The 71,147-nt window shown below is 41.3% G+C and overlaps 1 protein-coding gene across 1 annotated transcript; it reads left to right on the forward strand.

Moving 5' to 3' along the window:
• Positions 1–21,675: 21,675 nt before the first annotated feature.
• On the forward strand, positions 21,676–54,599 carry LOC147614783 (pre-rRNA-processing ESF1-like protein). Its single transcript, XM_086780128.1, has 7 exons — positions 21,676–22,639; positions 22,992–23,075; positions 23,180–23,403; positions 39,689–39,851; positions 52,773–52,901; positions 53,037–53,896; positions 54,150–54,599. The coding sequence occupies exons 1-7, from the start codon at positions 21,833–21,835 to the stop codon at positions 54,340–54,342; spliced, it is 2,460 nt and encodes an 819-aa protein (XP_086636254.1). The 5' UTR covers positions 21,676–21,832; the 3' UTR covers positions 54,343–54,599.
• Positions 54,600–71,147: the final 16,548 nt, after the last annotated feature.

Genomic DNA, 71,147 nt, shown 5'->3' on the forward strand with positions numbered 1-71,147 from the left:
GCTCTTTTTCTTACGCTACACTATATTCCTTTATCTTGCAAATAGAACTAGGGGATAAAGTGTTCAGTTCTGCTAGGAGTATAGTCTTAGAGTTTCACATGATTTTGCAAATTATAATTGTAAAGCCAAAAGTTGAATCAATAATTTATTTTTTGACCTTCTTATATATTTTTTTCTAAGCCATCAATCACTTTTTACCTATCACTATGCTCTTTTTCTTACGCTACACTATACTCCTTTATCTTGCAAATAGAACTAGGGGATAAAGTGTTCAGTCCTGCTAGGAGTATAGTCTTAGAGTTTCACATGATTTTGCAAATTATAATTGTAAAGCCAAAAGTTGAATCAATAATTTATTTTTTGACCTTCTTATATATATTTTTCTAAGCCATCAATCACTTTTTACCTATCACTATGCTCTTTTTCTTACGCTACACTATACTCCTTTTCCTTAGGCCGTATGTTTGATTTCTTTATGCTAAGTATGCAATGGGCATTTAAATTTCTTTCTACTTTATTTTGGGCTTTCCTCATAATAAATATGGCCTATATATCATTTTGATCACCTAAAATTTCAAGTTGATACTACCATACACACTGAAAAGAATACAGGGAAGAGGATGAGCTTGAGCTCCTTACAAGCACACACACACACACACACACACACAAGAGTAGACAAGAGCACACATAAGAGAGATGGATGTATTTTCTTCTATTCTCTTCTCTTCTCTACAACCATAACATAAAGACATAAGAGTACATACTATAAGGGAGAGTACTCTCCTATTATAAGATACAAAGGTCATTCCATAGTGTAAACCTAACTACATGCGATAGCTCTATAACTATGACATAACTCTAGTACACTAAAGTGGATGCCACACAACCTATCAACCATTGGTGGCATATTACCTATAATCTCACTAACCATGAGAGCAGAAGCCATCACCCTAGGTGGGGTCATCAATGTACAAACATTAGTTGAGCTCGATATCTCAACTCTCTCCCTCGAGCTCAACTCCACACATTGCACTCCAAGTAAGCTCCTAAACTTGCAAAGCTTCTATGTACCTAATGCCTTCATGAAGATGTCATCCGCCTAATCTTTTGTTTTTTTTTTCTTGTTTTTTTAAAGTTAAGCTTCAACAACCAGAGATTTTTACTAAGCTTTTAAACTAAGGCTTTTTAAAAGTTTTTCAACTAGTGCAAGAAAAAGATTGATAAAGCTTTTAATATTTAAGCTTTTACCATAATCTTTTGAAGGAAGAAAAGGGAGGCAATAGCAGCACATCACTGAATTAAAAAGAATCGTGCACATTCGTAGACGTAAAATTTTATTTTTATTTTTAAAGAAAAAGAGAAATCAAAATTGGGCTAGCGGCCAACAGCCCAAAGACTTCTTCTTCTTTTTTTGAAGACAATCTCCCTCCACCGTCCAATATGGATTGATTGGATGATGAAGCTTTGCAAAATTTAAAGTTAGGAGATCGAAAAAGGTGACATAATTTATGAGCCCTTGATCTAGTCTTTGATCCAACGATCTAGAAATTTCGCATAAACCATTGAATCCCTCTACCCCCAAACCTATTGAATCCCTCTAGATTCACTATTCTTTTGTCCCCCCAAGGACTCAAGAAAGCACATTCTATTACCCCCAAACCTTAAGAATTATTTGTACACTCCACTATTCAAATTAACATAGACTTGTAGGCTTTTTAAAACTATTTTCATACTTGAAATAAATTAAATCAAATCTACAAGAGGTTTTAGGCATACCTTAAAATTTTAAATTGCTTCAAATTTTATTTTTTAGATTTAAACCTTCAAGATAATCCTTGTACTTGCCAAAGCTCTGATACCACTGAAATAGGAATCTTTCTCCAAGTACAAAATCAAATCATGTTCTCATAATAATAAATAAATTGAATAGAGGAAAATAATTCAAACATAGAGAAGGTGAACGTGAACACTTGAAAAAAAAAATCACCACACAAGACAAGCATTGGGGGGGTGTAATCTCCCCCCGAAGTGTGTGGCTCCTTCTCCCACACACGGTATTTATGTTATATTCATATTTTTAGCCCTTAGAGCCAATAATAGCACCTTTTCCACTTTCAGGCTTTTGCTTTACATATAAATAACCTTATCAAAAGTTTTCTAAGGTTTATATTAATGGGCCTTTACACATAAAATAATCTTGTGCACACTTGCACATAAAATAATCTTATGCATACGCACACATAAAATCTAACCACATGATAGGATATAAATGATTAATAAAATTCTAATACATGATTAGCACATGATCGTCATCTTCGCACCACTACTCTATCCACCATTCGTACGACACCTCAATCAGTAATCTCATATAGTGCGACACCTCAATTGGTACCCTTGCACATCTCATTCCATATACGAAATCTCAATCGATACCCTTTTATAGTGCAATGCCTCAATCGGTACCCTCGCACATCTTAGTACCTATACTCATAAACATAATCCACATTAGTTAAACAATTAATTGAATATATCAATTAATCCCAATGTTGTTATGAAAAATAGGCAACCATAATATTAAATTACATGTATCCAACAAGCACATGTACACACAAGTGTCCCTAATATAAAATAAGAAATATAATTTCCAATATTCAAGAGTAATTCTCATAACAAAAACTCTCATAGCTTGCATGTTTTTCCTTGAATGTTTTTCCTTGATTGTCTAGTAGTGGGTAAACACTATAGATCACATAGAGATTATCTATGCGGAACAATCTTCGTTTTGCAAGATGTATAAAGTGTTATTGGAAGAACCTAAGAACTTTTAAAGAGGGGAAAGTGTAACTTCTCAAGTATACAAAGCCATGATATTATTCGATGCCTTAGTAGTGGTTTGGGTTTTATTAACATCTTTCATAGTTGTTGCAAGTGGTAATTATGGTTTAGTGTTTCCGAATAAAACATTAGTGCTACATGTTTCCTTGGTCATAGTACTTAAGGAAAATACATGACGTGTGTCCTGTTTTCCTTGTCGTTGTACTTAGGAAAGCTACAGGCAAAAATGGCCATATGGTCTACAAATACAAACACTTGTCTATAGCTTTCTTGACCATTTTTGCAGATAAAAACTCTTCTTAAAGGGAAGAATGAATAGGTTGACTAAGATGACCAAGTTTATTCTGACTTAAAAGGATGTGAAAACATCCGAGCTTGATAAGATCTTTATCAAACATCTCTAAAAACTATATGGCTTGCCCCTGCAGATTTAGTGTCTGATCGAGATAGGAAGTTCGATAGCCCTTTGAGAAAACCATCTAGAATTTGATGGTCAAATTGAAAAGTCAACCAAGTTTCAAAGCATATGCTTATGCATATATGAGTAGAAAGATGTCCAATTGAGATAAACATTTACCAACTAGATTTACTCCATTCAAGTTGATGCATGGATTCTAGTCTAGATCTCATATAGTCTTAGAGCTACATAAGGAGAAGATTTAGCACATTGGTAGCATAGATTGGTGCTATAATCTACAAACTTGAGTTACTAGAAATCTCTTGAGAACATTTAGTTTTCATCTCAATGGCATGTGAAAACAGTGCATCACCAGGGCAACATAGTTTACCTTGAAATTCTAATTATGTCCTTACATTTTTTATCACTTCCATTTGAGCCAAAGAGGATTCATGGGTTTAGAGATTTGAACACGAGGAATACTGTGTACTGTAGGCACTTTTTAGGTGGAAGAATAGGCCAAAGGAAGCCTCAACATGGAACCAACTAAGAACATTTACTAAATCTTTTCCCCAGTTTTCTTTTGTGAAAAAAACTATTCTTAAGGCGGGGTAATGTCACGTAGCCTGTAATGGCATGTGAGAGCTCGACCGGATATGGAGCCCAAGCACCGGAGTGCAGACGGCGAGTGCATCTAGGGATTAGGGATGATGATACCTTGGTCGGAGCATTAGCTAGTCGTAGAGCTAGGCGATCAAGTGACTGGACGGTCAGATGGTCGGGCTAATGTGGACGGCAGGCCACAGATTAATGGGAGGTGTGTGTAACCACACCAATATTATCCTCTATAGCTAGGTGGCAACGTGACAATCAAAATCTTAGTTTTTTGGTAAGTGCGCAATCATTATATATGGGCAGTGTGCCCTGGTTGGTGGGGTGAGTTGGCTATGATTACAAGGGGTTTTGGATTGTTTTTGGGTGGAAGTATTTGGACATTTTGGGAGTGTTTGTTTGGATTGTTTAGGAGTGTACCTACAAATAAATCCAGTAATACTACTAACTCTACCCTCCATGGGAATCACTCTACCCACTCAGTGTTGGTGGGGAGCCAAAATAAGCAGTAAAGCAAGGTGAGAAGTGTTTTACCTTTGTTGGAAAAATGATGACATCCGCATTAAATTAACCGTCATTTTGCCAAAATGCTAGTAGTGGTTAAACGAGGTCTTCTTCTTGCCAAAGGCTTCTTATCAGAGTTTTGGCCAAATGAGTTCTTCTTCTCACCAATGGCTTCTTTCTAGTGATAGTTTTGCCTTATTATCGATGTTTGTTTTGGTGTACCAGGTGGTGTGTAATGATTGTAACCTGTCAGTTAGACCTTATTAATAAGGGGACTACTTGGGGAACCTACTCAAGGGGCTTGCTTTCACATTCTCAGCCATGGGTCCCCCATATCTCATTCTAGAAAAGGGCAAGATGCATCTCACCTCACCTCCTGCCATCCCCTTTCCATGTGGGACTACCATCCACCATTATGCTATTGAATATAGCTTATGTGGAGACTTCTCTTTCTATCATCATGGCTAACAAATACACTTGCTTCCCTACCCCTAGAAGTTTTCTTTTTGTCATAATAAACCTTCCCTCTTTCTGCTTATTGCCTCCCACTACTACCCCCTTTGCTCTCCGGTGCTTTTTTAGCTATTTTTGGAGCTAGAAGACCATAACCCACTCTCCCAAAGTCAAGCTATGTGTATTGTAAGTAAAATTTTGATTTTTCTTTTTTTTTAATCAATTAAGAGAAAAATTTTGATTTTCCTCTTAATTTGTAGTAATTAAACTTAATTAAGATTTCCCTAGGGTTTAATTATACTACTAATGTGCTATAGAGTGTTCTATAGAGACAATTTCTTGGAGATTTCTATTCTTCTCTTCCTCTCTTTTGCTCTCAACTTTCAAATCAATAGAGAGCTATTTCTCTTAAATTAGGTCAAGGAATTCAATTAATGAAGATTAGTAATTATGCATAATTATTAGAGTAATTAAAGAGATGAAATCATTTGATTAAGCTATGCTCTAGTCAATTCCCTGCTAAGGTTAGCTTCTTGTAAGAATTTCTCTTGTGGAAATTCTCCCCTTTCTTTATGTTTTCTTAATTTAAGCATCTTAAGTCTCTCTTTTAATTTTCTCTTTTATGGTTTACAAAAAGGTTAGAGATAATGTAGCTCTTCCTATTCCTTCAAAAAGAGTAGAGTAATCATTATTGAAACAATGCAAACTTATACTCCTTTGATGAGTTGGTGTCCTTATTGCTATAGGAGGAACAGTCCCAAGTTTGTTACATGGCGAGTATACACATTGATGAGATGCATGTATTATTATACACTTGTTACATGTGAATACACACATTGTGAGATGTCATGACCGAAAGCCTTGCAATGATGGCCATATAGAAAAACTAGCTTATGGCACATGCAATGTGAATTGGGATGGTAGTGTCCACAATGTGCACAATACAATAGGTCTACAAGAGAAAGGGGTCGTAAAGATTACTAACAATCTCGATCATCCCCTTTCTTGTAGTGACTTCTAAAGTTTCCAAGCAAGGAGTTACAGAATTCTACTATGGACATCTCAGAGATCAATGTCTCATTGCTACTCCGTCTCATTGTTTCAGACAAGGAGGAGTTCATATCAATGGTATCTTCCATCATGTTATTGTTATCTAACCGGATTGCTTCTCTGTAAAATTAATAAAAGAATGTGGATTTGAGACTATGATCAAATTATGAAACAGTGTTTTTCTTTAATCCCATGAGAAAACATCGATTCATTTGTATATCATTGAGTTTCTCCCAATCCTTAGCTTGTGAACTCATGGTTTTCATGCGTAAGATGTAATCCCATACAATTTCCTCAAGTCTATGCTCTATCTCATCGAGTTCTATCTGCAAGCAACACTCTACCTAGGGCCTTATCTCGAGAAACCATAGATAAAGGCAATCTTCAGAGTTTTAAAATTTTCCTTAATCACATGCATCAACGTGATGAACCATCTAATGGCCTTGCCCACTAAACATAGATTCAGTAGTGCACACACCTTAGGGGGGCGATCCAGATTTCCAAACAAATGCTTTACATCGCTACTTAAACATAGATTCAGTAGTGCACACACCTTAGGGGGGCGATCCAGATTTCCAAACAAATGCTTTACATCGCTACTTAAACATTTGCATGAATTAAACAAGATCGATAGACCCATCATATACTGCCCATAAGCTTGGAAATTTATATGGCCATGATTCTAAATGACTCCTTTGGGTCACGTGTAGATCCTTCTTTGGTTAATGTAGACCCATCATATACTGCCCATAAGCTTGGAAATTTATATGGCCATGATTCTAAATGACTCCTTTGGGTCATGTGTAGATCCTTCTTTGATTAATGTACCATCACGCAATCCTTATGCAACCCCCCTTGTTTATATTGCTAGAGTTTGTGTATCTAGGAGTTGCGAGGTTGGCGAGGTACCAACTCTGATCATTTACAAAGTAGGACCACTTGTCGTATTTGGCATAGAACCAGTCACCGTGGGAATTGGCATCACTATAAGAGTTTAAAACCTGGTGGCATGACTAGAGGGATAAGATTGGTCCAATGCATGGCAGATGTGATTGGGGGTTGTTCTTGAGGCATGAACCCCAAGGACTATTAAGTTTTAACTATTAGATTAAGGTTTGATATTGTCACATTTAACCCCCTAGGTTAGCCATTATCTCCACCATTTTTAATTCTTTTTTATTTATTTATTTACTTACTTTTCTTTTTTGTTTTTAGTTTCCTTGTAGCCCAAAATGACCTTTGTATGCTTAGTCTACCCCCTATATCTCAACCAAGGGTCTATTAGGGTCCGTTTGCATGAGTTGCCTCTTAGACACACTAGGGCATGTGAATACCCCTAAGAAATATTTTTTCGAGATGTGCGCATGCTAGTAGTTTCCCTGAGGGCAGACAAGATCTCTAAACTTAAGGATCATGAAACCCATTTTCCATTACTATCAAATCATACGTGTTTTTTCAAAAAATGTCAAAATAGCCAGCATTTGTAGCCCTTTTTAAATGTGTTATAGACAAAATTTGGGAACAAGTTCTATGAGAAAGTTTTTTTCATTTGATCTCTCAAAGTGTAGTCCAAAAGTGGTCCACAAGCTTGTTTTTATTTTTTTAGCATGTTCTTTTGCCTCCAATTTTAAAATTCGTTTGGTTTGCTCTTGGGGAGATTTAAAGAGTCCATAAAGATCTTTAAGATGAGCATTAGAATGCATTCACCGACCTCATAGTTTTGGAGATACGAGGCCATGAATAGGGCTACTTTTTAATTTCTTTATTTTTTCTTCCTTACCCCTTGGTTTTTCATGCATGAATACTTAAGAGTCATGGTAGCTATGAAAAACTTTGGTTTTTCATGCGTGAATACTTAAGAGTCACGGCGGTTATGAAAAACTTTGGTTAATACCTTTTTATTTTGATTTTATAAAGCTCATATTTACTTTTGATGAACTTTTATGATCACTTTGGATAATGTAGACACCTCAACAACCTCAAAAATTTATTTTTTAAAACCTGAAAAACTCGTGTGGTAATCATGTCCGTGAAAAACTTTGGTTTTTCAAACCAATTTTTTTATTTAAAAAAAGGTTCAAAATCACTGAAGTCTGATAATAAGTCCAAAACATGTTATTATCTTACTAACCTCAAATTGATTTATTTTTTTATGTGAAACTCGAGATACTCATGCGCATGAATATCTAGGAGATAGTCTATGAAAAATTTTGGTTTGTCATGCCAAAAAAGGTTCAAAATCACTTACAATGAAGTTTGATAATAAGTCCAAAACATGTTATTATCTTACTAAGCTCAAAATTGATTTATTTTTTTAATGTGAAAAACTTGAGATACTCATGCGCATGAATATCTAGGAGATAGTCTATGAAAAATTTTGGTTTGTCATGCCAAAAAGTTTTCAATTTTTGGGTTCAAAATAACTTTTAGAGGAGTTTAATAGTTAGTTCTTATCGTTTGATGACCTTTCTAATCCCAATTTTGAATTTTGTTAATGTAAAAAAATATGTGTGTGAATGTCTGGGAGATAGTCACGAGTCCGTGAATGAAAAACTCTAGTTTTTCATACCAAAAAAATATATATGTTTGGGTTCAAAAAAATATATATGTTTTTAACAATTAGTCCTTATTTAAACACCTTAACCCCAAAAAAAAAATTTTTGACATGAAAAACTCGAGATGCTCATGTATAGAATATCTAGGAGATAGTCACGTGCCATGAAAAAACTCTAGTTTTTCACACCCAAAAAAAAACTCAATTTTTAAGGATGAGACTTTTAGAAAAAGATTTTCTAGTCTTGGGAAAGCAATCCCTCCAATCACTGAATGATTTTCACCACTTTTTCAGTGTGAATTCCTCTCGTTTTTCATGCTAGTATCAGTGTGAATTTTAAAATTTTAAACTTTCAAAATGTTAAAGTTTTATTATTTTTTAAGTTTTTCATAATCATGAAAAACTAAAGTTTTTCTTCCGTAAATATCTATAGTTTTTCATACCATCATCGTCATAAATATCTTTTTAATACTTAAAATGACTACTACGAGTTTTTGTAGTATTTTTTGGAATTCAGTTTATGTGGAGGGGGTGATTTTGAATTTCAAATTAGGACATGTAAGAGGTTTTTCCCAAAAAGGCAAGTGGGAGGCAAAAGTAAACACTGTGTGACACCCTCTTACACACCTCTTACATGCCACCCAAAAGTTGATTTTAGGTATCTTCACATTGAATGCTCATTAGCCACTAATGAGCTGTGGAAAAAAGTAATTCATAATTAATCTCAAATTAAATCTTTCACTAATTAAGCCCATCTTTGGATTGAGCAATGAATTTCTAAGGCATTTGCATTACCTAATATGTGAATTAATTAATAATTAAATATTAGTTAAGCTCCTAATAATGGACTCTTCTCTTATGCAAAATAGAGCTACAATCCTTAATTTTGGTGTAATGTTGCATCAACATGCACTCTATGCACTCTTTTAAACTCACATGAGCCTAAATACCATTAAAATCTTCTAATTTCTTGGGTTTTTCCATTCTCTCTTCATGAACTCTTCACTAATTACTTTCCTTATGCAAAAAACCAATCTAATTAGTGAAATTAATGAAAATTAAGAGTTTTTAATGGGTTTTTGAGATTTTATTTCATGATTAAGCTAAATAATATAGATGCTAACACTCTAATCTACTCAAATACAACAAAAAAAACCCATTGAAAATGCAAAAATTAACATAAATTATAAAGAGAGCAAAACTTTCACTAAAATACTTCACAATGCTTAATGGAATGTAAATGTTGCATTCTAAGCCTAGATTAACCATTTATATCAATCTAAACACAACAAAAACAACAAGTCAAGCCATTTATATCAATCTAAACACAACAAAAACAACAAGTTAAGCCAAAGATTAAGCTAAAACGCGTTCTTTTCAAAACATCAAAACAAAAAGAGAGAAGAAAAGCAACTAAACTCAACACAAATCTCCACCAAACTAACTCATTTTTGTGGGAATCCACTATTAAAGGTATGAGTAATGGGTTATTTGTAGATTTAGAGAGCAAACAACAATTTAAAAAAAAAAGATCAAAAAAGCAACCAAAATCAACACAAATCTCCACCAAACCAACTCTTTTTTGTTGAAATCCACTACTAAAAGTATGAGAAATGGGTTATTTGTAGATTTAGAGAGTTATTTAAAAAAAATACCAAAGCATTGCTTCTCGACATTGGCACCAAAAATGTTATTGCTCGTTTTGGCCTCTCTTAGAATCACATCCACAAGAGATTGCCTTAGTAACCATCATGGGGATCTTTCCAATGGCTGAGCTCATAACCCTCAAGGTTTTCAAGCTCCACACCTCCTTGCATAGCAGTTTCTATCACCATATTTTATGAGTGTTGTCATAGTATCACTTTGGACTACAGGTCCCCATCACTCCTCTCACCTCAGAACACTCGTACAAGCTAACTAGCATGCATTAGAGAAGAAGAGTAGAGAGAGGATTAGAACAAGTGCAAGACTCAATTGCGCAATGGAAGAGTATGTTGTATAAGTTATATATAAGGCCATAAGTATTCACACACACTTAAACTATGGCCCATCGGACATAGTTTAAGTAGCCTATTTCTTATACAATGTTTAATCTTATCTTACATGTGTGAAGTTCATTCACATGAACTTCATTCTAACTTGTTGCTGCATGCTCTTGGAGTAAGAATCGCAAAAATATTCCTATCGAACCATTTTTAAGTGCTCGTCCAAATTGTAGATTCACACGCCATTGCTTTATAGATTGATTATACATGATTTTGGTGTCTTCGTCTTTTTTATTTGATGTTGAATTATAGTGGCAACTCCTGCTAACCCATAACAGATTATATATGATTTTGGTGTCTCCGTCTTTTTTATTTGATGTAGAATTATAGTGGCAACTCCTATTCACCCCAAAATAGATTATCGTGTCAACTCTTCTTAACCCCAAAATAGATTATAGTGGCACTCATGTTAAATTAAAAATGGATTAACAGTTGTTGATGTAGAATTATAGTGGTAACTCCTATTGACCCCAAAATGGATTAACGATTACTAACAATTTAGATAGGATCGACGATTGAAAAATGTCCATAATATGAAATGGGAGCTACCCAATCTGAAATAGGTGATGATCTAAAAGGCAACAATCCAAATACTTAACAATCTAATTTCTAGGATGATCTGAGAGTAGGAACATGATTAAATGTGTGTTGGGTTGTGATTCGAATTTGGGATCGACGATCTAACAATGCATTTATGATGGTAGTTGGCACCAATTTCTATGTACTTTTCAAGTACTATAGGGGTATTTACTCAACTTTACACCCTTACAAGAGAATATCTAATTGGTACCTTGACAAGCCCCATTCTTTATGCTTAAGTGTGTGGTAATGAAGTTCATTTACCATAGAGAGTCCCTTATCAACCACTTTCAAGCTTTGGTTCAACAATCTAGACATGAATTTGATGATTTGGATCTAGATGATCCGGATCTTGGTCGACGGTTCAAAATTTCCAATAGAGAATAGAAAACATAGTTACATATTTTTATTTTTTTTGTCAAGGTTTTTAGGGTTTTTTTATATAAAGAGTTAGCAACACTTCAATGTCACAATTTTCAACACAATTTAACTAAATATAATTACGACAAATATTAATACCTTGATTAAGCTAATATTATAAAAAAACATAAAAAATGCTAATGTACACTAATGGCTAATGTTCATAGAAATGAAGAAATCAACTACGTGGAGAGATAATCTACCTCAATCACACTCAGGAGAGGTTGTTCTTCATTCCACCACTCCTATGAGTTCTTTAACTTCTTGAAAACTCAAAGTAGTTGGTTCAAAGTTTCTCTATACCTTGAGAGTGTTGAAAAAAATGTAATAATGGTCTAAAAGTATGACCTAAAAAAACTGACTTCATAAAATAAGTGTTTCATGAATATGCTATTTTGGGGTATTTTAAAGGAAAACTTTGAGGAGAAACATTCATAATTACCCATTCAATCCACAATAGTGTTTCTTTCTCTGGTAGCATTAGCAAGTCTTTGTTTCTCTTCTTGTTTCTTGTGGACCTAATTGAGCATATCCTAGGTGGGACCCATAGTAGCATTTGAGTTTGCTACCATGGAGACAACGTTCCATCTCTACCCCATCCAAGGTCTCTATCATGATTGCTCCTTGAGAAGTAATTTTGGTTACATGAAAGGGACCTAGGCCTCTATACTTTAATTATTTTATCTTTTTTTTTACATTGCACATGAGCACTATGTCTTCTCATGGCCATGGTTAGTTGTTTAGGCTCAAGTGTTTCTAACCTTAAGAGATGGTTTTACTCACCCAACCTACCATAAGGTGCTTGGCCATTTTTTTCGCTAGAATGGGTACTTATCTTTTATAGGACAATGCTAGAATATATAAAGGAGCCTTACCCTATGCTTAATGTTAGATAAAGAAAGTCTATAGACTCCGTGTACATACTTGCTTATAAGACAATAAGCAATACACGATCATTCCCTTGCAATAGTCAACTTATGATATTTCTACTTCCCTCTTCTCACTTGCTTATATGCTATTGGATTCACGCACGCTAGATGGATGCTTGCTTGTAGGTTTCCATCTTCCATTAGCCTCTTCTACCCCTACCTTTTGTGAGAGAAAACGATCGTGAGAAGGACCATCTCTTGTTGCCTCCATTGAGGCATAAAAAGCTCTCCAATGTGATAATGGAGTGAGGACCACGACAATGGATGAGCTAGCGCCCACATAGGGACGTTATATTTAAAGTTTAAGGCAAGACCCAATGACACATGCTTCGGCAAGGCTAAGGTAAACTCTTGACTTGAACATATTTGGCACCATTATCAGTGAGTAGTCTAGGGCATAGCTCCATCTATCCATTCAAACTATATTGGGATCATCGAATGATGCCATTATTGATTAGGAGGTCGTAATCCAAAAAAAATATAGTTTTGCAGTCACTGGATGTGTTTAGTTTTTGTGTTTGTGTGCATCAGGGAATTCTAGTTCCATATATTAGAAGGGAAAAAACCCTGGTTCATTGGTGATTTACATCAATTCGGAGCCCAAGAGGCTAGGATTTCATTACTATGAGCTAAGAAATAGCTTAACAAGTGTGATTAAGAGTGGAATCCACTCCAAAAACATGATCATTGAGCTCCATTATGGTGGATTAGATTGGGATACTCAATTTGTTCATACATTTTATTTTTTAAATATTTTTTCATGCATTATTTGAATTGGTAGCATGCGCCATCAAAAAACACTTAATTACTTGTACAATAATTGTTAATTAGGACTAGGACCATTAATCACACCCCATCAAGTCCAAACAATCTCAAAAACTACAAAAAAACAAGGTCAATCAACCCCTGGGTTAGGGACATGAGTCCACAGTCCCAACAAAAAGACATGAGCTTGGACACGTGAGCTATGAGTCTAGACTCGTGAGCCAGTAGACATTGTGCTTAAAGACATGAGTCTAGAGGTAAGTATACCCTAAGTTTCATGATACGTTATTCGAGTATAAGTGAACAATGTTTATTTAATATGTTTAGCATATTTATATGGACGTATATACATTGAATAATGCCCATTTACTATGTTTAGCATATTTATACGGATGTATTATACATTGATACGTCACGTATAATGGATTATATGATTTATATGTTACATTTCAATCAAAATCTTTTCGATTAAAAAGTTTTTAATCAAAAAGCTTTCTCTATAAAAGAGCTTATTTGTTTTGTACTTTGTTCTTGGTTTGTACACTTGAAACCTTGAGAACAAAAAACAAATTATATACCTTTAGAGAGGTAATAAAATAAAAATATATTTTTAATTTAAATAAAGTAATATATATGTAATATTAAGAATATATATATAGTGAGTAGTCTTGTGTTTTTTTTAACAATATAATATTGATAAAAATCTTTAGTGTTGTTTTAAATCTAGTACATATAATTTTTATGTTGGTAAAAATAATAATGTTTATGTTAAATTGGTATGTGTTAAAAGTTAAGCTTGCATTAGTTTTATTAAGGATAAAGTACAAGTAACTTATCATGTGTTGGAAGCTTTCTTCACACTTACAAGTTACTTAGGATAGAACAGAAGTAACTTGACATGTGTTGGAGCTTTTGCTTCACACTTGCAAGTTGCTTAGGATAGAGTATTAGTAACATGGCATGTATTGGAAGCTTGCATCACAATTGCAAGTTGCTTATAATAAATTAGAAATATCATAGCATCATATGCTGGAAGGATATTTCATACTAGTCAAGGTGCTTAAGATTATTTAGTAGTGAGATGTGACTTAATATGTGTGGGAAGCTTGCTTCACACTTGTTGAGTTGCTTTGGATCATAGTAAATATAATTTTGCATGAGCTTGAAGTGTTGTCTTTTATTACTACCAAAAAAAAATGAATATCAATTATTATTTTTTCATTTCATTTCATAACTTGTAGGTAATTTGTTTCTATATTATATTTTGTACCCTTGTAAATTAAAAATATATTTAGATTTCTTCGTAATTTTAGTGAGTTAGAGCAGAATATTACTTCATAAGTTGCTTAGAATTTAGCACATATAAAATGGCAATGGGCATGTACATTTGAAACATATTGCACACTTATTTAGTTACTCATGATGTATTGAAAATTAACTTATTATAATTTACTAGATTTATTAATGTTATTTAATCGTTGTATGGATAAAATACTCATAAATTTTATTATGATATAGTATTATAGTATGGTTCGGGGTCCAGAGTGGTCATATATCAAGGAACTGAGCACGACAAAACGACTTCGCAAGTTTAATGTTAAAGTTATGGTCACACTTGACTATATATTCTCCTTAGTCCATTGTGAAGGTGATGACATATGGAAAGACTTCTCTTTTGTTTTCTCTTAAGTAATTCTAACTCCACTTAAGTAGGAGAACATACATTAAATGATGTGCCTCTTTCTTCAAAACCTATTTCATACATTAAAGATGGGTGAATGTAAATGGGCCTGCCAACCGTCCCTTACTATCATTTCATGATTGCAATTGAGAAACATAGGTTGGAATTTTCCCTGGAGTTCAATTTAAAGATCCAAAATTTTAGAATTTTAGTCATAAGACCGGTTACTCTATGCATTTTACATCTCAAGAGCAGTTTGACCTCCTAATAAGCTTTTTGCAAAGTGGTGGACGAGAATATGCAAAAGCTGATTGGTTTAGGATTCGAACTTTACTTGCCAAAGGTGTGCTAGCCATCAAGAAGGAAACAGGAGGGACCTATTTCATGGACTTATCATCACCCTTGCTATGCATAGCAATCTTGAGCTCTTTAAAATTGTATCATCAAAGGTTTGAAAAATACAAAATAAGTTTATTCATCATGGGGACGAAGCTCAAAACCTTTGAGATTTGGACATCAAAATATTAAGCACCAACTAGGTATGCCTAGAGTTGATAGGCCCGGGGTTATTCAGTGGGATTTTGGGCAAGGCTACTATTACAAGATTTCATAATATTACGGAGTAAGAAACCTATGTCACTTGTGTCCTCAACCTTTACATATTTTAATAAGTGCGTATTATGATAACATAAAGAATATATGTCTTATGATCATTTAAAAATAGGAGGACAAGTGTTAAAACATTCTGGAGCAACATGCTTATACTTTTTATGCTGCGCTCACTCTAAGTTTCTTGCTTGTCATTCGAAAGGGATAGAGATGCTCATTCCCTAATCAATTGAAGCTACATACACATTGTTTGAACGGGTTAAAAAATGAATGAGGATGTTTGAACAGAGATCATTGTGCAATAACTTGTGGTCATAAATAAACTCCATTGTCTCCATCAACCATTAGTAATGCTAAAAATATGTTGCTAGAAGTGCTCAATATTTCTAACCTCACTTGGAATGTCCATGCAGTCTCTCAGTGTAGCTCTCAGTGTAGGATATCTCCCATCTGATCGCATCAAGACATCCACCTATCTAAGTGGCCTCCATTCAAATACCTATAGATTATGATGGGCTCTTCCTCATGCCTCACTAAACCAAGCAGCCCAATGATCCCGCAATTAACATACATACAATTGAGTTGCCTCGTTCACTGCGTACGTTTTCTTTGAAATCATGCCATCGCTTTTAATAATGCATTTGGTAGCATTCCATTCATCCGTGAATGTCTTTTCATACACTTAAAACTTTTTAGACTTGAGCAAAGGTGCCTTCACCCAATCCTTTGTTGCAACAACTTTAGCATTGAAGCTAAGAGCATGTATATGTAGCACCTTGACTTGCTTTTCCACTAGCAAGGTTGTTGATGATGATTGTGGAGCCTGGAGGATTTTTTGTGGCATCCTGTATGCAAGATGTTGTAGCTTTCATTCCCTTGAAGGAAGCATGCAATTCTTTTATTAATGCAATCCTTCCTTTGAATCCAGGTTGGCTACTAGAAATACTCAAATTGCACTCCTTTGCAGCAGCAACATGAAGTTGTCCCAACAAACGTAGACACTCCATGTGCATCACTCTTAAGGAAAGAAGTGAATGTGGATCCGAGAACTGTGGCCATCTTTTGCAAAGAGCTCTGAAACCCTTTAACACCAAATCTACTTATTTGTATGTACATTTTTAAAAAATGAATATCTTATAGTGAAATGAATTTTAAATTTAAAGATATTTTTTCTAAACATTCACCATTTGTGACATAAATGGCTTAAGATATGAGCTAACAGGCTTTGACCCTCTAGGGGTTTGATATATATGATTTTTTTGCCCTACTCCCCCTTCAATTTTTACTAAAAAATTCCCTCCATTAGTGTTTGGGAACATATAAGTTTTCTTTCAACTTTACATAAGGCCAAAAAGAAGAAGGAAATAGCCTTACTTTTTGAAAATTTTATACTATTATTGTAAATTTTTTTCAATCGATTTATGCATCTTTTAACTAATTTTGAATTATCAACCAACTGGTTGAAGACTAAGCTGAGTCTACCGTTTCTCGAATGCTAGGCATAATGAAGGACCAAAATCAACAAATGACCTAAAAAGGTAGACCTTAGTGGTATATTACTTAGGGCCTCGATGTACTAAGGTCTATCTAAAAAGGTATTACTTAGGGACTATATTATTGAAAAAATGCTTTTTTACGCAGGCAAACATGAAGCAACAAAAGGAATGATACCACTTGTAAATAAAGAATTGTCCTTTTGCAATAGTTTTTGAATGTGAGAGTGGGCAACTTTATTGAAGGCCGAACAATTAGGCTCTCGGGGCTTCTACATGTGCCATTGGTGGCCTCTCCACATTCTTCCTTGTGGCTCTTGCATGAATTGAATTTTGTGTGCCCTCCTCGTTGCTTTTACACATCTTAACAATGAGCTTGCATGCCGTCCTTATAGCTTGCTTCAATGCTTGTTGATTTTGTAAGCATAAATCCAATGTAAACAATGCAACATACTACAACTCACGCAAAAGTTGTGTTCCATGGCAAGAGTGTGTTCCTTAACTTCATTGGTTTTACGATGAAAGAAGTCTTCATGCACATCGTGACGGTCTCTATAAAAGAGAGGTATGTGTGAAGCCTTAGGTTAGTTTGAATCATATCGTGGAAGATGCCCTACACATAACTTCATTGATTTTACAGTGAAAGAAGTTTGCACGTGCCTAGAGTGTCATCATGATGTTCTCGATTGAAGAGAGATATGTGTGGAGCCTTACGTTATTATGATCACTATAAGGGATGCCCTACACATAACCCACAACCCACAACCCATGTACCTGTATAAGTAAAGAATAGAGAAGAAACAACATGTAACACCACCAAGCACCATGTAGCATGCATGTAAATAATAAGTTTTAACAAACCACACTTAATTAAAGCCAAGGCCTATATATTTTACTTGAAAGCCTATGTGTGAGCCTTTCCTTTTGTTCTCAAAAGACAGTGCCCATAAAATAGCCACACTCATGTTAGCATAATACGTACATTAGTACATTAGTTTGTCAATGTAGTGACTGGGCTACTTAAATTTCTTGTGCATGATTATATTCATCAAGTGATGCACTAATATTGTAGAATTATTTCAAAGTCAAATGAGTTGGGTTGAATAAAGGCCTTTGGCTCTTATTTCCACAGTTTTAAATTCTCAAACTCCTAATGTTTAGATGGGTGCATGATGTACTTGCATGGTTTAAAAGATGAATGTTAAATGGTTTTTGCCTCCTAGAACCCTAGGCATACATGTTATAAAGCTTCATTTACAAGATTTCTCAAATAACAATGGAAAAAGGCTCTATTACAATCATAAGTTGATCACTGCAATACATGTATCAGCCCTAAGTACTTGGAAACTCACATAAAAACCCTCCCAAAAATTTCAATAAGAGTCTTAGCCTTTGTGTGGTGTTCTTTTACTAGTACATAGAGGCTTAGCTGATTTAATGTGCCATCTTTGGCTTGATTTTGTAAGGTGTATAACATTTAGGTGGCTAGAAAAACACTGCATGTACACAAGGTGGCATATGGTCTTATGAAGGCCCTACTCATTCAAGCAAGCACCAGCCCAGCATGAAGGCCCTACTCATTCAAGCAAGCACCAACCCAACATCCAGTATGCTTATTGCAATGCTACCAAATTAGATCAAAAACTCCTTGCCTTGTCTCTTAGCTCTTCATCTCCTTCCACAAATGGTATCTTTACTTCCATGAGCATATCCTTCGTTTTTGGTGGTGATGAAACCTTTGCCCTACCCTTCTAGAATTTCTTTTTTTTCTTGAAAATTTTAGTTTAGCATTGTTATTTTATTAATACCTCAATTTAACACCAAATCATTATAGCTAGAAAATCCCCTACAAATCCTACATCTTTAGCCGATAGATCGACTACATAAAGCCACATTTCTACAATCTCAAAGCCATCTTAATGATCACATTTCTAAAGAAGCTACCTCCAAAGAAAGTTGTGTGTACTAAACTACTTTGACCGGTAAGGGGGGAAAAATCAATTACTCAGTGTCTGTCTCTCTTTCTTTGTGTGTGTGTGTGTGTGTGTGTGTGTGTGGAAAACTTTATTGTAATGTCTCTCTCTCTCTCTTTATTGTAATGTGTTTTTAAAGATGAAAATAAGTGCATTATTCTGTGTATTCATGCTATATAAAGTGTACATACTCTCTCTCTCTCTCTCTCTCTCTCTCTCTCTCTCTCTCTCTCTCTCTTTGTGGAAAACTTTATTTCAATGTAGATGAAAATAAGTGCATTATTCTTTGTATTCACATAAACTGTACATACTCTCTCTCTCTCTCTCTCTCTCTCTCTCTCTCTCTCTCTCTCTCTCTCTCTCTATTTATTGTAATGTGTTTTTAAAGATGAAAATAAGTGCATTATTCTCTGTATTCACGCTATATAAAGTGTACATACTCTCTCTCTCTCTCTCTCTCTCTCTCTCTCTCTCTCTCTCTCTCTCTCTCTCTCTCTCTCTCTCTCTCTCTCTCTCTCTCAAACTTGTATTCAATGTGTTTTAGAAGTTGAATATAAGTGCCTGTGTTGACACTTTATAAACTGTACATACTTTGTATTCATGCTATATAAACTTTACATACTTTGTATTCATGCTATATAAACCATACATACTCTGTATTCACGCTATATAAATTGTACATACTCTCTGTATTCACACTATATAAACCATACATAGTTTGTATTCATGCTATATAAACCATACATACTCTGTATTCATGCTATATAAACCATACATACTCTGTGTGTGTGTGTGTGTGGAAAACTTTATTTCAATGTGTTTTTCAAGATGAAAATAAGTGCATTATTCTCCATATTCATGTTGTATAAACCGTACATATTGTTGATGTATCAAAATACTTCAACCTTTGACAATTGCAAACTCAACACAAACATGAATTTTGTAACATAACATGACCAAATAAAAAGGAAGCATCCTAATATCTTAGATGAGATAGTTTGAAATTCCTCAACTAGGTTCACCACGATCTTAGAATCACAAGATCTTATGGAAATAGTGGAGACATGGGATATTCTTGACTTTGATAGCTAATGAAGTATTCAGTTCGAGATGGATAGAGATTGACTACATAGAATCAATAGCATGAACACTAAACCTTACATTCACATACATTACCTAGTAGAGTGTGGAGCTATTTTTATCTAATTATATATTATATGACAATGAAATGCTAGGAAGACTTGGATCATGTATGAGATACAAAAGTGCGGATCCACACATGCACACATCATGCTTAAGATTAACAAATGTGGCATTGATATGATAACGAAATAGATTAATGCACACATACCATACGCACATTACACAAACTCTACACACAAAACATGCTACATAATTGAAAACAATTGCATAATGTAGAGAAGAATGCAACATCTAAGACTTAGGTGGTCCACACAAGTGTAAATATGGTTTTCCATTCATAGTTTATACATAAAGTCTATACACAAATCCAACCTTATATGAAACTACACATAGATGGCTATATTATAGGTCATCGGAAGAGAACTATTGTTTCTTACCATGCAAGAATACATCTTTTTTCGGATAGGGTCCTAAGTCTAGCCTTTGGGCACAAGGAATTTCACCCTACTTCTACACACACACACACACACACACACACACACACACACACACACACACGCACACACACTTGAGTACCACACTTTCAAATATTGGGCACTTTTGAAGGCAGCGGGCAAGTCGTGTGGGGAAGAGCTGAGCAAGTGAGTCGCTCAACTGATTGGAGTGAACACCCTGCATAGTTGTTAATAACTCAAGCAAGTGAGTCGCTCAAGTGATTGGAGTGAACACCCTGCATAGTTAATAACTCGGCCGATTAGAGTGAAAAGCCTATAGAGTTATTAGTAACTTGGCATCATAATTGAGTCGCAATCGTTGATGTCCATGGAAGCCACCATCCCTGATCTAGAGCGTCGAGCTTGAGGGGCAAGCATAACAACCACCGGCGATCTTGATGATGACGTGAGAACACGTGGGATGATAGAGCACACAAACACACTAGGTAGGTGTCCCCAAGAGAATTTAACCTCAAAATCGCTTGAATGAGAGAGCCAAGCTCTATCCACTAGGCTATCGCCTCGGGGACAACATACATGGATACTTCTATTGTGGCAAACACATATAAATATTCACAAATACAAGATTGTCATACTATTTATTGAAGTATACCATGAAAACAAAACCAATGGGACTTAGGTTTTGAAAACCTAGATACATTTAGACTCAAAATGGTTTATGCATACATCTTGTTCGAACCAACTTCTTTGCCGAATAAAATCTTAATATCTATGCTCTAATTCTTCCTCTATCTTTTTTGCTTTCAAAGGTGGTGTCTAAGACGGCTTCAGAGTGCTGTCCTGAGACTCGAGCAGAGGAACGCTTTAACCATTAACTTTGTTGTCTAAGATTCAGGGTGCTTTCCTTAGACTTGAGGAGAGAGTCTTGTTTCAGAGAATGGTTTCACTACCCACCTTACATTGCCAATGGAGTTCTCTCTCTTTATCTATTACTATTAACCATGGACAACCAAGGCACAAGGACACGAGAGAAAAAAAAAATCCTGGACTTCTAAAAAATAAGAGGAAAAAATCCCCTCGATATGACCCTTTGTATTTCGGCTTCCAATCTTACGTTCTAGTAAGAAGTTGTTCTCTCTCCCACCCCCACCTTCCTCAAAAAGGAAAGCCACTCTCTCCCTCTCCCTCTCTCTCTTCCACCCCCACCTTCCTCAAAAAGTCTCTCTCTCTCTCTCTCTCTCTCAAAAAGGGAAGCCAGATGCTCTCTCTCTCGCTCCTCTTGTGCAATTACGGAACTCTGAGGCAGGAAGTGGAGGAGCAGCCGCCTCCGCCGCCATGAAGTTGTCGAAGCAGCAGGTGCTCCAAGGCGCTGGAGTTGTGAAAGACCCTCGCTTCGCCCGCCTGCACTCCGACCCCCGCTTCCAGCGCGCCTTCAAGCGCAAACTCAAGATCCCCATCGACTCCCGCTTCCGCCACATCTTCTCCGACACGCGCTTCTCCGACCCCCTCGCCCTCGACAAGCGCGGCCGACAAGCCCCCAAACGCACCGCCAACAAGAAAAAGAAACGCCATGCCCTGCACCAGTATTATGATCTCGATGGAGACGGTGAACCTCAGCATGGAGACCAGGCGGCCATTGTAGAGACTTCTGTCGATGACAGCCGTGTTTCTGCTGATCCAAAAGCTAATCAGAGATTATCCGAAGTTGAAAATCCTCTTCAGAATGGCAAAAATCCTAACCAAAGTGGCTCTGCTCCCCTGCAGGCTTCGGTTTCTGAGCAGCACATAGGCTCTCTCTCTAAGAAGAAGACGAAAAAAGGCTCCATTGCCTCAGAATCATGTGAAGCTACATTGCCGCACAGGGAAGGGAAAATGCATGTTAAAGATGCTCTGACAAGGGTCAGAGATGCCAGAGACATGCCCATTGCTATGCTGCCGCATGCTAGATACGATCACAAGGAAGAGCAAACGTATGGTAATGAACCTCTGACAAGGCTTAAAGATGTGGAGGGCATGTTTGAAGAAGACTCTGAGTCTGAAGAAGAGTCAGATGTTGATGATGTTTCTGGGGAGAGCTCTGCAACATCGTCCTCCTCTGAGTATAGTAGTGAAGGAGAAGAAATGGCAGATTCTCCAAGTGATGTAAGCTATGTACTTCTATTTCTGCACATACACACATGCACTTAAACATAGAAAAACTATTGGCAAACATGACAGGGTTCTACATGTGCTTGACTTGCACAGACTGCACAGAAACTTATGTGAACTCCAGTCATGGATGGATGCCCACATGCACACAAAAGAAATCATATCAAACACAGATCCCTCACAGTGAAAAAAATACACGGTTTTGGCATTCTTGAGCTTGACAACATGGAGATAAAAAGGGCAAGATGGATTTGTAGTGTCTTTAATCTTCTCAATTTTGAGATTTTTCTCCCTATTCTTTTTTGTGGGGGTGGGGATGGGGGTGGGTGTGAGTGGGAGGTTTCAGGAGGCTGAAGATGAGAAGGTACCTGTGACTGAAACAGAGACGCGAAGGTTGGCCTTAGTCAATATGGATTGGGACCATATACGGGTTCATTCTTGGCTCTGCTTTTCTTTCGTACATCAAGTTTGGTTTAGTTTTGTTCTATCGTGGGGTTGTCTCGATCTGATGCTGATCTAACTTCTGCACTGCAGGCTGTTGATATATTGACTGTGATGAACTCATTTGTGCCTAAGGGCGGGCTAATAGTATCAGTGTCTGTTTTCCCGTCTGAATTCGGACTACAACAGATGAAAGAAGAGGAGCAACGAGGTCCACAAGGAGTATTCCAATCAGAGGGTGGTGATGAAGATGACGAAGAAGCAGATGACGGATTAAATATGGAAAGACTTAGGCAGTATGAGAAAGCCAAGCTCAGGTCAGTCCTCTTCACCATTTATATTTGATTTTTGGTTATAGGCAAGGTGGCTGGTTTTGCACTTTGTACTTTTACATCAAAGACGTGCACAAAGAAACAGAGTTGAAAAGTAATTTACTACTTGATTTTGAGGCCAACCTCTTTTTATGAAGAGTTGTTGTGCCCCTCTTGATGGGGAGAAACCTAAATTAGGGTTTAGAGATCATTCATGGGAGACATACACAGAGAAGCAAGAGAGAGAGAGAGAGAGAGTTGTGGGGATAAGTCAACTCATGAAAAGCATGAGTGTGTGACTCCCCTATCACACATGTATATTGCACTTAGTACACATAGTGCACTTAGTACATTAAAAGTACTAAGTGTACTATGTACTATAACTTATGGGCTTGTACACACTATAAGGGTGGGCATAACGCCTTTACCCCAACAACCTCCCACTTAAAGGCAAAGTGCCCTTAAGTAAAGGAAAAGAAAAAATCAGCATGTACATGATAATATACAAGGCCATATCAAGGCTGAAAATGGCCTCATCCAATGCCCATCAAGTGTCTGCAATGAGCAAACCGCTCCGGAGGCAAACTCTTCGTCAACAGATCAGCCGGGTTGTCATCCGTGTGAATCTTAACAAGCTGAATTTGCTTGTTCTCTATCACCTCTCTGATGAAGTGATACTTCACATCCACATGCTTCGTCTTTGCATGAAAGACAGGGTTCTTTGCCAACTGGATGGCACTCTGACTGTCACAATGCAACAATGGAATATCCCCTGTATAGCCCAAATCAACCACTAACCGAGATAGCCATAATGCCTCCTTGCAAGCCTCTGTGGCTGCAATATACTCGGCCTCTGTAGTAGATAAGGCTGTGCACTTCTGCATCCTGGATATCCATGACACAGCACCTCCTGTGAATGTAAATACATAACCGGTAGTAGACTTCCGGTTATCTGGATGACCGGCATAATCCGAATCCGTGTAACCATGCACTAATGCATCCTGTTTGCCAAAGCAAATGCACAAATCCTGTGTGCCCTTCAGGTATTTCATGACACCTTTCACTGCTTCCCAATGCTTCTTGCCAGGGTTGGCCATGTATCTAGAAACCACTCCCACTGCAAATGCAATGTCAGGCCTAGTAGCAACCATGGCATACATGAGACTGCCACAAGCTGAAGCATACGGAATTTTGGCCATATCAGCCCTGTCTCTATCTGACTGTGGGCTGTCCATAGCACTGAGTTTCACATATGGAGGCAAAGGAGTACTAACCTTCTTCCCCCCGTCCATATTGAACCTCTGCAAGACTTTGCCAATGTATTCCTTCTGAGACAAATACAACACATGCTGATTTCTGTCCCGAAGTATCCGCATACCCAAGATGTGATTTGCATCACCCAAATCCTTCATATCAAAGGTTTGATGCAGCCTCTGCTTCAAGGCATCTATCTCTTTACGAGATTTCCCGGCAATCAACATATCATCAACATACAAAATGAGAATCAAGAGACTGCCATCCAAAGCTTTCTTGGTGTACAAGCAGTGATCTATGTCACTTCTCCTGAATTTCTGAGTTTTCATGAATGTATCAAATTTATGATACCATTCTCTTGGTGCCTGTTTGAGCCCATAAAGACTCTTTTTCAGCTTGCATACAAGCTTCTCCTTTCCACTTACTGCATAACCCTCTGGCTGGTGCATATATATCTCCTCATGGAGATCACCGTGAAGAAAAGCAGTCTTCACATCCATCTGAATCAAGTCCAGATCATCATGTGCAACCAAAGCCAACACAGCTCTAAGTGTGGTCATTTTGACCACTGGAGAGAAGATCTCATCAAAGTCCACACCATATTCCTGCTTGAAGCCCTTAGCCACTAACCTGGCTTTGTATCTTGGCTTAGCATCTGATGCAACTTTGAGCCTGTATACCCACTTGCATGGCAAAACCTTCTTGCCTGCAGGCAAAGGCACCAACTTCCAAGTTCCATTTTTGTGCAGAGAATCCATCTCTGACTTCATGGCACGCTCCCAAAGAGCCTTGTCTACCCTCTGTAAAGCCTCCTTGTAACATGAGGGCTCCCCACAGTCAGTGAGCATCAAGTAGTCAACCCCTGGAACAAACCTGTCAGGGGCTCTGGAGGGTCTAGTGGACCTCCATACCCAATGACCATCATTTGCAGGTTGCTGTCCAGCCTGCATATCACCCATTGGTGGCTCCTGTTCCATGCCATAAGGCTGAAAAATCATGCCCGGTATCTCCTCTAACTGTGGTATATCCATAGGGATATCTTCTGCCATATCTGGCTGTCCATTTGGACCATTTTCAGCACCATTTAAGGGCTGGTTTTCCTGCTGTAATGGCTGATTTACAGCCCTTTGTTGTTGTCCATGATGTCCATCATCATCAAAGATGACTCTGCCAGGCTCCTGTTGCCTTGCAGGCTCCTTATACATGCATGTTTCATCAAAAATGACATCATTGCTGCGTATGATCTTTCTATTCATGGGATCCCAAAGTCTATACCCCATTTCACCTCTGTCACCATATCCTAGGAATATGCATTTGTGAGACTTAGGATCAAGTTTGGTGCGCATTTCCCTGCGTATGTGCACGTACGCAACGCAACCAAACACTCTCAAGTGCTTGTATGACGGAGGCTTCCCTGTCCATACTTCTTCTGGCACTTTCCCACCAAGCCTCGTGTTAGGTGACCTGTTTATAAGGTGAACGGCTGTCATAACAGCTTCAGCCCAAAAACCATGAGGTAATGCAGCATGTGACAACATAGAACGGACCTTCTCCTGTATGGTCCTGTTCATCCTCTCTGCTGTCCCGTTTTGTGGAGGATCATAAGGAGTAGAGAGCTCCCTCTTGATGCCTTTAGCATCACAAAAGTCCTGAAACTGTTTGGACGTATACTCTCCACCATTGTCGGAACGCAAAGCCTTCAGTGTTTTGCCAGTTTGATTCTCAACATGAGCAACAAACTTCTGAAACACTGCGAATGTATCACTCTTCAAACGAAGAGGATAGACCCACACCTTGCGTGTGGCATCATCAATAAAAGACACAAAGTACTTTGCCCCTCCCAAAGAAAGCTGAGGCATCTCACATACATCTGTATGCACAAGCTCTAACTGAGCATCTTTCTGTCCAAGAGCTTTCTTGTGGGGGCACTGTAGTTGCCTACCATATATACAATGCTCACAAAATTGAAAACTTGAAAACTTTAGAGAAGGCAAGTAACCCAAACGAGACAATTGCTCCATTCCTTTGACACTCATGTGTCCCAACCGGCTATGCCACATAGAAATTTCCGGCAGCTCGGTTGCATTTACATTAGCATGGTGACAAACACCTGCATGCATAAAGTAAAGAGTGTCCACCTTAGAGCCTCTGGCAACAACCAGTGAGCCCTTACTAATCTTCCACTTTCCACTACCAAATGTGGTAACATAATCAGCATCATCAAGCTGTCCAGTAGAAAGCAGATTCTTCTTGATCTCAGGCACATGCCTGACATCATGGAGCATAAGCTGTGAGCCATCTGAAAATACAAGCCTTACATCACCTCTGCCAAGTATCTTGCATGCATGGTTATCACCCAAATAAACCACTCCTTCATTGCCAGCAGTGTACCTGACAAACAAGTCTCTGCAACCTGTGACATGAAAGGAGGCACCTGAATCAATGATCCATGAGTGCATACCATGACCACCTGTAAGAAGTGAATGGGCATCAAGTGAAGAAGTAAATAGGACCTCATCCTCACTGCCACCTGCATGTGACACATTGATTTCTTCGATCTTGACTCCACTTTTGCCCTTTGGCTTTACATCTTTGGCTTCGTCTTTCTCTTTGTCTTTGCCTTTTCCCTTTTCTTTTTGATCATTTTTCCATTTGTAGCATTGCTTTTTAATGTGTCCCTTTTTGCCACAATAATGGCATTCCAAATCCTTTTTTGGAGCGAGACTTGCTCCTTCCCCTTTCTTGGCTTTTCCCCCTTTGCTGGGATCTCCCACGTGCATTCATTGCATTGGACTTTCCAACAGAGTTGTTTTTCCTGTTCATCTCTTCTTGAAGAAGAGCACCCTCAACATCTGCATATGACAGCATAGCATTCGAATTGCTAGTGGCTGTCCTAAATGTGTCCCAACTCTCTGGCAAAGTGCATAACAAAAAGGTGGCTTTGAACTCATCGTCCATCGCCAACTTTTGATTGATGACCTGGCTGACAATACCATTAAACTCATTGAGATGGGCTGTCATAGAAGCCCCTTCCTTCATCTGAAGACCTATGAGTTTCTTCAACCAATACACTTTGCTTGAGGCACTTTGTTGGGCATACAAGTCCTGCAATCTCTGCCACATTCCCCAAGCTGTCTTCTCTTCACGAATGCTGAAAAGTAATGAGTCTGACACAGACAACATGATAGTAGATCTTGCCAGCTCATCCATATCTTCCCACTCTTCAGCTGTAAGAGAAGCGGGCATCACACCCCTTTCTTTGATAGGCTTGTGCTGCTTTTTCTGAAGCAACACATTGTAGCACTGGGTTTGCCAAATATCATAATTCTGCGAGCCTTCAAGCTTCTTGATGTGAAGCAATGAAGTGCTCTCACCTGTGGTTGCCATAGCAATATGCAACCTTTAATGCCTGACTCCCTGCAAATGTGCAAACACTGCACCCAAGATGTGCAAACACTGCACCCAAAGCACACAAAGTGCTTACAAATGTTCTCCCAAGCTTTATCTCCCACTGCGGAAGCAAGAATGCAACTTTTCTCCCACTTTTTGTGATGAAAACACCAAAATCTGGTTGCTGCAGATTTTGGACAGCACCTTAAATGTGCTCTTTTGCCCTTCCAAAGTACTGTACAGCAGTACCAAGTGCTCACCAATGATGTACCAAACCTGTACCGGCAATTTCAGCAGCTGAATTTGAACCTTTTGATCACTCAAAACAGTGTACAGCCATGCCAAAACATGTACAAATCTGTACCAAATCTGTACCAGCAGGTACAGTAGCAATAAATGCTCTCCTGGCTGTCCAAATGAGTGAAAATCAGACTTTTACAGTCCTGTATACTGCATACAACAGTTCCGAACAGAAATTGGGCAAAAGCCCCTTGACTGCAAGCTGATTTCTGAGGATTCAAGGCATAAATGTCTTGCCTGCTGCTTTGCCAAGCTCAACAAGCATACAAACTTGAAAAGCCCCTTGATTTGAGATCAATTTCTGATCATGCATGGTACATTGACGCACATGAAGGCATCCAGAGTGTTCACGATGCTTCCCCCTGGCCACATATACATCAAATACATGAAAGCCCCTTGATTTACAGGCACATTGAGTGCTTGTAAGGCATCAGCACATTATCCACAGCATCAAATGCAATTGCCAGCATGCAAATCAACCAAATCGGCACAAAAGCCCCTTGATTTGCACTGCAATTTGCTGCAATTTTGCCCAAATGTGCGATTTTTCACATCATACAGCATGTATGAGTGCTTAATTGCACATTTACATCAAAAGCCCCAAATTTCAATGCCCAATTTACTGCCAATTGACTGCAAATGTGACCAATGTCACCGATTTCCTGCCAATTGACGTGGGATGTGACCAATGTCACCCAATTTTGCCAATTTTGCTCAAAAATTGAGCAATTAAGCACCTGTACCTGCTCAATTAATTGAATTGATGAGAAATTCCCAAAATTGAAGCAAAATACCTCTGATTTTCTGATTTTCGGGCTGAATTTGAGGTTTGCAGGAGTCGATTTTGGCTCTGTGCAGGTGAGGGGAGGGGGCACGGGGCACTTCTTGCTGATGTTGATGCTGATGCTGCTGCTGAAAAGGACACGAGGCTGTTGAGACACCTCTTTGCTGGCTATATGCTCTGAGCGTGGCCTTACAGGAGGCGCCTGGCTGCAGCAGCCATTACGATGTTGCTCGAAGGGCCCCGTTGGCGTCTGCTGCTCAGCGCTGAAGGGGCCATTACGATGTTGCTCGAAGGGCCCCGTTGGCGTCTGCTGCTCAGCGCTGAAGGGCCAGCGCTGCCTTCGCTTAGCACCAGCCGACGCTACACGCCTGAAGTTGACGGTTTATCCTTTTCGCAGCAGCCTTCGCTACTCGCTTGCCTTTTCGCTCGACGCCTTGTGTTAAAGCTCGTCCTTCGCTTCACTTAGCGCTGGCGCCTTCTACACGCCTGAAGTCGACTGAAGTCGACGCTTTTGCTCACGTTTCGCCTTCGCCTAGTAGCGCTTATCCGCCTTGTGCCACGTGCTCGCCCAGCCTGAAGTCGACAGTCCTGTATTCGACTTCTTCTCCTCTGTTCTCTTGCAAGCTTCTGGCTGCCTGCTGCGACTCTGATAGGCTCACACAGAAGAAAAACGACCAGCAGCTCACACAGAGGCAGGAAGAGGGAAGAGGGAGGGAAGACCTTGCTCTGATACCAGTTGATGGGGAGAAACCTAAATTAGGGTTTAGAGATCATTCATGGGAGACATACACAGAGAAGCAAGAGAGAGAGAGAGAGAGAGTTGTGGGGATAAGTCAACTCATGAAAAGCATGAGTGTGTGACTCCCCTATCACACATGTATATTGCACTTAGTACACATAGTGCACTTAGTACATTAAAAGTACTAAGTGTACTATGTACTATAACTTATGGGCTTGTACACACTATAAGGGTGGGCATAACGCCTTTACCCCAACACCTCTGGCCATGGGCACATTTTTTGCCCATGTCTTAGCATGTTGCGAGTAGCTTTTCACTTGCACTAGCATAGTACAATTTCACTTGATGTTTTGCTGCATGCCTTTGTGTCACCACCAAACAACAACGATCACAGGAAGGCAGCAATCCCCATTGCTAGCTGTCCCCCTCACATCCACACAAAAGATACCTATGAGCCATGCCCATTATGCTATTTATAGAGCTCCATCTAAGCCCCCCGATTCGCGTGTGGGATTACTCCACGAGTTCCTTGGCTCCTTATGCACTCCACCACAATGCATTAGTGGCAACCTAATTCTAACATCCACTCCCCAATAGTGCATGTGAGTCTATGACCCCCCTCAACTCTTTGCAAGATTGTCAACTCAACAATTGGCAAGGAGTAGTTTGTTGACGTCGCCATAACTGTGTTCTCGCACGAACGTCTCCCTAGAGGTCCATAGTCTTGCGTACCTCCGCTAGCCCTTTGCAATGGATCCGCTGCCTCTCTCACCATCGCCTGGATGAAGTTCTCACGCAGTGGAGGTTCTGCTAGGATTGAGCGCCTAGTGCTCTGATACCGTGATCGAATCCCATGTGTCACCACCAAACAACAACGATCATAGGAAGGCAGCAATCCCCATCGCTAGCTGCCCCCCTCATGTCCACACAAAACGCGGGTGGGGAAGATACCTATGAACCATGCCTACAATGCTATTTATAGAGCTCCATTCAAGGCCCCCGCCCACCCACGCCCCCCCCCCCCCCCCCCGATTCGCATGTGGGATTACTCCACGAGTTCCTTGGCTCCTTACGTACTCCACCACAATGCATTCGTGGCAACCTAATTCTAATAGCTCCACACTTGGAAGGTTTTCACTCTTTGTGATTGTTTATCACAGTTTGCAGCCCAATGCTCTGCAGAAGTTTCCCCTTGGCCAGCCTGTGCTGAAGAGAATTGCTTCATATGGAAAATGATGATATCCCATGCATGTATATGTTGGAGTATGCACAGGCGGAAGCATAGACAAGGAAAGAGAGAGAGAGAGAGCAATGGAGAGAGAGCTTGTTGACAAGATCACCTTTTATTATAGCATGAAGCTTTTACAATGGCAATAGACAGCATGGGGAGCTGGACAATGTGCAAGGATTGGATTGATGAAGTGATTATGAGGAGGCCCCTTTTATAGTGCTGCAAGGAGCTGGTCGACAACCCACGCCCTACTAAGGAGGAGAATAAATGGATAAAACCCATAAATAGGCATTTCCCAAAAAGATGCACAATATTCTAACACGCCCTCAGCAACCCATAATGTGCAAGATTCTGAAGAAGATAAGCTGATGAAGATGCAACCATGGACCCTCCAGTACTGCAGATACCGGAATCATCTTGGAGAGAGCACCCGCCAACGTATTTCCTTGAAACACAATGCCTTCACAAATAGCAAAGAGCTTTGCTTGGCTCCGAATTCCCACACCAGTGTGCAACGAACTCCAAGAGTAGTTGCTAGACACCACGCCCATTATCCCGCAACCAATAGGGGACTGTCAACACATCACGTCCCAAAACGCCGAACAATGAACTCGGAACAGAGCCTGTCCATAGTCTCTGCCACACTAAAGATGACCTTGTTTTGCCAGATTTTTAATGCTTGGAACTCCGATTCATGGTTTCCATGCACTAGAAAAGGGAGCTGCTACCAGCCCTCTTTGCCGCCCACAAGCCCCCTCTAGCTCGAAGCGCATGGGGGAAACTGCATGTATACTAGAGAAGTACACCATCTTGGTCCTCCCAAGCCGGAATCGCCCTGGGAGCCCTTGATGAGTTAATAGAAGTATCTGAATCACTGTCCTGTGTCGTGTCTTTGCCCTTCTTCTGAGATGAAGACTTGCCCTTGGTCTTGTCCTTCTTCTTGGACAAACAATCCTTAGACAGATGTCCTCTCTTCCCACATGAGAAGCAACGGCTCTGACCTTTATTCTATACTGAAGTAAGTGCCTGATCAGAATTGTTAAGAGACACCTTAATCTTACCCTGAGAAACTAGGATGGACTCTAGGGAGCGAAGGTCATTAAAATTGAGTTTAGTGGTTGTGACCTGGCTCCTCAAAGCCTGAGAAACCACATCATACTCTGGGTGAAGCTTGGTGAAGATAAGTGCAACCAACTGAGCAGATTACAAAGTAGCACCCATTGCCAATAACTGATCATGGATAACTTTGGCCTTCATGATGAACGATTGCATAGAACTGCCAGCAAGAAATAATAGACCATAGAGTTGCCCTTGCAAAGTAGCTGCCTGCATCGATGAATCTCGAGCAAAGAGATCTTCCAATTTGGACCATACTTGATGTGCACTGGTAAGAGTTTGCATGGCAGGTGAGACCTCCTTTGTAATGGTCCACACAAGCACTAAATGCACCTTCGAATCACGTTCCTGCTAGTCTTGTAATTCCGCTAGGAATTCATCCTCTTGAACTTGTGTCCACCTCCTTGGGTTCCGAGGACACTTGGGCTTCTTCTCACTGCCCTGAACAATCTCCCATCAAATTTGAGAGAGAAAGAGGCTAGACAGCAGCAAAACCATCCACCGAAACACACTGGAAACACCCAACCGGAGGGAGGGGAAGTCGGGGAAGAAGCAGAGATATCGGGGCGGCTTGTCGTGCTGCACTACATGCGAAGAAAACACCTTCCACTGCAGTCCACGCTGAAAGAAATAGCCTTCACATCGCAAACTACTACCGTAAATGCATGTAGAAGCAAAAAAACACAGCCAATAGAAGCTTGCAACTTGATGCTTGGCAACCAAGCACAGGAGCAGGGCAACATGAAGAAGAAAATGCTGATGTGAGAAGCCTTCAAGAGAAAGAAAACGCAGCTATGATGAGAAATGCAGCCACTGTTTTGATTGCCAAAAAACGCAGCAGAGGGAAGGATCAAAATCGCAAAGTAGAAGGCAGCCAGGTACCTAAGCGTCTGACACCATGTTGGAGAATGCACAGGTGGAAGCATTGTTGACGAGATCACCTTTTGTTATAGCATGAAGCTTTTACAATGGCAATAGCCAGCAAGGGGACCTAGAAGCTGGCCGACAGACCATGACCTACTAAACAGGAGAATAAATGGATAAAACCCATAAATAGGCATTCCCCAAAATACATAGAGATGCACAATATTCTAATAGTATATATATGCATTACGAGTGTCGGTCGGCTAGCTAAAATGTTGTTACTTTGTTTTTAATACCCATGGCGTGCATGATAAAAACCCACGATTGCTTATAATCCTGCGTTTTCACACGTGTGCCTAGCAAGCGTTGCTCGACTCTTGTGTGCTTCCCACGACCTATACAAGCAGCCTGATTACTATCTTTGCTGGTCGTTTGCCACATGGCACCAGCGTTGCTTGCGCCTCCTCATGAGCTACCCACTGTCTCCTATGCCTGCTGCATGACTCCTATAGGGGTTAGCCATGTGTACCTACAAGTGGTGTGCTATGGAGTGGAGATATGGGGACCCTCAGTGGATCACCACAGCCGAGCTGGTAGCACTGATGGATGGAGACGTATGGAGAGGCCCTTGGTTTCTATGATTTCCCGGATGATTAGGGCCAAGGCCTCCGTACCACATGATATTATCCGTGCAGAGATGGCTGCCCCCCCATTGGTAGTAGAGGCACTCACTCGATCAGTCTCCTTTATACATAGCACTTGGGCTCTCCCTAGAGACAGATATGCTCGCTTAGCCCTGGAGTCTTCACGACAGTTGGCATCACAGGGAGACGGATCATGTTGGTATGCACAGATGACAGCTTGGTTCCAGCTGCATGGCTTTAGTATGGACAGGCTACCTCCATTTCAGTACTCCCTAGATGCACCCTCCCTATCTCTCACACGGGCAGAGATTACCAGACTTATCAGGCAGGACTTGATTCAGTTGGACACTAGGAGAGGGAGAGACACCTACAGAGGCAGATTACAGACTTCTTTCGACCAGAGATTGAGCAGTCAGGCCAACAGGCATTGCAGATAGCCCCAGAGTATAGCCGCACCAGAGGTACACTGATTGATCGGGCTATAGAGCTGGGGTGGTCCAGGCGCCCCAAGATGAGAGGCCCATCTCGACATCGGCGGCGGAGACTACAACAGAGGATCAGGACCATACTAGCACGGCATGGGAGACGTCCAATCAGAGTACTCACCATGGAGGACATTGAGGATATCCGCCATCGACCGATGAGAGACATCTTTGGATAGTGATGTGTATGATGCTTACCTTTGTTGCTGGAGTTTTCCTCCCAGATGTTATCCATTAGGAGCTCCTAGTACCGTACTTTTCCTCATAGTTGTTTCAGTTTCGGTTAGTTGTTTAGTTGTTTTTAGCTTTTCTTACACAGACATTGTATCAGATCCACCAATTGTTGTAACCTTTTTGGTCTCATAGGTCATTTTGGCCTTCTGAAGATGTTAATATATCATTTCATTTCATTTCATTTCTTCTTCTCTCTCCTCCGTGTCTTAATCATAAGTAATTAGCATCAATGTTCTTAAGTATGCTAGGGTTGTGGATCAGTACAGCAAGGCTTTCACACATCATACATGCAACATTGGTATTAGAGCATTCAGGCTGAGCCCACTAAGCTATGTCCCAAGGAAGGTGCATAGTTCTAGTAGGAAGGATGCAACAGCATAGCAGATGGAGTGGTCTGCAAACAGACTAGAGGATGCAGTCCCTGAGGGTAGGTACACAGACCCAGTCCCTGAGGGTAGGTACACAGACCCAGTACCTCGGTAAGCTCTCAGATCAGTTCCAAAGGCCTAGCAACAGGCATGATCAATTTCGGCAGGTGACCCACCGCTGTGTCAAGGTTAAGGGAAAGCAGGCATGGGGACAACAGTGAACAGATGCTCAGTTCTTCATCAAAGACTTGGAAGTGGAGATCAGGAGTGAAGGTGTTCGGGCCAAAAATATCAGTCTCAGTAGCAGTCAGTAGAAGTCCAAGACATAAAGCAATAGCAGTTAAAGGTCAAGTCTAGGGAGGAAGGATGATAGAGTTCCACCCAGTCATCAAGTTTAGCAGAAGGGAATGTCATGTGCACGCTCATGCCATGGCTAATCTTCAGCATGAACTGGCTTAATCCCTCATTAGTGCAGCATATAAGATAAGCATTTAGATTAACATAAGTAGCTGAAGCATTAGCATCGGCAGTTATGTCATCAGACATAGCACTATATCATCATCATCATCATCATCATCAGTAGCATCTGAGCATTGTCGGCAACATTGGACACCTATCATCAGTCGGCCAGTATCATAAGGCAACCAGGACCAATCGGCCAACATTTTATGGAGATCCAGCATTGATTGCCAACCGCCTAGCATTATATGTTAGCCGACTAGCATTATATGTTAGTTTAGCATTTTTGGGATTGATTCAGCAGGCCGACAGCTGGCCGACTGCTGGCCTACTCCCATATATAAGCATAGCTCATAAAATCAGTTAAGGACATTCAATAGTTCATTCATAAGTCATCTAACTTCAGCAAGCATCATGTAGAAACGACATAGGTTGTAGCCCAGTGGGCGTTTTTTTTAATAACTAATGAAAGGATCTTTTCTCGGAAAAAAAAGAAAAAAGAAACGACATAGGTCAACCCTACGGGGCTGACCACAAGCCTTAGCCATGTACAAGCATAAGCCACCTTTTGTACCATATGAATAAAGAAAACCTGACACCAAATCTCTCTTCTTGTCTCTCCTCCATGTCTTAATCATACGTAATTAGCATCTGTGTTCTTAAGTATGCTTAGGGCTATGGATCAGTACAGCAAGGCTTCCGCACATGCAACATTGTTGGACCCCTTCCCGCGTCTACTGGATCTCGGAATACTCAATGTATGACAATAGTTGATAGATTCAATAAATTTTGTATACTTATACCATGCAAGCATACGGCCATAGTAGAAAATATAGCCCGGCTCTTTCCCCGACATAAATCGAGTTTGTGGTTTGCCACGGACCATTACTTCAGTTTGGGACCCAAAGTTTACATCTCACTCATGGCGAGCTCTGTTCGACAACTTTGGTACCAAATTGCAATTGTCCAATGCATTCCATTCCTAGACCGATGGCCAAACCGAGATTTACAATCAGTTGGCTTTTGATGTGCTTAAAGCATACTGCCATGATTAGCTGTCGAAGTGGGAGCTTCATCTCTTGTTGGTAGAGGTGATTCTCAATGACAACTCACTCATCCAGTGTTGGCAAAACTCCGTACGAGGAAGCTTTTGGTCAAAGATTTTCATCCCTTCTCACGAGGATGATCTCTTCTTTGTTGGAAGCCAACAAGATGACAAACTTTTTCAGTCATCATTGAGTCCGTCAAAGAGTGTCTTACCAAAGCTTAGGAGGCTTACACCCGATAGGCAAACAAGTCATGGAGAGATGTCAATTTCAAAAAGGTGAATGGGTATATTTAAGGATCATGAAGCAAAGATTCAAGCAAGTGGGCAAGCATTGTCCAAAGTTGTCACTCAAAAGTTTTGGTCCTTTTTCCATCATAAATAAGATATGTGATGTTGCCATGCAACTCAGATGCTAGACAGTTAGACGATGCACAACGTCTTCCACGTCTCTTGGTTAAAGCCTTATATTGGACCTTCATTGTAGAATGTTCTAGAAGAGCAGTAGCTAGAAATGATTGATGAAGCAGAGGTGATAGAGCCTGAACAGATCCTTCTACGTCGCTGGAAGCATGGTTTTGGACGACGTCTTCGCCAATTTTATGCAAAGTTCAAAGATCGAGGGACCCATGAAGCTGTTTGGCTAGATGAAGAATTCTTCCTCGAGTATCCACAGTTATTGGCGGATTATCTCGAAGCTATGAACGTGTCGCCAAGCTAAGCACGAGGGAATGTCACGTGCACCCATGCACTATGGTACACGGTGACAATCTGGCCCATCAATAGTGCAAGAATCATGTACAGAAGTAGTACCTTTTAGGATTTATTTGTCATATGCTGTGACCCCTTTGTGAGCCCAGTCTGGGACATATCAGGCATGAGCTACGTAGGTCAGTCTCCGTGCCTTAAGAGTGTCAGGTCAGTCCTCTCAACCCACTGTAGCAAGTGTTCATCATTCAGAAGCATGTAAATGTCAGCCATAGCAATAGATGCATTAGGAGCATATAATTGCACTTCATATAGATGGGGCCAGGCCTACGGCCAGCCCCAAGGCAGCCCCCAAAGTGTGGCCTAGCCTTGCAAGGGGTAGACAATCCCCTACCCATGCATATAGGCTCAGCCAACCAGCCCTTGGGAGGGTGTGGAGGAGTCAGCCAGACCCTTGGAGGTCTTGGGGCCCTGTCGGCCAGAACTGGCAGCCAACCGACTTGATGTAGGCAGTCGATCGGCATTAAATGCTAGTCGGGTAATAGTGCTACAATTGATTGACATTAAATGTCAGTCGTGAGCAATTGTTGCAGCCGACCAAGCCTTTGTTGCTGGTCGTGGACATATTCAGCCAGCCGACAGGCTTATGGGTAGCCGACTAGGCACCCTGAAGCATATAAAAAGGCAAGTGCTGATCAATCCCAAAATCATCAGTCGTAAAGTAGAGATTATCATAAAAAATCAAGCATGTATGCCTAGGCTCTTGCCTGTGCATACCTACAGCCATACTTGTGCTCTCAGCCCAAGGCAAAGAAGCTCAGTCTCTTCAGGAGTATTCAGCACACCTTCCCTCAGTCTCGGGCCGGTGTATTTCTCTCGAAGATACCTTCGAAGTCGCCTAAAGCTTATGCACAGTTTTGCCCGACATTTGGTCGCTTTGTCCTTGCGTTTGGCGGTCAATTAGTTAGTTTGTCCGCTCAGTCTTGTGGACACAGTTCAGCTTGTATATAGTTCTCCAAAAGAAGAAATAAAGCAAATACTCCTGCTTGCAGGGGGGGCCCTTCAGTGGGTAATTTCAGGGCCCCATCTGGTGTCGTCTCTGATACATCTATTTTCAGATTCATGTATGTTGTTTTAAAGGATTGCTAAAGACTCACTAAACTCAGGTTTAAAGAAAGGTGTCGTTGCTTCACACGGTCCTAGCTCGGCTCATGCTACACTACATATGGCTTCAACCAAGAAACTTGAAAGACATTGTGCATAGTCCAACTTTCCGGCAACTTTAACTTTAACGAGACACCACTGAACTTTTGAATGATTGGAAATGGGACGAAACTTCGAAATGAAAGTTTAGGACAACGCTTGCTTGCTTGCTTTAGCCGCTGTTTCATGATGCGGAGATATAGCCAATCCCCTTTCTTAAAGTTGACATCTCACTTGGATTTGTTGGCTTGCCGGGTATATGTTTCCTGAGCTTTGGCAAGGCGCTCCTTAACTGACTCCATGATTTCTGAGAATGTCCCGGTGGTTTTATTGGCCTTGAGAGATGGTGACACTTGTCTCATCAAAAGAGATGAGAACCGATGACCAAATGCTCCCTCATACAGCATTCGGCCAATACTCGATGAGTGAGTATCGTTTAGGATTGCCCGAACCAAAGAAAGATATTGTTCCCATTTCGATTGTTGGTCATGGCAGTATGAATTGAGAACGTCAAAGGCCAATTGATTGTATATTTTTGTTTGGCCATTTGTTTGAGGATGCAATGCGTTGGACAACTGCAACGTAGTCCCAAAATTGTCAAACAATGCTCTCAAAAAACGGGACGTGAATTTTGAATCTCTATCTAATGTGATAGTCTATGGCAAACCACCAATGGGGTACCAACCAAATGAACAAGAGAGCTATGTCCTTGGCTGTGGCTATCTGCTTGCATGGGATGAGCATGCAAAACTTATTGAATCTATCAACAATTGTCATGCACTGTGTTTCTAGGTGGGATCTAGAAACACAGTGTATATTGTCATACACTATGTTTCTAGATCCCGCTGAGGGTCTATGAAGTCCATACTGATGTCGTGAAAGGGTCCCTCAGGAATAGGCAAAGGCTGAGGTAACCGTGCCTATTTTGTATGAGGAACTTTCACCTTTTGACATATTTGACATGATTGGACGTGTTGGTAGACATCTGTCTGATAGGTAGCAGTTTTCTACCAGTCTAGATCTTAGTTTATCATGATGTGAAATCATATTTTGGCAAGGTACAGTAGAATCTTACCTTCTCTTTGTGTATCTGCAGTTTAAGTGGTTAAGTCTTCTATTAGCATTAATCAGCTTGCTAATCAGCATTAATTAGGGCTTAATCTAGCATGCTTCTTCACGCATGAAACATTTTGCAGTTTCAGCCTTGAGCCAATTTGGCAGCCTTTGTAGATGAGTTTTTTCTTGGCAATACAATAGAATATGATAGTTTAGGTATATCTTGCTTTTGCTTCTTGTCCATTCTTCTGCTGTAGATGTCTATTGAACACTTGCATTTGAGACAGATAGGACTTACAGCATATGCATACAATACCAAAGTCCTTGCACTTGGGTCATTGTAGGTGTTTGAAGACATTGGCCTTTAGGTATGTTGGTAACTTAAATTTGATTTAAAGAAATGGTTCAATGCAGGTATTTTTATGCTGTGGTGGAGTGTGATTCTAGTGCTACTGCCGATTTCCTTTACAAGTCTTGTGATGGGATGGAGTTTGAGCGCACATCAAACACATTGGACCTACGCTTCATTCCCGATGACATGAAATTTGAAAATGAGCCTCGAGATATGGCAAAAGAGGTAAACGTTTGAAGGCTGTATGTAATACATACTTACATACATATACATGCATGCATTTGTGTGTGTGTGTATATGCATACATACATACATGTACGTATGCATGAGTGCATGCATATACATTTGTATATATATGTACATATGTGTGCATGTGTGATATAACTACATACATACATGCATGTGTGCAGAAGGGTGTTAAGATTAATCCTAATAACAGAAGTGGCAAGTTAAACCTAACCTTACTGTATATATTTTTGAAGCATGAATACGTATAATCGTGATCTAGACTCAAATCCCATCTCCTATCATGCTAGCGCTAATGCTACATACACGAACATATGGTTGAATGTGTTCTGCACATCGGGGCTGCGTTACTGCTGGTCCAACATTTATTTCTGCTCCACACTCGGGCAGCTTTGTGGGTGCCCGATTAGTTTCAAGTCTGCCCATAAACTGGCTCCTTAGCTTGCTAACACTGAGTGAGTTCCATGCCCATGTGGCACTCACCCACGTGATGCACCTCCCTGTAGTTGGCACTTTCAAGTGTCCAACTAGTTCCACACTCGAGCACTTGATCGTGGCTCTTCTGGGCGGCTTCCTGGGATCCTGATGAGTTTCAATTTTGCCCCTAAACTTGCCCCTGAGACTACTAACGTTGAGATCCATGTCCATGTGGCAGTCACCCATGTGATGCACGTGACATAACATGCATAAATGTAGAGAGAGAGAGAGAGAGAGAGAGAGAGAGAGAGAGAGAGAGAGAGAGAGAGAGAGAGAGATTTGTCTACAAAAGACCTGAAGGGCCTATGAGACCATGAATAGTACAATGATACCATGTGTATACAGTGCCATGGAAAAACTAAAAAGAACGTGACAACTGAAAACTAAAACATGACTCTATAAGCATACTGATTGCAGATGTGGTTATGGTGAGGGCGTGCCATGTTGCCAAAGAATCTCATGGATCTGTCTCTTGGTGCTCTGGGTTGAAGGCACTTGGCATGTAGGATGGAGTAGGCCTGCCCACTTAGGACTCCTCTGGGACGCGAATGGGGCCAGTATACGGCTGGTATGAGCTGATGTTTATGTGGCGGTGTAGGCGTGGGTAGCTGATGTGGATGCTCGTGCCGTGAAGAAATCAGCGATGGATCTTTGTGCAACGTCTTGTATGGGCTAAACTTGTCTCTGAGCATGCCTCCTCAATACTCCGTCCCCATGTCGTCGTCTGAGCTCTATCAGGTACGTCCCGAGACATCTCTGATCCCATATTGCATCACCCATGCCAGTGGCCCGAACCCCTCCCGGAAGGGGCAGCGAAATCCCTCCATCTCTCATAATACGCTGGGCATGGGCCTCGTCCTCTACCTCCCCGAGAGAGAGAGAGAGAGAGAGAGAGAGAGAGAGAGAGAGATTTTATTAACGTCTTCCAAAAGACCGAACTCGGCCTATGAGACAAATCGGAGTACCTGTATGGGGTATCCTCTGTCATCCCAACAAAATGAAAAAGTACTGAATAAAAAAGCTGAATCTGGGTGTGTAGGGGATGGAGCTCTATTACTAGGAGAATGCAAAGCTATATGCATGGAGTATACAATCATGATATGCAACCTAGCTAGCTCCATCCTGTACCATACTGGGGGTATAAAATGGTATACATCAGTGAAGGGGGTGTCCACAGCTCCCTGAAGAACATGCCTGGGTGTGCTCTGAAGCGAGCCAGTCGCTCCGCACCCTCTCTGTGAAACTGAGCTCTGATCTTTGTCATCTCTCTCTGGTATAGGCGTGGTGTCCGAAAGCCAGGTGTCCTCTGTCTCCTGCAGGCTCTAAGTGTCTCTGCTCTCTGGAGAGTAATTCCCTGCCGTGTAGGGGCTGGGAGGGGTATGGATCTCTGAAAAAATGTAGTAATCTATGTCTGTCGCCCCCCCTCTGGAGCTGTTTGAGCCTGTAACAATGTCTCTCTGTGGCGCTGTAAATGGGATATCTCTCTCTGATGGCTGTATATGATGGGGAGAAACCTGAATTAGGGTTTAGAGTTCATTCATGGGAGACATACACAGAGAAGCAAGGGAGAGAGAGAGAGAGAGAGAGTTGTGGGGATAAGTCAACTCACCAAGTGAGTGTGTGACTCCCCTATCACACATGTATATTGCACTAGTACACATAGTGCACTTAGTACATTAAAAGTACTAAGTGTACTATGTACTATAACTTATGGGCTTGTACACACTATAACGGTGGGCATAACGCCTTTACCCCAACAACCTCCCACTTAAAGGCAAAGTGCCCTTAAGTAAAGGAAAAGAAAAAATCAGCATGTACATGATAATATACAAGGCCATATCAAGGCTGAAAATGGCCTCATCCAATGCCCATCAAGTGTCTGCAATGAGCAAACCGCTCCGGAGGCAAACTTTTCGTCAACAGATCAGCCGGGTTGTCATCCGTATGAATCTTAACAAGCTGAATTTGCTTGTTCTCTATCACCTCTCTGATGAAGTGATACTTCACATCCACATGCTTCGTCTTTGCATGAAAAACAGGGTTCTTTGCCAATTGAATGGCACTCTGACTGTCACAATGCAACAATGGAATATCCCCTGTATAACCCAAATCAACCACTAACCGAGATAGCCATAATGCCTCCTTGCAAGCCTCTGTGGCTGCAATATACTCGGCCTCTGTAGTAGATAAGGCAATGCACTTCTGCATCCTGGATATCCATGACACAGCACCTCCTGTGAATGTAAATACATAACCGGTAGTAGACTTCCGGTTATCTGGATGACCGGCATAATCCGAATCCGTGTAACCATGCACTAATGCATCCTGTTTGCCAAAACAAATGCACAAATCCTGTGTGCCCTTCAGGTATCTCATGACACCTTTCACTGCTTCCCAATGCTTCTTGCCAGGGTTGGCCATGTATCTAGAAACCACTCCCACTGCAAATGCAATGTCCGGCCTAGTAGCAACCATGGCATACATGAGACTGCCACAAGCTGAAGCATACGGAATCTTGGCCATATCAGCCCTGTCTCTATCTGACTGTGGGCTGTCCATAGCACTGAGTTTCACATATGGAGGCAAAGGAGTACTAGCTTTCTTCCCCCCCGTCCATATTGAACCTCTGCAAGACTTTGCCAATGTATTCCTTCTGAGACAAATACAACACATGCTGATTTCTGTCCCGAAGTATCCGCATACCCAAGATGTGATTAGCATCACCCAAATCCTTCATATCAAAGGTTTGATGCAGCCTCTGCTTCAAGGCATCCATCTCTTTACGAGATTTCCCGGCAATCAACATATCATCAACATACAAAATGAGAATCAAGAGACTGCCATCCAAAGCTTTCTTGGTGTACAAGCAGTGATCTATGTCACTTCTCCTGAATTTCTGAGATTTCATGAATGTATCAAATTTATGATACCATTCCCTTGGTGCCTGTTTGAGCCCATAAAGACTCTTTTTCAGCTTGCATACAAGCTTTTCCTTTCCACTCACTGCATAAGCCTCTGGCTGCTGCATATATATCTCCTCATGGAGATCACCGTGAAGAAAAGCAGTCTTCACATCCATCTGAATCAAGTCCAGATCATCATGCGCAACCAAAGCCAACACAGCTCTAAGTGTGGTCATTTTGACCACTGGAGAGAAGATCTCCTCAAAGTCCACACCATATTCCTGCTTAAAGCCCTTAGCCACTAACCTGGCTTTGTATCTTGGCTTTGCATCTGGTGCAACTTTGAGCCTGTATACCCACTTGCATGGCAAAACTTTCTTGCCTGCAGGCAAAGGCACTAACTTCCAAGTTCCATTTTTATGCAGAGAATCCATCTCTGACTTCATGGCACGCTCCCATAGAGCTTTGTCTGCCCTCTGTAAAGCCTCTTTATAACATGAGGGCTCCCCACAGTCAGTGAGCATCAAATAGTCAACCCCTGGAACAAACCTGTCAGGGGCTCTGGAGGGTCTAGTGGACCTCCGTACCCAATGACCATCATTTGCAGGTTGCTGTCCAGCCTGCATATCACCCATTGGTGGCTCCTGTTCCATGCCATAAGGCTGAAATATCATGCCCGGTATATCCTCTAACTGTGGTATATCCATAGGGATATCTTCTGCCATCTCTGGCTGTCCATTTGGACCATTTTCAGCACCATTTAAGGGCTGGTTTTCCTGCTGTAATGGCTGATTTACAGCCCTTTGTTGTTGTCCATGATGTCCATCATCATCAAAGATGACTCTGCCAGGCTCCTGTTGCCTTGCAGGCTCCTTATACATGCATGTTTCATCAAAAATGACATCATTGCTGCGTATGATCTTTCTATTCATGGGATCCCAAAGTCTATACCCCATTTCACCTCTGTCACCATATCCTAGGAATATGCATTTGTGAGACTTTGGATCAAGTTTGGTGCGCATTTCCCTGCGTATGTGCACGTACGCAACGCAACCAAACACTCTCAAGTGCTTGTATGACGGAGGCTTCCCTGTCCATACTTCTTCTGGCACTTTCCCACCAAGCCTCGTGTTAGGTGACCTGTTTATAAGGTGAACGGCTGTCATAACAGCTTCAGCCCAAAAACCATGAGGTAATGCAGCATGTGACAACATAGAACGGACCTTCTCCTGTATGGTCCTGTTCATCCTCTCTGCTGTCCCGTTTTGTGGAGGATCATGAGGAGTAGAGAGCTCCCTCTTGATGCCTTTAGCATCACAAAAGTCCTGAAACTGTTTGGACATATACTCTCCACCATTGTCGGAACGCAAAGCTTTCAGTGTTTTGCCAGTTTGATTCTCAACAAGAGCAACAAACTTCTGAAACACTGAGAAAGTATCACTCTTCAAACGAAGAGGATAAACCCACACCTTGCGTGTGGCATCATCAATGAAAGACACAAAATATTTTGCCCCTCCCAAAGAAAGCTGAGGCATCTCACATACATCTGTATGCACAAGCTCTAACTGAGCATCTTTCTGTCCAAGAGCTTTCTTGTGGGGGCACTATAGTTGCCTACCATATATACAATGCTCACAAAACTGAAAACTTGAAAACTTTAGAGAAGGCAAGTAACCCAAACGAGACAATTGCTCCATTCCTTTGACACTCATGTGTCCCAACCGGCTATGCCACATAGAAATTTCCGGCAGCTCGGTTGCATTTACATTAGCATGGTGACAAACACCTGCATGCATAAAGTAAAGAGTGTCCACTTTAGAGCCTCTGGCAACAACCAGTGAGCCCTTACTAATCTTCCACTTTCCACTACCAAATGTGGTAACATAATCAGCATCATCAAGCTGTCCAGTAGAAAGCAAATTCTTCTTGATCTCAGGCACATGCCTGACATCATGGAGCATAAGCTGTGAGCCATCTGAAAACACAAGCCTCACATCACCTCTGCCAAGTATCTTGCATGCATGGTTATCACCCAAATAAACCACTCCTTCATTGCCAGCAGTGTACCTGACAAACAAGTCTCTGCAACCTGTGACATGAAAGGAGGCACCTGAATCAATGATCCATGAGTGCATATCATGACCACCTGTAAGAAGTGAATGGGCATCAAGTGAAGACGTAAAGAGGACCTCATCCTCACTGCCACCTGCATGTGACACATTGATTTCTTCAATCTTGACTCCACTTTTGCCCTTTGGCTTTACATCTTTGGCTTCATCCTTCTCTTTGTCTTTGCCTTTTCCCTTTTCTTTTTGATCATTTTTCCATTTGTAGCATTGCTTTTTGATGTGTCCCTTCTTGCCACAATAATGGCATTCCAAATCCTTTTTGGAGCGAGACTTGCTCCTTCCCCTTTCTTGGCTTTTTCCCCTTTGCTGGGATCTCCCACGTGCATTCATTGCATTGGACTTTCCAACAGAGTTGTTTTTCCTGTTCATCTCTTCTTGAAGAAGAGCACCCTCAACATCTGCATATGACAGCATAGCATTCGAATTGCTAGTGGCTGTCCTGAATGTGTCCCAACTCTCTGGCAAAGTGCATAACAAAAAAGTGGCTTTGAACTCATCGTCCATTGCCAACTTTTGATTAATGACTTGGCTGACAATACCATTAAACTCATTGAGATGGGCTGTCATAGAAGCCCCTTCCTTCATCTGAAGACCTATGAGTTTCTTCAACCAATACACTTTGCTTGAGGCACTTTGTTGGGCATACAAGTCCTGCAATCTCTGCCACATTCCCCAAGCTGTCTTCTCTTCACGAATGCTGAAAAGTAATGAGTCTGACACAGACAACATGATAGTAGATCTTGCCAGCTCATCCATATCTTCCCACTCTTCAGCTGTAAGAGAAGCGGGCATCACACCCCTTTCTTTGATAGGCTTGTGCTGCTTTTTCTGGAGCAACACATTGTAGCACTGGGTTTGCCAAATATCATAATTATGCGAGCCTTCAAGCTTCTTGATGTGAAGCAATGAAGAGCTCTCACCTGTGGTTGCCATAGCAATATGCAACCTTTAATGCCTGACTCCCTGCAAATGTGCAAACATTGCACCAAAAGATGTGCAAACACTGCACCCAAAGCACACAAAGTGCTCACAAATGTTCTCCCAAGCTTTATCTCCCACTGCGGAAGCAAGAATGCAACTTTTCTCCCACTTTATGTGATGAAAACACCAAAATCTGGTTGCTGCAGATTTTGGACAGCACCTTAAATGTGCTCTTTTGCCCTTCCAAAGTACTGTACAGCAGTACTAAGTGCTCACCAATGATGTACCAAACCTGTACCGGCAAGTTCAGCAGTTGAAATTGAACCTTTTGGTCACTCAAAACAGTGTACAGCCATGCCAAAACTTGCACAAAGCTGTGCCAAATCTGTACCAGCAGGTACAGTAGCAATAAATGCTCTCCTGGCTGTCCAAATGAGTGAAAATCAGACTTTTACAGTCCCGAACACTGCATACAACAGTCCCGAACAGAAATTGGGCAAAAGCCCCTTGACTGCAAGCTGATTATGAGGATTCAAGGCATAAATGTCTTGCCTGCTGCTTTGCCAAGCTTAACAAGTATACAAACTTGAAAAGCCCCTTGATTTGAGATCAATTTCTGATCATGCATGGTACATTGGCGCACATGAAGGCATCCAGAGTGTTCACGATGCTTCCCCCTGGCCACATATACATCAAATACATAAAAGCCCCTTGATTTACAGGCACATTGAGTGCTTGTAAGGCATCAACACATTATCCACGGCATCAAATGCGATCGCCTACATGCAAATCAACCAAATCGGCACAAAAGCCCCTTGATTTGCACTGCAATTTGCTGCGATTTTGCCCAAATGTGCGATTTTTCACATCATACAGCATGTATGAGTGCTTAATTGCACAATTACATCAAAAGCCCCAAATTTCGACATCCAATTTCTTGCAAAATTGATCCTGATTTGACCAATTTCCTGCAAATTGATCCTGATTTGACCAATTTCCTGCAAATTTATCCTGATTGTGACCAATGTCACCCAATTTTGCCAATTTTGCTCAAAAATTGAGCAATTGGGCACCTGTACCTGCTCAATTGATTACTGTACTTGCTCAATTGCAAATCCCAAAAAAAATTGAAGCAGAATACCTTGAAATTTTCTGATTTACTCTGATTTGCAGGAAAGGAGGGCGTCGATTTTGCTGTTGATGCTGCTGATGCTGATGCTGATGCTGATGCTGATGCTGATGCTGATGCTGATGCTGATGCTGATGCTGATGCTGATGCTGATGCTGATGCTGATGCTGATGCTGATGCTGATGCTGATGCTGATGCTGATGCTGATGCTGATGCTGATGCTGATGCTGATGCTGATGCTGATGCTGATGCTGATGCTGATGCTGATGCTGATGCTGATGCTGATGCTGATGCTGATGCTGATGCTGATGCTGATGCTGATGCTGATGCTGATGCTGATGCTGATGCTGATGCTGATGCTGATGCTGATGCTGATGCTGATGCTGATGCTGATGCTGATGCTGATGCTGATGCTGATGCTGATGCTGATGCTGATGCTGATGCTGATGCTGATGCTGATGCTCCTGCAGCTGTCGATGCCTAAGACTTCCTTGTTGCCAGTGGCCATGAAGACTTTTAGGACAGAATCGGTCAGCTTCCCAGACCAGTTGATGGGGAGAAACCTGAATTAGGGTTTAGAGTTCATTCATGGGAGACATACACAGAGAAGCAAGGGAGAGAGAGAGAGAGAGAGAGTTGTGGGGATAAGTCAACTCACGAAGTGAGTGTGTGACTCCTCTATCACACATGTATATTGCACTAGTACACATAGTGCACTGAGTACATTAAAAGTACTAAGTGTACTATGTACTATAACTTATGGGCTTGTACACACTATAAGGGTGGGCATAACGCCTTTACCCCAACAGTATATGCTCTGCATCTGCATACATAATGCTCCTCACTCTCCACCTCCTCTCTGCACAATCTGCATACCCTCTCCTCTCGGGGGATCCGTGCTGCTCTGCCAGTCTCAATCTCCAATCGGTGTGATGAAACTCTGAGCTGACCAATAGCCACTCGGGAGCCGTGTGTAAAAAGCCCTCCATGTATCTAGGCCTCTCTATAAATCCATCGGTGGAAGAGGCTGTGTAGGCGATATCCATGTCTCTCGTGTATAGAGCTGCCATAGATCCTGTCTCAATACTCTGTTCCTCTCACTATGAGAGAGACGGATATGTGGTGCATCCTTGTCATACTGGAATGGTGGTAGATGATCCATGTCTAGGCCATGCTGTGAGAACCAATGTGTGACCTGTGCATACCATGATTCTCTGTCTCCTGCCGCCTCAGCCAACTGTCTAGATGCCTGAAAAGCTCTGTATGATAATCTGTCCTGTGGCATCTCTCTGAATCTGTCTAGCAGGCATATAGTCTGAAATATGGCCTCTACCATCATAGGAGGCGCATCAAACTCTGCTCGGATAATGTCATGAGGTACTGACCGTTTGTTGCGTATCATGCGTGCCATCATGAGGGCCTGTGGTCTCTCTATCTGTGTCCACCAATGGGTAGCAAGTCCTGGCGCCCATACTGCTGCTCCATACATCAATGCCGGTGTGACTAATGTGTCAAATAGCCACCCCTTCGTCCGGGGCTCCTGAAAATGCGCCTGGTGGCACTGTCTCTCTAGCATAGCCAATGCTGCATATCCCCGTGTCAATCTAGCTCTGGTTGCTGAACCCATGGTAAAGCGTGTGGCTGCTGCAGAGAAGGTAACCCCTAGGTACACGTATGATGTCACCACCTCCACCTGGCATCCTGCGAGAGTGGATGTCAGCTGACTCTTGCCCTGTCTCGATGTATGAAAGACCATAACCTTGGTTTTTCCAAGGTTCACAGTAAGACCCCTCTGTGTGCAGAAATCATCGAGTGCATGTAGATGTTGTTGTAGACCACCTGGGGACTCAGACACTAATACAATATCATCAGCATAGAGCATAATATGTACTGAGGTACTTGCTAAATCAACTCCATCTCCGCCTCCCCGTGTAATGAAGTCAGCCACCTCATCAATGTATAACCCAAATAGCGTGGGGAAAAGTGGGCATCCTTGCTTCACACCAATGGTGCTAGCAATAGTCTCGGACATACCTCTTGGACATCTGACTCGCCCAAAAACCTGCTCATATAATGCATAGATGCCCCATGTCATATCTGCTGGTATGCCAAGAGACTGCAGGCGCTGAAAGAGCCTCTCTCGTGGTACTGTGTCAAATGCCTTGCGGAAATCCACAAAGCAGCAATAGAGCTTTCTCTTCCTCACTCTGGCCTGATCAATCATACATCTCAAAGTGAATACATGGTCAGTGGTAGAGAAAGCTCTCCTGAAGCCTGCCTGCCCTGATGAGCATAAACCTGCTCGCTCAGCATATAAGCTAAGCTCTTGCTCCAGCACTGCACCATAGAGTTTGGCCAGCACGTGGCCAACCATAACCGTCCTGTAGTTGCTCGGATCGAGCATACCATATTTTGGTCTTTTGAGGACACTATTCTTGGCTGATGCGAGAGCGTGAGGCTCTTTGTTTTTTTTCACGGATATTTTCTTTCAGTTTTACTTTCAGTGCCATGATGATGTATTCCATGGACATGATGTAACATTTTGGTCTCATAGGTCATTTTGGCCTTTTGAAGATGTTAATACAACTCTCTCTCTCTCTCTCTCTCTCTCTCTCTCTCTCTCATAGGTCATTTTGGCCTTTTGAAGATGTTAATACAACTCTCGAGATGGCAATGAAGGCACTAATCAAGGAGAACAAGAAGACATCCGATTCCAACCTCAATGAGGTGGAAAACAAACTACACAGGCACATCATAGCTCTCGAAGCACGGGTCACGAACCTCGAACAAGAGAACACGGCACTCAAGGAGGAGGTGAGTGCATTGAAAGTGGAAATGGTAGCCATCAAGAATGCTGAGAAGGAAGAAGGGGAGATCAATGACAACACTCTCACGGCCATCAAAGAAGAGATCTCCAAGGAGATCACAAAGGACATGGAGGGAAAGCTCGAAGCCAAGCAGTCAGGATGGGTCGAGGTGGTGAAGAAGAACATCCGTAAAGAAGTGAGGGAGGAGACTCAAAGGGAAGAAAACCAAATCATTCACACCATTCGAGTCACCTCAACATTCGAGTCACAGGTATAGCCGAGACACCGGACTCCACTCCCGAGAAAGATGGACAGCTTCTATGCATGAAGCTCGGCTACAAGGAAGAGCACCCTCTCCCCTTCACCAAAGCATGGAGAGCCGGGAAAGACTCAACACGCAAGCGAGCCCTCATCCTACAGTTTGCAGGAGAGACGGAGAGGGTCACCTTCACGAGGAAGAGGGTCATACTACGGGGTTTAGAGGGAGCTCCTATTTTCTTGGATGATGATCTCACGAGGATGTAGCTTGAGCATAGGAGAACTTGCATGCCACGAGTCTTACACGCGAGGAGAGAAGGCAAGAAGGCCTTCTATCGAGATGGTCGGGTCATCATCGATGGCCGGCCCATGGATTAGCGGTTTGGGGCCTATGGGACACAGACCAGGCCACTGACAGAGATACACATAGCAGTATGGAACTGTAATGGTTCACTATGGGTGCAGCCTGGACGACTGGAGCATGTTATGGTGGGGAGAGACATCATACTTCTGACAGAGACACATCAGAGCCCAGAGAGAGGGCTACCTCGAGTAGAGGGATTCCAGTGGGAGTCAGCATACAGGAGGACCACACGCCAGGATACCTCGAGAGGGTCGGGGGGAGTAGCAGTCCTATTTAGATGGGAGCTACAGGGGAGACTGAGAGTGGTAGCACAGGATCCAGAGGCCAGATACATGTGGATCAGCTTACAGCTCTCACAGGACAGGGTTATATACATAGCTCTATGTTACTTTTCTCCATCAGGATCCTCCTATGTCATTACAGAGGACATGCCACAGGAGGAGGAGACAGGAGCCTCGCCATACACTTGTCTGTCAGAGGAGATTATGCATTATTCTACACTAGGGGAAGTATTTCTTACGGGTGACTTCAATGCCCACACACAGAGCAGACAGTGTGAGTTGTATGACTATGATGACATGGAGATCCTCCACCCTGTGGATCCAGAGGAGATAGGGGCTAGTCGTTCATCAGAGGACACTGGACCAGACAGAGGACATTATGGGGACCACTTACTAGAGTTGGGAGCTAGGCATCGTCTCGTTATTTATAACGGGATGCTACAGTGGCCGGGATCAGGAGGGCTGACATGCTTCCCACATGGGGGTCATACACAGACCGGAGGCACGGTGGTAGACTACATTATGGGGTCTTTGGAGGCATCACAGCTTGTCACCTCATTCTCCATTCCACCTCGTCCTATTGGGGCAGATCATACATACTTGGCATTTTCACTAGCCGGATCACCAGTATCACCAGCCCCCCACATACCGACGCCACACACTACCATCTACTTCACACATGACATGGCAGACATATACACTGGCAGAGTAGAGGATGGGCTCCTACTCATGGATCCCTTGGCATCTATGGATACCATTACAGCCCAGCTCGCATCACTCCTACACACGGCTGCATTACAGAGCTTCCCACATCGTGTACACTTAGGAGAGCCTGCGAGACCTGGGACTATGCCCCAGAACAGATGGTATGATGACGAGTGCAGAGCCCTATACTCACGACTCCGCATACAGAGAGCCTTGGGAGCCATCACAGAGCAGGAGTCGAGGAGAGCGATGAGGAGACTTACTCGCCGCAAAAGGCGGGCCTTCGCAGAGATACAGGAGCTAGAGATCTTTCATTTCTTCATGAGTAGAGATAGCCCTGTCTCATGGCGGCACTTCAGAGAGCCCCGGACCTCGACACCTATTGCAGACCCACAAACATGGCACACATATGCAGAGGGTCTATACCATGCCCCACAGCAGCCACCTATACCTCAGCCACAGGAGCCTCGACCTACCACAGCTAGCTTCTTTACCCACTCGATGGTACAGGAAGCTATCCGCCGCCTACAGCATGGACGGGCCGCCGACCATATGGGCCTGCAGGGTGAGCATCTCATATATGCAGTAGATTCTTTAGCTCCTTTTCTTGCACACCTGTTTAATAGGGCACTAGCAGAGGGTTTGCCTGCGGAGTGGACGATGCACACCATTGTGCCGATTCACAAAACAGGGGATCTGTGGACCTGTTCAGAAAATAAGAAGGCATATGACAAGTGTAACATAATGGTGTGCACCGTGCACATAAAATGTTTTCCTTTTCCCCATTTACATTTTTGATGTTTTCACCTTTTGGAAGGTCTCTTTCCTTTTAAGATTTTTACCATCTGCTGCCTTGAATGTCTGTTCTTCCCGCTTTTTAGGACTAGATGGATAAATGGTACTAAGAAGATTGTAAAATGTGCTAGGTGCCTTCGGACTACCAAGCTCCTACATTTGAGACCCGAGCCTTGCAGCACAGTAAGGTAAAGCTCACGTGGGATGATGATGAACCTGATCGAGCGAAAACCCTGCACCAAAAGTTCAATGCCGAGCAGGTACCTAGGCCTCAGGAAAGAAAACAAGATAAACATACATGCAAATTATCTCTGCCACTCGTTATTGTAGGCTAGATGGTGTGATTACTACTTGTCTGCTAATTGGCTTTGTGTTGTTTATGACTTGTTTTGCAGCTCAATGAGATGGATTTCAAAGCATACCTTGCCTCAGATGTCTCTGATGGCGAGGAAGATGAGGATGTAGAAGAGGATTTCGAGATTAATCAGTCTTCTTTACATGAAGATAAGGCATGTGTTGATGAACTGAATGCAGAAGGAACGGGCAATGACAAAAGGGGGTCAAGAGACAAGTATCGGGCTCTTCTACTTGGATCTAATGATGTTTCTGAAGGCAAGGATTCGGATAATGATGACAAGGATATGGAGATAACATTCCATAGTGGGCTGGAAGAGCTAAGCAAGCGGCTTATGGATAAAAACAAGCAGAAGGGTGGTGATGAGACAGTGTGGGAGGCGTACCTAAGAAAGAAAAAGGAGAAAAAGAAGGGACAAAAGCAAAGTGGGCGTGGTGAAGATGATGAAGAGGAGAGTGCTGATGAGCTCCAAGCTGGGGGTGACCCATATTTCGCTCAGCACGACACAGATTTTGATGACCCCTTCTTTAAGTCGGGAGAGGGAGTTGCTTTGGATGCCAATTTGTTATCAGAAGAGATGGATTCTGAAAGGGATCTCGCAGCAGCCCCAATGGTAAGGCCAAAGAAGGGCGCTCGTGCTCAAAAGAAGGTCGAATTAGAGGAAAAGAAGCGTGAAGAAGAGAGGAGCAGAGCAGAGCTTGAGTTGCTCCTTGCAGATGAGCATGCTGCAACAAGTGGTGTGAAGGGCTACAACTTAAAGAAGAGACTAAAAGGTAAAAGGAAGGAGATGGACAAGATCCCAGAAAAGCTCCCCACTGTTAACTATGATGATCCACGATTTGCAAGTCTCTTCACGTCTCATCGCTTTGCAATAGATCCTACCGAGCCCGAGTTCAGAAGGTCGGTATATAACTTATATAGGTTATTAAGGCAAGCAATTCACTTAGATCACTGGATCTTCATTTGTTTTGATTGCAAGTATGCAGGGGCTTGACAGATATAGTCCCTCACCCATTAAAAAGGGAGATTTCACCCAGCCACCCAGCCACCCACCCACCAACTCTAAAGAGCGGGGGATTATGTCCTAAAAGACCCTTAGGCAAGTTAACATTGATCATGTCTGTACATAACATGTGTGCACTATGATTAACAGGTCGGCTGCACAGCTACGATCTCTTTTGGAAAAGCAGCAGAAACATCTGCCGCAAGTACACGAGATAGCAGATCTTGGAAAATTAGGACCTGAGAAGGCTGAGGATGCCAAGGGTTCGATGCCAAATAAAGCAAAACATGAGCTCTCTTTGATGGTTCGATCACTTAAGCGGAAAGTTGGAGCAAGTGGTTGAAGCTTGGAATACGACCAATCTGAGTTTTTTTTAAATTTTTTCCGGCCAAGAACATTCCAAAAAGGAAGAGCTTTTTATCGTCACGATCAGGAGTTTTGCTACTCTAGCTGGAAGATTTAGTTGGGTGCACATTCTTGCTTGCTTCTATCTGGAGGTGAATGAGACCTAGAGAGTTCCATTGGGACTATAAAATGTTGCAATTGCCTCTTGTAATTTGTGCGATTAGTGGAATGATTTAGCGATTAAGTTTTTCTTGATCTGTTGTCTTCATTAATCCTTATTAGTACTATCTATCTTGTTTTGAGTAATGGATTTAATCAAATGTTTTGAACCAAGCCTAAAAATTCAAGTAATTTGTAAGGAAAACCTTTTTGCTTTTGATGTGATGAATGCTTCTCTCGATGTCATGTTCATGTGCCTTAAATTCTCACAAGTAGCAAAAGTCGCAATTTCCAAAATTGGCAACTATGCACATGCCTTTTGCACAGCTTTTCATGGTGCAACAATAATGTGAATTTCAGGGCTATGTTTGCTCTTTCAATGGATGAAGGGTGACTTGGGAGTTTTTTGGTTTAAGAGGTGGAATGTATGTTGGAGCCTTTGTGAAGGCAAAATCTTGGAGGGCAGTCCAGCCAACCTGACCCACTCCCTCTCCCTCTCCTGATGTAAATGCATAGATGCCTCTAGTGCTAGCCTCGGAAGGTGATTCCTATCAAGGGTGCATACATGTTGGATGTAGGTGACGGTTTGAAAGAGGCATCTATGGTGAGTGGGGTCACTCCGAACTTTGCTAGTACAACCTTATGTGGCACCAACATCTTACTTTTGATCATCATAACGTGTACCCTCTCTATGCTCTTCCAGGTAGCCTCCCCTAGCCTTGGTTCCCAAAAAGCTGCACCATACATGGCTGCTGGGCGTAGTTAAGTATTAAAAAGCCAACACTTGGTGCGAGGGTACTGCTGGAAGTGAGCTTGGGAACATTACCTCTAGATGGTGTAGGGAGGTGTGGTCTCTGGCTAGTGGGCAGTCGATCAGTGGCGGATTACAATGACGTCTCTTAAGCTCAGAGGTGCAGGGTTGCTTTGTTATTGGTAGTGTGAATTGAATGAAATCAGACGACAAGAGTGCAACTATGTGGATCGTTTGGATGTGGCATATCTTAAGCAGGTTTAAAGGGGGAACAAGGTGTGTGTAAGCTTAAGTAGAGTCATAGTTACTTGTCACAATTCCTGGTAAGCTGTCCCTCAATTAATTCAAATTCCTCCCTTTCGCTACATTGATAGCACCCTTTTGCTTGATGTTTTATCGAGGATTAAGATGAAAACATGTTCCATGTTTTGTTACAGTAGTGACTGAACTAATCTTTGTCAACCTGTCTGCTAAATGTGTTTCATTTATTTCTAATTTGTTATGTTGATTAAATGAGCAAACGTAGTGATTGAATTAATCTTTGGCTAAAAGTGCCTTCATTTATTTCTAATCAGTAAAGTCAACTAAATGGGCAAATGAAGCGCCTGTGATTTCAAATCTTCCTGAATCTTAATGACTAGAGAGCTCAGAGGTGCTTCGCTGCTAGTTCCAAGTCTCAGGGGATAACTTAAGTTTTGAACTCTCCTCCTAGGCTTTAGCTCAATGGTGGTGCTCACACCAAGAAGAGGTTGTGGGTTCAAATCTACCCTAGTGTGTATTTTAGTACCAATTCAGTCTTGAGCTTGGAGAGTGTTGATGTGCTGTACTTTTTGCTAGTTCCAAGTCTGATATAAGTCTTGAGCTCAGAGGATATGGAGGTGCCTTGTTGCTAGTTCCAAGTCTTCTTGTTGCTACCTGTGCCTTCCCTCTTCCCTTGCTTGGTTCTTCTTGTAAAAAAGTGAGAGCAATAGGAAACACAAGTGTAGGCCTAGGTACAAGACCTATAAATACTGAAAATTGATGTTTATTGCTGAAAACTGAGCACGAGGGAAGCCCGTAGGTGCTGTACAATGATAAGAAACAGAAGCAACTGCTAATGACCTCAAGTGGATGTAGAATAACGAGATGGAATGAGGGGAATGGAGGACAACCCTTATATACCCCTCATGAGAGCTGGTCGGCTAGCTGTAGCAGGCCGACAACACCATAATAGCATAAAAATGTTATGAAAGGCATAAAAAGATGGGAAAAATGCCTAAATAAATATGCATATGCAGGGCCTCATAAATGGCCAGTACAAGCATGAAAATGATGATGTAGATCATTTGGAGATTGTATATTCCAACACCTCCTCTTCAGTGCCAAAGGGTCGATCCAATACCAGCATGCTGAAGTAAGAACTCCAAAAGTAGCCAAAGTTCGGTCGGGGGGATCCTTTGGTTGATAAATGTCCTGTAAAGCATATAAGACTGAAAAGGATCAACGAACACTGGACGAAGAAGAACACCACCTCCTCTCAAATTGGAAGGAAGAGGTACAAGTTGCAGTATTGGACACATCCAAAGCAGGTGATGTAAAAGTAGCATCCGGATCAATCTAGAAGAAGTTTTCTCAAGAAAGGGAACCATTGATAGCTGCAAGGAAAATGGTACCTCCTCTGTATCTGCAACAAGTATCAATACCGTAGTAGATGATGACGACTCCTCTGAAGAAGAAACAACTGTAGGTACTGGTGAAGTAGGTGTCGGTGACGCCAAAATGCTTGGAGAAGGGCTAGAAACAACCACCAATAGAGCAGTCATCGGAGAAATCGCAGAGGTAGCAACGCTAGATGAAAATATTGTCTAGGGTAAAGATTCTCCAACAATAGGAGAAAGATGATCTTCAGACGATGAATCCTCCTCTAGAGAAGGAGGAAATGAAGTAAACTCTGGCACAAGAGGATCATTAGGGATAATTGAATCTGCTAGGGTTGAAGTCTAAACCAAAAAAGACTCTAAAATAGTGGAAGTAACCACCAATGAGAATTCCATAGAACCCTCTGAAGATGCCTCCTCTGGAACATAAGAAGTGGAATCCTCCTCTGAAAGCATATCTTGTAGCATAAGAGGGGAACCCAAAGAAATATCATCAACACCATGGAGAGGGTAGGCATGATCATTTGCAATGTTAACGGAGGAAGAAATCAGTGGGATGATCCTCAACCTCATTCGATGCGACCCTAACCTCTACTGAAGAAGTCATAGTTGTGGTCACTAGGATTGTGTCCTGTGGAGCGGGAGAAAGAGAATCTGAAACTGACAAGGGGGCCACTTTGGCCCTAGTCTCCTGATGTTGTGAGGCAATGCCTAAGTACGAATGCCGCTTTTGAAGTTCAAGCCACAGTTGAGAGGCATCATAAGAAGAAGATAAAAATTCCACCTGTATGGAAGGTGACAAAGATTGGATGATAACCATCCCGGCAGAAGCATCATAAACTCCTCGATAAACACGATCCAATAATTGAGGAGAAGCAACAACAACCCAAAGACAAGAAGCCTCCAAAGTTAACTGAGTCCAGTATGACCAAATCTGATAGTTGGTAGAAGTAAGGGGAGGGTTCCCAGAAGCCATCACCACCAAGAATCCAAACTAGAAGAGAGGGTGGGTGGGAGATCTAGGCAATGGAGAAGAAATTGTACAAGGAGCAACATGAGAGAAATCTCCTGAAGCCATGTCCTCTGATGACAAGAAACCTTCTCTTAAGAAAGGGGTTGAATAAAAAAAAATCAGCAAATCCTCCTCTCAAGCTGTGCACAACAAGAAGAAAGAGAGAGAGGGTGGGAAACTAAAAGGAGAGGAAGAAGGAAGATCTCTCCAAGGAAGCTGTGGATCACTGTCCTCGGCACCTAGAAGAGGGCTTCAACAATCCAATCAGTAGAAAAATCAGCAATCTTTGCTGAAGCTCAGAAATACAATAGTCCCAAGCATTAGATGTAGAAAACACAACAATCTTGAGGAAGCCTCTGCTCTTGGGAGAGAACACAGCACCTTCCACGTTGAAATCTGCAGAAAACACAACAAACTGTCAGTCTGTGGCTCCAAAATAGAAAACGCAACTCTCTTCTGTACACAAGTCAACATTTTGCTCTGATACCATGAAAGAAAGTGAAAGCAATAGAAAAAACAGGTGTAGGCCAGGTACAAGAACTATAAACGCTAGAAATTGATGTTTATTGCTAAAAATTGAGCATGAGGGAAGCTTGTAGGTGCTGGGGATGGTCACTGAGCGAGCTTGGTGGAGGGAGCTTTTCTTGGCTTTCCTCTCTCTCTCTCTCTCTCTCTCTCTACTTGAACAATCTCTCTCTAACTATTGCCACCACCATCTCTGCTGCCCACCACCACCGCCTAGCCCAGCCCAGCCCAACCCTCTCTCTCCTTCTCCCACCCTTTGCCCTCCCCCACTCTCTCTTCCCTCCCTCACTCTCTCTAGGAGATCCTCCTCTCTCCTTCTCCACCCTCCCTCTTCCTCTCCCTTTCACTCTCCCAACCTCCCTCTCTCCACTCTCTCTCCTCTCTCTCCCTCTCTTTCACTCTCCCACCCTCACTCTCCACTCTCTCTCCCTCTCCACTCTCTCTCCACTCTCTCCACTCTCTCTCCTCTCTCTCCCTCTCTTTCACTCTCCCACCCTCCCTCTCTCTCCTTCTCCCACGCTCTTCTCTCCCCCTCTCTCTTCCCTCCCTTTCCTTCTCCCACCCTCCCTCTCTCACTCTCTCTATCCTTGTCTCTCTTTGATAACACTCTCTTTCTCTTCTATTACCATCGTCCATTTCTCTCCCTCCCTTTCACTCTCCCACTCTCCTTCTCTATCCTTCTCTTACCTCCTATCCTCCTTTCCTCTCTCGCTCTCTATATCCTCCTCTCCCTCTCTATCTTTCTCTTACCTCTTATGCCTCTTCCCTCTCTCTCTCTCTCTCTCTCTCTATCCTCGCTCTCTATATCCTCCTCTCCCTCTCTATCTTTCTCTTACCTCTTATGCCCCTTCCCTCTCTTGCTCTCTATATCCTCCTCCTCTCTCTATCCATCTCTTTGCTCACTCTCTCGATCCTTCTCTTCTCTCTCTCTCTCTCTATCCTTCTCTTTGCTAACTCTCTCTATCCTTCTCTCTTATGTATCTCTCTCTCTTCCTCTCTATCCTTCTCTTACCTGTCTTATGTATCTCTCTCTCTTCCTCTCCTATCCTCCTTCCCTCTTTCGTTCTCTATATCCTCATCTCTCTCTCTATCCATCTTGTTGCTCACTCTCTCTCTACCCTTCTCTTTACTCTCTCTCTATCCTCCCTCCTCTCTCTAACCTTCTTTTGACTCTCTCTCTCTCTCTCTCTCTCTCTCTCTCTCTCTCTCTCTCTCTCTCTCTCTCTCTCTCTCTCTCTCTCTCTCTCTCTCTCTCTCTATGTATATATATATATATATATATATCCTTCTCTTTGCTAATTCTTGCTCTATCCTTCTCTTGGATCTCCTTCTCTCTCTATCCTTCTCTTTGCTAACTCTTCAGTCCTTCTCTTTACTCACTCTCGCCCCCCTCTCTCTCTCTACCCTTCTCTTTGCTCTCTCTCTCTCTCTCTCTCTCTCTCTCTCTCTCTCTCTCTCTCTCTCTCTCTCTCATTTTCTCGAGCTCCTCATTATGTTCTTGCTTGCTCAAGAACCTCCTTAGAAGACAAGATCTCTCTCTATCTTTCCTCTCTACCCTTCTCTCACTCTTACAGTCCCTTTCTTTACTCACTCTCTTTATCCTCCCTCTCTCTCTTTCCTTCTCTTTTCTCTCGCTCTCTCTCTCTCTCTCCCTCCCTCTCTCTCTCTCTCTCTCACTCTTTATGTCCTTCTCTTTGCTTACTCTCTCTATATTTCTTTCTCATTTTCCAACAAATCTTACCTAACTCATGTTTTGCGTGTAGATCCTCGAGTCTACAAATGCTTGACTACTTTATTCATCTACACAATACAGAAAATGTCGATTCTTTATTGGTTTGTATGTATATAAACATTGTTGCAAAACCCCAACATACGTTGCTCTCGCCCTCTTTCTCTTGACACAATCATAAGATCATGACATAATTATAAATAATTGTTACAAGTAACATCATTACCCAGTCACTTGAATATTCACAAATAAATATGTTTACTGCACTACAATGGAATCTTCATTAAGACACTCTCCACTACATCCTCAGTCAATACAAACAATGTTCATGCCTAATTTTTTTTGCTACCATAATCTCCACATCCAGCATAAAGCTCTACTAACACTTGCCCTTGCTTTACATGACAGCTCAACAAGCTATCCCAAATGTCATATCCACACTGAGATCCACCTATAAAGAAAACATCTCTTAATTCCACCAAAAAATGTAAGGCCCTTATTTAGGAGCACATGAAGAGTTAACACCATACCTCACCATGCTGTCCCATTTGGGCGTCTACCCCAGCGCATCATGTTGCAAGGATCAATGATATAATCAGGCGAGAAAGATTGTGTATGGTTTTTTCCAACTATGCTCATGAAGGTAGCAACGACGAGGGTATGTATCTGTACAAGAGTATGAGATGATTTTTTGACAAAAGTGATGCTCAATGGAAATCTCTATGGTTAGTGTTGCTTACCTCTTGTCCAAAGGTCCTTCCAATCTGCTTTGTATATCGCACATTCACCAAGGTGTCCAAGGAGAAGCCAGAACACTCGGCATGAGCTATAATGGTTGCCACTTGATACACAGTACCGATGATAATAATAGAGCCATTGTCGTCTACGATGGTCTCACAAATATGAAGCAATGCATGCTCCTCTCCATCTATGTGGCATTAATTAGAATGACATAGACAAAAAACGTAAGCATATGACATACACACATGCAGCATACGCACAACAACACACAAGGTCATAATGAAGGGAAAATAATCTCATCACTCACATGTGCAGAGATTCCAAGGTGGAAAAATGTCATTGGGAAAACCATAAACAGAATCTCTTGTGCGGCAACCTCACTACAATACAATCACACGCTGTGTTTGTATTGACACCTTTAACAGTAAAGGTCCTATCTCCCACGTTGGCCTTCAGCAACATATCAAAGACATGTTCTAGCTTCGATCGACACTGCTGGTTTAAAAGTGCACGGCCTATCTTCAAAGAAACCCCAACACATTCCATCATCTTTGTAGAATGATGTCCTGCCACACCATGTTTAGAGTTATACATTAATTGTTATTACAGGATATAAAAGACACCTTTACAATCATTTCACATGTGGTCACAATTGATCATTTCACATGTGGTCACAATTGATTATTACACTTGTTGATGCCGAGGCTTCTATAACGGTAGAAGAACTAGCACTTTGATGTTCGCTAGGAGCACCGAGGACTACTGTCGTGGTACGTCGAGACACTCCTATAAAGTGTACATTTTGTAAGTGCATACATCACAAAAATACTTTACATTATCATTACCAATGAGTAAAATCATACCTGGCGAATTCATTCAGATTAGTCATGTCACCCAGGCTAGGTGGATGAGTTAGTCGTAATGGTGCATTTGGTGCTTCACCTCTTGCCAATCTTATCTGAATCCATAATTTAATCTATGTTAGTATGCAAACAATGTAATAATAATACCACAATGAACCACAAGTAAAAGAGTGCCTTGCTTGTGTTGCTGCATGACTGGAACTTCTTCAACTTTTGGGGTTGCCACAATCTTGCGTGTGCTATCATTGGAACCACTTTTGTCATATTCTGATGGAGAGGTATCAGAGTCGTCCTAGTGACTTTCCTTTTCCCTTCGTTGCATTCTTTTTTGACACTTTTTTCCCTTCATCATTATCATCCTCTTCATCATCATCATCCTCTTCATCTTCATCATCCCCTTCATCTTTCATAAGACCTTTACCTTTGCCTTGAACATATGATTTGTCACGTAGACTTCTAGGCTTCATAATAGAATTCACCATTCAAAAAGATATAAGAAACAATATTTAAATTAAAGTGAAATATCTAATTGTATAGTTCATACCATGGTTGATTGCTTTGCTTTACAAGCTCGAGTATACATCTCCTTCTCGCTCTTGGGAAAATTGTCACTTGGAAAGTCAAGGAACAATGGGCATCTCTTGTATATCTCTGCATCCCAAAGGTCTCGAAGTTGCTGCTGTGTATACATAGTGCTTTCATGTTTTGGATTGCGCCATTCTTTTAAGATTCAGGCACATATGTAATAGATCTCTCCGCCTGGCACTTACAAATCCATCTACACATTATTACATCCATTCAGTTTACAAATATAAGAGTACAGCCAAGTAGTAAGTACGCTTTATGGAATGTTACGCACCTAAACACAGCACGCTTGGTAGCCTTCAACGAGAGCAGGGTTCGAAGTTACCACACCTTGTTTCTTTAGGGATCCCACCATTTCCTCAAAGAACTTTCCAAAATACATTCTCTTAAGATCAGCGAGGTTATCAAGGAATGTATCTAGAAAAAATACCTTGTACTTTTTTGATATTTCTTCAAGGGTGGTTACACCCTATGCTCCAATCTCATGCCATATGACTTCTCTTCGAAGCCAATCCGTGAATAAACTTGCATTTACTGCATTGCCATTGAAATTGTTATTCAAACAAAATAGAGTACTTTGTAAATATCAAAGAAGATAGGAAAAGTAATTATTATATACTTTTAGGGATTTGTGAATCCTTCAGCCTCTGCGAATCGCCATCAATCAGAATATCCAAAATATGTGCTTTGTGTTCATTTGGCAACGAGCTAGCTGCCAAGTTGTATAGCCTATCCTCTATCAAACAATCTGGTTTCTCGTCCCAATTAACTTACACTAGTCTTTTACAAAACACCATAATTAAACCGCAACATTAAAACCATAAAATGTTATTGCCTATGAAATAGACAGAGGAAATAGTGTAGGGTTTCTAACTCAAAGAAACCTTCCCCTTTTGCAATCACCGCCAGCCGCCTTGTAGCATGCCTCCACTTTCTTTCATCTTTATAAAATGCCGTTCCCCATCTCTCTTTATATCTATATTAGGGAGTCAATATCTCGGGTGGCTTGCTGTGAGGTACTCATCCTATTATCCACAAATTGCAACATTAGTGGATGATATGCAAATGTTTATCATATATTGCAAGTGTCTAAAGATTGAAGGTTTACCTGGAATACTATTTGGGAAAGTTTTGAAAGTTTGCAGTTATACCAAGATGGGAGGCTCTTTTTTTTTTGTGTCGAGGCATGCTTGTCCATCCATGCCTTGTTCATCTCTCTAGTGTGCTTCATAATTGTTTCTTTGTTTGCCAGTCCAAGTGCCCTAATGAGGCACACTTTATCCATAAGGAAAGAAGAAACATATCCCACTTCATTCATCCTACGACAATAAAATTTAAGGTTATGATGAAAGATTGAAATATAGTACGTTGAATATTCCTAATTCAAAGAGTCTTAAAACATATATTCTCTTACCTGTTTAAGTAAGTGATCACTGTGAGAACCCCCCTCTCACTATCCTCATTGAATTCAATAAGGATAGCGTCAACACAAGGATGTTTTGATGCGACATTCTTGAATGCTACAGTTAGATAGTGCAAATCTAATTAGTCCCAAAACTATTTTATAAAACAAAAGACCGCATTCAAAAAAGTAGGTAGTTTAAGTAGACTCACATTAATTGATCTCCTCCATCCATGCCACAACTTGATGATTGCTGTCCCACACATACAACATCTTGTTGCTTATGAATTCTCACTTTGTGCCTTTGATCATATTCTCAAATTTCTTGTTTTTCAATCGTCAGAGCAATAACATCATCTTGAGTCACTTCTCTAATAGGATTATGGGATGAGGAGATGGAGCAAATGAACTTGCATCTATTGGCAACATAGCCATTCATATAAAATTTCCTTGCCAACTTCTTGTACCTAAATTGCACTCTTCGTATAGGGATTAAGTACAAGTCTGCACAAGGGAATAGGTGGCAAAGGAGTGGATTTCACCACCTGTAATGCACACACACACACACACATTATGCTTGGTAATCCAAAAGATACCTTATGTAAGATTTGATTTAACAATTACCTTCACTCTGTTAGACTGTCTCGTAGGAGTTCTAATCGCAAGCGAGTTGCAGGAGTCACCATGAAACTCTCTTCATTCTCGCCTTCTTTTTCAATTCCCTCGTCCACCTCTCCTAATTCCCTAGCTTCTTTAATGATTTTAAGGAAGCACCTTTCTTCGAAGACTTAGCAACTCGACTTGGATTCCTTCGAGGAGGACTCCAATCATCATCTTCCTCTTGCACTTTCTTCCTCTTCTTGGTACTTGTCACTTCTTGGCTTTGTTGCTTGGCAAGTGTGCTCTTTACACGTTTTGCACACTTTGGATATGGGGTTTCCTTTGATGTGTTTGTAATAATCTAAACACATCGACATATACAAGACAAATTGCTCTAAAAAAAATCACCAAAAAAATGCATAATTGGAAAGGTGGAGAGAGATAAAATAAGACTTACACAATCTCTGGCTGGCCACACAATGATGTATTCTTTGGTTTGATTTAACTTGTTGATATCACCATCTTCGAGAGGAAAAGGAAGAGGAACTTCTCCCACTTCAACATCTTCTATCGACATGCTAACATGACCATGCGGCAAAGAAATTCCATGGACAGTGTCCACGGTGGGGTCTACATGCAAAATGGTCCCAATAGCTACCTTGGTATCATTGAACATCAAGGATACTTGTGTCCCTCTTTGGAATTAGGGAGACGCCATGAGGAGTAACACGAAAGGAGAATAAACAAGAAAGAAAGAGTCTTAAAAGATATAAGAAAGCAAAAGATAAAAATAGAGCAAAAAAGCAATGGATATAAATAGAGAAAAAAAGATTAAATTAAAAAAATTAGCATTTTCAAATTAGGGTTTTGAAAGAAGAGAAAGAAGAAACAAACAAAGAAGAAGAGAAAAAACAATGAAAAAAAGGAGGAGAGAAAAAGGTATAGAGAGGAAAAAAGAGAGTGAAGAAAGAGTTGGTGAGAGAGAGAAAGCTTAGGATTTAGAAAGGTAGATAATCTTTGAGAGAGAAAGGACAAGGGTGTGTGAGAGTGTTTTTAAAGAAAGGGAAAGAGTTTTGCTTTTAAGGAGAGGGAAAAGAAAAGAAAAATACGTTTTGTTTTGGGAAGGAAAAGAAAGCTGTTTTGAAAAGAGAGCGTGTTTTGTTTGGGGGGGGAAGGAAAGCGTTTTGTTTTGGGGGGAGGGAGAGAGTGCTTTTTTTTTGGGGGGGGACCGTGTTTTGAATTGGGAGAGAGAGAGAGAGAGAGAGAGAGAGAGAGAGAGAGAGAGAGAGAGAGTGCATGGAGCACGTTATTTGGGAGGGGGGAGAGCACGTTATTTGGGAGGGGGGAGAGCGCGTTATTTGAGAGAGAGAGAGAGAGAGAGAGAGAGAGAGAGAGAGAGAGAGAGAGAGAGAGAGAGAGAGAGAGAGCATGGTGCGCGTTATTCGAGAGGGGGGAGAGAATGCGTTTTGAGTTTGTTGGGGGTGGGAGACCCACTAAGGGAGACGAGCCCACTAAGGGCGACCGTCGCCTTGCCCACTAAGGGCGATCGTCATCCTTAGTGGGCAAGCCTTTAGTGGGTGTAAATCACTAAGAACAACTCACTCATATGTGCTTATTAGTGATGTACATCATTACTTAAAAAGTATAATGTCACAATCCACTACATATGACGCACGTTACATGATGTACAATGTAATTTATTTTCAATGTAGTCCACCTTCTTTGTGTGTGCCAGCTTAACATGTACTTAAGGGTTTAGACAGTACATTATTTTCTTCCATCATTCCTAATGATGAGTTTCCACTTTCTATCTTTCAACGAGTTGACTTTGTAAACATAACTTTGTAATTGTGGTAAACTTAAAGGAGAGAGCTTTATTATTATGATGATGACAATGACCATGATGATGATAGACATGCTCAGATGTTGCATTTTGAATCTTTTCAAATTCTCCCATGCATTGTTGGGAAATACAAGGATGTACTCTTTATTTGAAATAAAAATGGATGGAATCATAAAAGAGATGATAAAAAGGTTAAAACTTAAATTGGGGTCATGACAGAGATATAAAAGTTATGCAATCATTATATGAGAGTTAGTTATGAAATAATCATTATCTAAGAATTAGTTATGGAATAATCATTATATATAAGTTAGTTATGGAATAATCATTAAATGAGAGGTAGTTATGCATGCATTTATTGTATAATATAATTATTGAAAATAAATTTTAAATTTTGTGTATTAATGACATTATTTATTAATGATCATTTTTATAAAACGAGTATAATTTACAAAAAAAATTCTAATATGTATAGAATTCGTGTTTAGAATTTGAATTCGTTTTGTCATTACTTTGTTGTATGTTTGTGAGATGGTTTTTTGAGAGCTTATGTGTTTCTGAGCTGATTTTCTGAGAGCTTTTCTTGCCATGGAGAGCACTTCTTTTCACATTTTTGTGGAAGGTTTGGAGGAGCGTGATCCTATTGTTAGAACTATACAGGGTCGTTATTATATTACTAAAGCTAATGATTTTGATGGAATATTATGTCCTCACTCTGGATTGAAAATTTTTACAATCAAACCACAAGATGATGGTGTAGAACATCTTATATACCTATCCAGTCAGCTAGACCCGTCGGAGAGGAACCATGTTATATCTTTGATAAAGATATAACAACAGAATATCTTGTTATTCCAATAATAGGAGAGTCAAGCAACACTACAACAAGCACCCCAAAAGAAGTTATTATTGAGCTTACAATATGAGATTCTTCCACAGGTACAACACTTCAGAAGAGTGTGGTCAAATACTTATTGTCTGTCATGCTTGTGTTCTTCGTAGATTGTTATTAGCAAGCACATATATTGAGAAAGTAGAAGAGATTCCTCAAATCTATATTGGTAATGTGGCTTTTGAGTTGCCAAATGTACATGATCCTTCAGCTTCTCCAATGGAAGGAATGGAGCAAGCACATGATGGCCATTGTTGGGTGAAACCTACAGAGAGTCATGTGAAGTTTCCTGGGGTTGTACAAAAGAGTTCTTGTGGAGGCTTATTTGAGTGCACTTGTGCCTTGTGTGGAAGTAGAACTATGAGCGGCACACTGAATAAAACATCATGGATTGGTAAGCTTATTGTCTTGGCTTAATTTCAGTAAACTTTCATTTATAAGAGTATTTATTAGAACTTTGTGATTTTTCACATAATAGGAAAGCTCACACAGAAACTTCCCTCTTTGGGCTTAACAACGGATGGATATGGATCAGTAGCTTGTTTCTACTGTAAGAACAAACATGTGAATGTGTAGTGCTACAGTCTACTATTGTTTGCCTGCTGATCCAGAGATTGATGTTGATGATACATTAAGGGGAACATTTGCATGAGGTGCTAAGGGGCACATCAAGGTAGGCATTGCAAAAGATAAGATAACTTATGCAAGAGGCAGTTTCAGAGGTTGCTACAAGTGGTCCAAGGAAGGTACAAATGGATATCACCAAACAACTCATATTGGATGCACTTGTCAGGAAACATACGAAGAATGAATCAAATATTAGCAACATGGAGTTGTCACTGTTATTGGAACACATGCATCCGCTAATTCAATGTCAAAGGTAATGTTCTTTCCATATTGATTTTAATTGTTTGGTAATTCTTGTGAATGAACGTTTACATAGTTTGTTAATTAGTCCAATTCTCTTATAGATTCAAGAGGATGGTGCGTGCTTCTAGGATCAACAGTTCAGTACAAGGAGCAGAGTCAAGTATCCTAGAATTGAAGACACAATGTGCTTTTGAGTTCTCCCATGGTAGTCATTTTCTTGGTCAAGCTTTGGATAAGTTAAACCAGTGTTATGTGTTTAAAATGTCAACCGTAGGGCTTGTATCGGGTTTAGATTTGGTGAATCGTAAATGCGCCAAACATAAGACGGGGATTTGAGGAAGGCAAAGATGGACAACCATGGCTGCACATGTATATGATCCAAGGTAGAGTTCGGTCTTGTTAGAAAAAATTAATCTTGTTTTTAGTAGTTTTCCAATTGTTGTATGATGGCATATAGCCTCCAAGAGCTCATGCCAATTGTAACTTGTGAAATGAAAGAGGAGGACACAGTGGCACAAGTGCTTTTCTGGGAGATGATTAACATTGTTGTGGTCCAAAAAGACTTCTCCAAGCCAGATATTTTCAGCTTCATGGCTGATGGGGTTGGAGCCAACTGGAGGGCAGTTAGGACTGTCTACTATAACAATGGACCAGAGAATATATTGGAAGGTCGTAAGTGTTCGCGTATTTTTCATTGGGAACAAAGCTTGAACATCCATATAGTACAATATGTAGTTAGGAATTTTCACGAAAGAGCACAAGCGACTATGTCGTCCAGCAACGGGGATTCGAACTCTCTTAAACACCTTTTGAATTTCTAGTTCTGCAAAAAATGTTACAAGTACCTTTTGAGTAGAAAAATTTCTTCTCAACATACTTCCTATTCTGTATTGATGAGTAGTAGGTGCAAGGCAAAATTTGTGATAATATCCATGCAATCGATCCATGAGATGGCTTGACCTTTATATTTCATATTCATCTTAAATGGACTGAGGTTTTCCTCACTGTGTCTTAAACACACATTACCCTCCAATCCAAATTATTTGGCTATGGCTATCTTTGCTTCTACTTTAGGTAGAAGGGTTCCACACTATGGGAGAAATGATGTCCACATGAGAGGAACTAGTTGCCATTTGGTTTGGCAATTACAGTGTGCGCGCCGAGGTGATTACAATAAATAATCGCATCATTACAGCTTGAAACTTCAAAGTTGCTGGCATTGGCATGTCCGCAGACTCTGTCGCCGCCCGATTGATTACCAGGCATATGAGTACCCGCGCCCATTGTTCGAGATTCATGGATGAGTTTCAGCCAATGCCACGTCACAAGGCATTATCTGGTGGATCAGACCCAACAATGCCAACCCTTCTGTTCCTAAAAAGAAAGCAAGAGCGGCGCATACTAGCGTAGAAGTGGCCTCAACAGGGATTGGCCACATAGTACAGCAAATCGAAAAGTAAACATAACAAAATGGATAGTCAGATGTTAACCAAACTCCACAAAAAAGTTGGCAGCAAGAGTCTCTTACTGTATGTTCTATCACATGTATGCTGAATAAGGTCATCCATATAACAACTCCACAACAACAGAACAACTCACACAATCATGCAGTTCCCTACAATCCAATTAACAAAATGGTTAAAATATCATGTAATAAAATAAAAAAGAGTTGGTTAATAATCTGAGCCTATTTTCTACTTGGAATCATCATATTCGCCGACATGTTTTGCATTCATCACATACCCAGATGACCCAAAACATGCCTACTGTCCTCTCTCCTCTTGCTTCTATTTTCTTCCGGGAATTGTCATTGTCGCCGACGACAAGTTTTACATATTCATCACATGACCAGATAACCCAATATGACCAGAATGGGAGAAGGAGAGAGAGGGAGGGTGGGAGAGTGAAAGGGAGGGAAAAGAATGGGAGAAGGAGAGAGAGGGTAGTGTGGGACAAGGAGAGAGAGAGAGAGAGAGAGGGAAGAGGATGGAAGAAGGATAAGGAACGCAAGCTTGTGTGTGTGTGTGTGTGTGTGTGTGTGTGTGTGTGTGTGTGTGAGGCACAACTAAAATCAATAGGCATGACCATAGTACTCTATGGCCCTTGCACCTGAATGTGTTATTTGATGGTAGTGTGTCACACTCAGGATAAGGAACGCAAATCTCTCTCTTTGTGTGTGTGTGTGTGTGTGCGTGAGGCACAACTGAAATCATTAGGCATGATCATAGTACTCTATAGCCCTTGCAACTGAATGTGTTATTTGCTGATAGTGCATCACACTTGGGATAGGAAAGAAATGCACTAATGATTGATGTCAATTCATCTTCAATTTTCTGCTTCCCCTATCATTATAGAGTGACTTTCCATATATGTAGTGTTCCCTAGCATGCAAATGTGCAAATATATAAAGGCTGTGAGATCAATTGATCCACAAGTTTCAGAGCAAATTTTGATTCATGAATCTAATTTGGATTATGGGCTCTCTTACTCCTATAGGACGCCCACAGCTCAAAGCCTCATTTGATTCTCTACAATCTCCAAAAATTTTGTACTTCAAGAAAAGGTTGTCCCTTGATTCAATGAATCCATGATAACGAACGCGGCTAAGCAGCAGCAGGTTGCTTTTTGGGGATTTTTTTCGGGGAAATTTGTAAATAAGAGTTTTTTACATGAAATTCCTCCCCACCCATGGTAGGAAGTTTTTCTCCACCCATAGGCACCGAGTGTGCGCCCATCCCGCACACTCCGTAGCCGGTGTTTTTGCTGTGGCCTGCACCAACAGGTGCACCAACGGGGATTCTTGCCCTCTGCCAAGGGGTGCACCAACGGGGATTCGAACTCTCTTAAACACCTTCTGAATTTCTAGTTCTGCAAAAAATGTTACAAGTACCTTTTGAGTAGAGAAATTTCTTCTCAACATACTTCCTATTCCGTATTGATGAGTAGTAGGTGCAAGGCAAAATTTGTGATAATATCCATGCAATCAATCCATGAGATGGCTTGACCTTTATATTTCATATTCATCTTAAATGGACTGAGGTTTTCCTCACTGTGTCTTAAAGTGTCCACATTACCCTCCAATCCAAATTATGGCTATGGCTATCTTTGCTTCTACTTTAGGTAGAACGGTTCCACACTATGGGAGAAATGATGTCCACATGAGAGGAACTAGTTGCCATTTGGTTTGGCAATTA

This window comes from Cibotium barometz, chromosome 41 (assembly GCF_041138505.1).
Source record: "Cibotium barometz isolate CiBa-2024 chromosome 41, ASM4113850v1, whole genome shotgun sequence".
In the NCBI taxonomy this organism is placed as follows: Eukaryota; Viridiplantae; Streptophyta; class Polypodiopsida; order Cyatheales; family Cibotiaceae; genus Cibotium; species Cibotium barometz.

Bases quoted from the DNA above. Each gene is read 5' to 3' on its own strand.
- LOC147614783 (XM_086780128.1), top strand. From the start codon at position 21,833: ATGAAGTTGTCGAAGCAGCAGGTGCTCCAAGGCGCTGGAGTTGTGAAA. The intron at 22,640-22,991 runs GTAAGCTATGTA...GGGAGGTTTCAG, and splicing joins TGGCAGATTCTCCAAGTGAT to GAGGCTGAAGATGAGAAGGT. The intron at 53,897-54,149 runs GTCGGTATATAA...TATGATTAACAG, and splicing joins ACCGAGCCCGAGTTCAGAAG to GTCGGCTGCACAGCTACGAT.